Below are 72,089 nucleotides of genomic sequence, written 5' to 3'. Positions count from 1 at the left end.
TTTACAAGCAAGCAGCAAGATCTAGTTGTAGATTGTAGTTCTTTCCCCCTTTTCCCTTCTCACTGTAAATTTGCTTAAAAAAAAAAAAAAAACACAAGATAGCTGGGGCTCGGAAAACAAGAAAAAAAAGAAGAATTAAAAAACTGATTGTTTCATATAAACAAGAAGGAGACGGAAGAAAATATTAAAATAAGGTATATATGTGATAGATAGTGATTTATCTTGACTCTCTCTCTCTCTCCCTATATATATATATATATATATATTTTACATTTTACTTAATAAAATGAAGATCAAACATTCATCAAAAAAGAAGATCAACTAGTCTCATATATTATTCCTACAAGTTTAGTAACATCCCCTTGAAACTTCATTTTGCTCAAACTCCTATCAAGCTTTGCTTCGCGTATGATAGTCATGTTATTATAAGGGAAGGAAGTTGCTCGCTAGCTAGCTAGTGCACCTCACTCAAGGTTTACGTTGCTAGGTTAATTCATGCTTCGACGCACTTTTCACCTCGTGTTTTCGAGAGTCCTGTGCTAAGATAAAAATATAGATAAAATCAAAATTTATAGAAATGCTAGCTAGAAAATAAAAAAAAAATAAAAAAATAGGATCTAGTGATGGAGAGACGCTTCTACTACTTCAAAGTTAAAAATGAAATTTCTGGTGCATGGATTGTATTTTCACATTTAATTTTTACCATAAGATACTAAGATAGTGACAATAAATTACTGATTATTTCCAAAAATTTAATCTTATAGTTATGAAAATGTAAATTTAATCGTGACTTAACATTATCTAATATTCTTTCTCATTTATTGATCCAGATTCACCCTAAAGAAATGGACCTAACACATTAAATTTTTAACTTTAAATGGGCGGTAGAATGAGATTTCGAACCTTGGACCATATATTTGATACTATAATATATTATTCCTTGTCTTAAAACCTTAAGTAAAACTAAATAATTGAGGGACATGCAATACTATAAACAATAGACCTACAAATGAGAGGAAGCCTTAAAATAATGGTTAAGTGGTTCAATTTTTCTATTAACTTAGACTTCTGAAATAAGTGATAATTTATCAAGTACGTCGTACATTTTTCATAAACATGATCGAACAAATCTTTCTTGATTATTATACAAGTTGTATCCTCATATTTACTAGTAAATTGAGATGGGAAATACAATTATTGTGAAGATCAAAAACTGACTCAAACTTCGTTTAAGCAATATTGATCATGTAGAAAGCTCCAAAAATTGAACTACACCATAGAATTAATCACAGAACACAACCCAGCCACCAATCCATGAACCCCCGACATAAACAAATGAAATTGAGCACGTTTGGTTGGAGACATGCATGGTCAGTTGGAGATCATAACCATGAGAGTGATCACTCTTGAACATGTTGTATACGTGGATTTGAAAAAAAAAAAAAAAAACACGTACGATTTGAAATGTATAGTTTAGATAAAGATGCAATGAATCAACTCCCCGAAGACTAACCCAAAGAGTCATATATATATATAATAAACTTGTGCCACAAAGCCCCAAAAATCTCAATCTAGTAAACAAAAGTAAGCAAACCAGAATCTTGGCGGCATAATGATCTGGGCCATGTTGGCTGTATTGGGTTTTGTCTCCTTTAACGGTAACTTCAACTGCCAAAGAGATAGTTTTGTAGTTTCAATAGTAATTATTAATTTGATTTAACATGATTAACGATTGCATGCACTTGAGGAATAGCATTCAATTTTTTCAGGGCTCATATGATCGAACTATCGAAGTTCAATGAACATGTTCAACTCGATCAGTTAAATCATCTTGCTTCGGTTGGCGCATTTACATGTTCTGCATTATAATATTGCCTCTTATCTTAATATTAATAATAGGCTTGTAGAGAGCAAAAGTAGCTTTGATGCATTGAATTGCCGACAATTTCATCAGAGAGAGAGAGAGAGAGGGCAAGGACGTATGACACATTGTTGAGCCTGCAGGGATGTTTTTTTCTTTCTCTCTCTCTTTTATATGTATATCCCTTCCCCGCACATTGTGGTGAATAAGCGTAATCCCATTTGCTATTGAATTGAGATTGCCAGATTGGGTGCAGTATGTAGGACATAGTACCTGCATGTGTCATAGTTTTAATATAGACTATTCGTTTTAAATTAACGAGGTAAGATATGTCACATCACTCTTACCGCTGCCACCTTCATTAGCCTCGTTGCCGCACCGTCATTACTAATTTTCTAACGGAGGTAGTTCCATCATTCCAAAAGACTAGTTAGGAATAGTCAAACCCTCTTTTTGCTCAAATTGGTGATTAGGCCACCCTTAAAGGTCGACCGGCCAATTCAAAGTGACCGATCATCCCTAGTGGTGGTGGGAGATTGGTAGTGACAGTGAAGCAGTGGTGGTGTCGAGGAGGCTGGTGAGGGCGTCGATAGGGGTTGGCAACTAATGAAAAAAAAGAGTTTTGTAGGATTTTAATTTGCATGATGATGTGACAAAATTTCGAGCATTCATTTTAAAATGAATGATCGAGATTAAAGTTATTATACTCATAGTCTCAATCTTTTGCTATTAGGCTCTTGTTTTTCTTTTTATTATTATTATTATTATTATTATTTTTGTAAAAAGAGGTCCATTTTTGTTTCATCTTATCTGGGTAACATTCAATCTTACATTGAAAAGACGAATAGTTCGTATGAAGTAGATAAAATTATAAAGGCACTCATATATAAGTGCTAAATTTCATATTGGTTCTTTACTTTTTTACTAGGTGAGACTAAGCTTTATTAGTGGTTACAAAAATCAAGCTCTAATTACAACTTCATTAATCTTTTTTAGATTTGATTAGCGCTTTCACTTAATCATTGCAAATGGTACTTGCGAGTTGAAAAATATTCAATTTGATAACATAAATTGTTAGACCACTTAAAGCTTAGCAGTTTGTGTAACTTATAGTACTATACTATAACATGCCTGTACGTATGTGATACACTTTCTTACGGCGTTAAAACTGTATCTTACACAAGAAAAGAAAAGGCAAAAAGATTGCAGGAGAATCTGAACAATAGATATAAAAAGACACCCATTTTTTGTAGACGTACATTTGTGTGATTTTTCCTTCTCCCTTAATTTCTTGTTATTATCTCAAGTGAAGAAACTAGTTTAGATTTATCTCCCTTTCGAAATAATGTACTTAAATTTTAAAACGTCACAATTTAAAGTATTCATTTTTCAGAAAATTTCAATCTCAGTCATCCGTTATAATTTTTCGTTAAATCCTATTAAAATTTCTAAAATACCCTTGTGTTTATTTTTTTATTTTTATTTTTTAAAAAATTTATAAAAATGAATACTCTAAATTGAGACGTTTTAAAATTTAAATACATTTTTTTAAAAATTGGTGAAAGTTCAAGAGTTACAAGTAAAGTTTTCACTTTTATCTTTTTATCATTAGATCATATAATGCTAATGTTGCAAAATAAAGAGAAAATTATAACATTTTTTTTTAACAAAATTATAGATATGAATAGCTTTTATGCACATAGTCAAATTGTGCGTGCTTTTTTTGTCCCAACCGAAGGAAACGATTGAATGCCTTTGAAATGGATAGACCCAAATGGTGACAGAGACGTACAAGACCACTTTGTGAAACCACTTCGCCTAATTAACCTCTTTAAAAGCTTCTATCCTTGTTGTGGAATGAAAAGAACGTCACCGTATTAACTCTTTGCTTCCCGTGATGGACCACCAACAACAACGTCATTATTGCATGTAAACTCCAATTGAAAAAATTTGGTAGATATATAGAAACAAATGCCCCTCCATTTCGGGCACAATTAGTCTCATTCATCTTTAGTTGCCAACGCAAGTATTTGTCTCACTTGTCTCATTCCAATTATGCTACATTTCACTCGCCGCATGTTGGGACGACCCACATCAATCACCTTTTCGAATTGCTACTAATTTGGACAAATAATGTGAGAGATCTCATTTAAAATCTATGCGAGTCAATAAATTTTGAATTGTCATAAGTCGCATATAAGGTCGTTCGGCTCGTTTTGATCCGAGAGAGAGAGGAAAACTCTTGTTAGAACAAACTACTTTTTCTTCAATTTTTTTTCCCCTATTGTATAATCTTATCATCAAACCCTACCCACGTAAGCTAGAGTGGATGTCATTCTCACTCCCCACCCAAAAAAAAAAAAAAAAAAAAAAATAAATAGAAATGGACGGTTAACATTTAGTACTTGTTCAACAATTTCAACTTGTACGGCTTTCATTTCCTTAGCGATGCTGTAGATCCATATTGTGTAGTTGAGACAAAATAATTAATACAGATTTCTTTATTTTTCATGCTGATGTGGCATTACTAAATTTGTTATCAGTATCTAAAAGGGAAAGGTTACGCTTGAAATGAAAGTTGGTATTTTATGTGTCATATTTACTGCACTACTCAAAATTTATTCCTTCTGTGTTGTAGTTCAGATATTATGCAGATTGACATTTATGGGAATCCAGATATTCCAAGTCAGCTTCATGATTTTGTAATTTTTCATTGTCTCCCTTATACAATTTTTTTATATTAATGATTGAATTTGTAGGATTTACATATAAATTTTTTTTAATTTTTTTTATTATTTAAAAATAAATAAATACTATTGAAACGAGTAAAAAAATATATCACATGACAATTGTTTTTTTATAAATATATTAATAATTTTAAATGACATGACATTATAAAAACAAAAAAAAAAAAAAATCTGAAACATAAATGATTATCTCCATTTCATGCAGATTCAATTCCACAACTGGCATTCTTCTCGAGTTCCTCTAACAGGGGAAGATCACATCTGAGGTGCCATCATAAATCAAGCCAAAGAGAGAAAAAAATAAATAAATAAATAAAAGAGAGAGCGAGAGAAGAAAATGGGGAAAGTAGGGTCTCGGGTGTAAATGAAAAAGTAGAGGAAACGTTAACTGTCTTTTGGAGCTTGCTAGTTGCAAGCTTTTTAACACATTTGTTGAAACTTTTATCCACTTTTTACACTCGCTCGCTCTCTCTCTTCTTTCTCTCTCTTCAAGATGGCCTTGAAAACCAACCCGTAATTTTCTTTACTTTTTTCTCTCAGAAAATTGAGCTTCTCTCTCTGTGTGTGTATATAAACACATATTATATATATATATATATATATGTGTGTGTGTGTGTATATATATACAAATAAAATGACTAAGCCGTGGGGTCTCTGATGGTGTCTGAGATCTACTTGTAGAACTAAAGATAGAGATTGGCTGAGAAAGGAAAAGCGAGAGCACTGCAGGAGAAGAAGGTAAAACCATTTTCCGAAAACCCTAACTGTACGGACAATCTGTTTGATTTTTGATTGAGCTTTTGTCTACCTATCTATATCGTCATCATCCTCGGTGTCCGTGCAAGCTGGTCTTTTGGTACTCTTTTTCTTCTTGCCTCAGATCCATGGAGGCGATTTCTGATCTTTTTGATTCTGGGGTTTTGAGCTTTGGATTTCTTTCTCTGTTTTGGAAAGATTGGTATCTGTTTTTGAGTGTATTTTGGGTTGTTGTTGTTTTAGTGTTGCTGTGAGAAGATCTGAGATAGGTTTTTGAGCTGGGTCTTTGCATTATGCTGATGTTTATGGTTTGAATTTTGATGGGCTGCTATCAGATTCTTGTTTGGTGGCTATAATTACTGTTAAGCTGATTTTGTGTTGCTTAATACTCTTGGTAAGGTTGCTATAATTATTCTTCACCTTATTTTTGTTGTTATTTAAAACCAAGTGAGTATCTTTAAGGTATGTACATCTGAGACTTGGGTTTGCACTGTGTTGTATTGTGGATTGTGATTTTCTTAGGCCCTCTTTTGGTAAGATTGACTATCTTGTGTTGATACTTGATATGTAATTAAGCATCATATATTACTTCTAACGAAATTGGAAGCATAAAGAGAGGATTAACATAACATTCTCGATTCACTATTTCCATTTTTGGAATGTACTTGAGTTGGGCCTTTGTGTTGGTGTCCCCTAATGAATGGAATCTTAATTAGGGAGCTTAGCTGTCCTGTGTAACAATCAAAGAGGCTGAGAGTAAACATAAGCTCGCCTGTAAGCCCTTTGAGCTTCTTGGCCACAGAGAGTAGAGAAGGAGAGAAGATTTGTGATCAAAACATAGTGAGTTAGTGACAATGCTAAGTTGAATAAGGTGCCTCTCTTTGATTTCTATATCAAAATTTTCAAATAGTTTGGTATCCTGCCTTCATGATGTTTTAAGCTTTAGATGTTGGTCTTTTGGATTTTTTATTTATTTATTTATTTTTTCTTTTTCCAAGTAACACAACCTAGAATCTGATTGGCCATGGTTTTTCTTGTTAGTGTGTGAATTTTGATTTGGTCATATCTTCAGTTATACATCGTTCTTGTGTCTCAAGTTTCTTGTTCGAATATATTATGTCTATAGTTTTGATTGCACTTTATTTGAATGAGAGTTTGTTTTCTTTTCTTCCTGGTAGCAAACTGATGTGATTTGTTGAATCAGGATTAGACCTAAGGGGGGCCTGAAGAAAGGTGACTCCATTTAATGGGGTCTGCTCTGTGGAAAATTCAGTTGAGGATCTGTATTTTGTATACTCTGTAATTCAAGTAAATGGTGGAAGTCTTGCATGAATTGGTTTAAATTTCTAGTCATGTTCAGGCGATGAAAAGAAAAATTTATTGGGTATCAACATCAGTTTATGGTGGCATTCAATTGAATTTCTTTGAAAGCATACTATTGGGATCTAAAGATCACAGCTAGAGTTGGAAGTTTAATGTGATAGCTGTAACAATTTGAAGCTCTTTGGTCTGATTCAGGCAAGTTGCATTGTAGGGCCTGGAAGACTCATGTCATCTGGGTCATCATTGGATGTATATACTCATTCCATTCACTTCTAGGGTGATCATAGATTAGAATTGTGCTTTACTGCAGCTGGTATTGTTAATCTCAGAAGTTGCATGTCTCAGTAAATGCCTTGTGAAGGTTGTACATCCTCTCCTGTTGCTTGGAATATTTAAGTATCATACTACACTGGTACTTCTGTTTTGTTCAAAGTACCAATTGATAACATGGAAGCTGAGAGTTTTAATTCTAACCGTCTGCTGGGTAGTCCTAATCGGCTATTTCCTGCTGTTGTACCTGTGCTTCTGATTTCGATTGCATATGTTGACCCTGGGAAGTGGGCAGCGACTGTTGAAGGTGGTGCTCGTTTTGGGTCCGATCTGGTACTGTTGATGCTTGTATTCAATTTTGCTGCTATTTTATGTCAATACCTGTCTGCTCGGATTGGCTTAGTCACTGGAAAAGATCTTGCACAGGTATTGTTTCTTTCTATTTAGGATTTTACTTATGGTAAAGAATTATTGTTATATTTCTCTCTTTGTTGATGAACTGTTACTTTTCGGGTTCATTATGTCGCCCCTCACTAGGGCTGTAAGCGATTCAAGTCGAGTCAAGTATTGGCTATTTGAACTCGACTCGAAAAACATATACATAGGCTCGAGTCGGCTCGAGGTCGAATCGAGATTTAGGAACATGTTCGAACTCGGCCCAATAAAAATCAACCAAGTTTGAGCTTGACTCGAGCTCGGGTCATTTAATTAAACAAGATGAGCTTGAGCTCGAGTAATCGGAAAATTAGCATTAATTCTACAGCATAAAATTACTAAGCAAAATACTATAAACTTTACATTAATTACTACATATATTATTCTACGACACACACACAAACACACACGCACACATATATATATAATAGTATTATGTTGAGCCGAGTTTATTTGAGTTTTAGCTCGTTTATTAGAAATAATTATTGTTCTAGCTTGACTCATTTGTTAGACCAACCGAGTTCAAGTCAAGTTTATACGAGTCGAGCTTGAGTTGTTCATGAACACTCAATTCATTTACAGCTCTACCCCTCACCCTTTCGCCCTCGAAACAATTGAAAAGAAATTGGAAGTAGAAGTTAATTAGTGTACTTTGTATGATCTATTTTATCTGTCACACTATAGTCAACATTGAAGAAGGCGCAACACTGAATCACTGATGTTATAAGACCTCAAATCTATGTAGTAGGTCCTTAGGTAGATGTTGTTTAGGTGTGTATGCATACATATCTGTCCTCAATGAGATTTTCATAAAAACATGGGTCCACTTGGAACGCACTGCATCCTTTGTTGTAAATTTCTTCCACTTGGTTCTGGTTATTAGTTGATTATTCAGTGGGGCGATTGAGCATTGACCTCTCCCCTCCCCCAACCCACCCACCACGCACATATTCACAAACAAATGCTCACAGTTACTGACATCTCTCTCTCTCTCTCTCTCTCTCTCTCTCTCTCTCTCTCTCTTATGGTAGTAAATTTTTAATATTCTTATTTCCAAATTGTTATGCCAAAGATTTGCAGTGATGAGTACGATAAGTTTACGTGCATATTCATAGGAGTCCAAACAGAGGTTTCTGTGATTGCATTGGACCTTACCATGGTAATTTCTCATTTCACAATCATGATTAGCTGTTCCTTTTCCTTTTTAATTTTATGTTTATTACTAACATATATTTATACAAATTTGACTAGGTCCTTGGCCTTGCTCTTGGACTTAATCTTCTTTTTGGGTGGGACTTGTTCACTTGTGTCTTTTTGACTGCTGTCAATGCTGTTTTATTTCCACTTTTTGCCATCCTCCTGGTAAGTGTGTTCACATACATGTTTTTTGGGAAGGTTGTTTCACATTATTGTCATCTATAATTCTATTAATTTAACTTTCCAGGAGAACAACAAGGCAAAGTTCCTATGCATATGCATGTCAGGCTTTATTTTGCTTTCTATTGTTCTTGGAGCACTCATCAGTCAAGCAGAAATCTCGCTTTCAATGAATGGGATGCTAACAAAGTTAAGTGGAGAGAGTGTGTACGCACTTATGAGTCTTCTTGGGGCAAATATCATGCCTCATAACTTCTTTCTTCATTCTTCTATTGTACAGGTATCTCTGCCTTCTATCCTCCTCCTTTTCTGTAATTATCCACTTTGTTTCTTTTTTGCCTCAGCATATGTCTGTAAGTGTCCAATGTGTATGTGCATATCTGCATCTATTTATGTTTTTTAATTTCTTCCTGGTTTTCGAATGAATCTGGTCTTTCATTATTTTACTGCCATTGTAGCTTTGTTTTGACAATGTTTGGCTTTATAAACTTGGTGTTGCAATAATGCATGAGTGAGGTGTCCATAACTCAAAATAGGAGATCTAACTGCCACTGCCTGACTAAGATTCCTTGTTGCAGCACTGTCTGAACATTGAATCTTGGTTTTTGCATTTTGCTATAAACTTTGACTAGTGTCAAATATGGTAGCCTTGGAGTTGTGGGCATGCCTGCATGTTCACCTTGGTTGAATACTTTTTCTTGTTTGTTAAATTTGACTGGTAAGAGATTTGAGCTTGGAATATTAACAGGGTGTTCAACAGGATGTGAGGCATCTGAGATAATTGTAGAAGTCTAAAAGTCCAACGGTAATATTGTCATGTGACTACATGATAATATTATGGAACTGCAAATAATGCAGAAAATAGGATTGTACTTTATATTTTATCAATCATTAAACCATGTATTTGATTCCCAAGAATAAATTGTTTAAGTGCAAGAGTAATCTGCAACCATGGTTTTGGGGTACACTTCACAGGGTGCTGACTACGCTTGTGATCTCTTTTCAGTTAAAATCTAAATTTAACTTGCCATAAAGGCTCAAATTCTAGTTAGCACGGTGTTTGTATTGAGTAAAGGATCTAAAACATGTATATATGGCAGAAAGGACTGAATAATATGCAACTACAGTAGCAATAGACTAAGATACTGATATGTTTAACTCAAGTACAGTGAATTTATTTTGACAAAGTCTGATATTTGGACAAGAATACATGCTAAGAGATGGCTCATGTCCTGACAGTTGTGGTTGTAGACCCCTGTATGTTTCAAATAATCTGTGGGTGGAATCATTTACTGGTCTCTTTTCACTATCCCTTACCTTTGTAAGGGTTTATAGTCAGTAATGCTGGTGCCTTTGCATAATTAATGCCAGAAAGTTGGCTCATTGAATTTAGGAGTGGCATAGGGATTGTCTTCTTGAAAGACTTTCTTGAAATATATTTAAATGACTCGGGATTAATGACAATTTTTTCGATAAAGGATGATACACAATTTTCTTTCATTGGGAAGATCAAACATTTTTTATTTTCTTATTGTGTATTTAGTACTTTAGTGGATATCACTTCTAGTCTTAATTTTTTTGAAAGGAAGAATCAACTGTCATACAACATTTTTTTTGATAAGTAAGAGTAATATAAAAAAAAACGTAAAGAGCAATCAAGTACACAGGGGGTATACAAGAAAGGCAATTAAGAAGAAGAAGAAAACAAAATAAGGAAATCATTAAAACTAATCACTAAAAGTGTGAGAAACGTAGCCGTCCAAGAGTACAAAGAATGAAAGAAAAAGGAAATGAGCTCCTCTATGGTTCTTTCTTTGTCCTTGAACTGTCTATCGTTGCGTTACAATATTAATTCAAAAAAAAAAAATTCATTAATGTTGTATGGCAGTTGATTTTTCCATATATGTTTGTTTGGAAAATAGCACTTTGAAATAAATAATTGCTGTGGTTTCTTCTAGTGCATTTGAATGTTCTCTTTACAATTAGCGCGTGAATGCTTTCTTCTTTGTTGCATGTGTTGTACCATAAATGCTTTTCGGCATTGTCCCATCTTGTTTTCTTGGTTGACTTCACTTTTAGTGCATCTTTCGGGGTCATCTGTATGTTGTTTGAAATAACATAAACATGGAATTTGCCTGGGATTCACTCTTTTTCTTTACTTTTATATGTTATTCATAACATAATTTCGAGATATTCTTTGAAAGAGATTATCTTTAGTCATTTTGTTCATGCTGATATAGCATAAACAAATAGATCCTCTACTCTTAACTTAACACAGTGGGTATGCACTTGACATGCTCAGTTATAGTGCACTGATAACCATGTTGTCTTTCTCCCACCTAATTTCTTTGACCTATTTATTTTTTGTGACTCACATACAAGACACTTCCATGAGATTCATAAAAGAGCAGTTTCATAACTTGAGATTCCCTCGACAATCCTCTTTATTGTACATGTCAACTCATTAATTTCCCAAGTTTATCCCCCACCCCATAAATTTTCTGACTGGAAAAACTTCAATATTACATTTCAGACACGTTTGTCAAATTTCTGAACCTTTGTTATCTGTAATATTCTTGCAGCAATCTCAGGGATCAACAAACATTTCCAAGGATGCCTTGTGCCATAACCATTTTGTTGCCATCTTATTTGTCTTTAGCTGTATTTATCTGGTGAATTGTGTGCTGATGGTCTCAGCAGCAAATGTATTTAACAGTACCGGCCTTGTCATGCTTACTTTTCAGGATGCAATTTCACCAATGGAACAGGTTTGATTTTTTCTTTTAAATGCAATTATTCTTGATGACTGTCACTGCAAGATGTTGTTCAGTATCTTGACAGAAAATGATCAGCTTCAAATTTCCAAATTTCAATGCAGGTGTTTAGGAGTCCCATAGCTCCCTTTGCCTATCTATTAGTTTTGTTTTTCTCAAATCAAATCACATCATTAACCTGGAGTCTATGTGGACGAGTAGTTTTGCACGATTTCTTGAAGCTGGACATTCCTGGTTGGCTTCATTGTGCTACAATTAGAGTTATTGCTGTTGTTCCAGCCCTTTACTGTGTGTGGAGTTCAGGATCTGATGGGATGTTTCAACTACTTATATTCACACAGGTGATGGTAGCTCTGCTACTTCCATCTTCTGTGATCCCCCTTTTCCGTGTTGCTGCATCAAGATCAATAATGGGTGTCTACAAAATTTCTCAGTTTGTCGAGTTTTTAGCCCTCCTCACTTTTATTGGGATGCTAGGCTTGAACATTATGTTTGTGGTAGAAATGGCATTTGGAAATAGTGAATGGGTTGGAAATTTGAGGTGGAACATGGGGAGTAGTATGTCTTTCTCGTACGTAGTTCTTCTTGTCACTGCTTGTGCGTCACTTTGTTTGATGCTTTGGCTATTAGCTACCCCATTAAAATCTGCAAGTGCTAAATTAGATGCTCAGGTGTGGGACTGGGATACGCCAAAGGCTGTACCTGATTCATCCACTGAGAGAGAGGAAACTGATTTAACTGGAACTGGATATCATGGAGAGGCGGCACCTGTTCAGATGCAAGAACCATCACCAGCCCATGGGAGGCACCTGTTGCAGAGTCATTCAGACATACCAGTTGCAGATTTTGATCTTGATTTGCCTGAAACTATTATAGAGCCTGATCAGGACCTCCATTTGACTGCTATAGAGGAAAATCGTTCTAATAGTACATTTCCTAGCTCCCCCACACGTGGCCTGGTGGGATTGGGAACCACAGTAGAGTCAGTCCCTGTTTCAACAATTTCTAATGAGGTTTCTGATGTTAAATTGCTGGACTCTGGAACTGTGAAAACTGAATCAATAGACCCTGTGGAAAAGACTCTGGGAATTGAGGGAGATCTACAAACTGAAAAAGATGATGATGAAGGAGACGCCTGGGAGGCGGAAGAATCATCTAAAGGGGTTTCTGGGAGCACCCCATCTTTGACATCTGAGGGTCCGGGATCATTTAGAAGTCTCAGTGGGAAAGGTGATGAAGGTGGAAGTGGTGCTGGAAGTCTTTCAAGATTAGCAGGATTGGGTCGTGCAGCAAGGCGTCAACTAGCGGCAGTTCTTGATGATTTTTGGGGTCAACTGTATGATTTCCATGGTCAAGCTACTCAAGAAGCGAAGGCTAAGAAACTGGATGTGTTGCTAGGAGTGGATTCTAAGCTTACCTCTTCATCACTGAAAATGGATATCACTACAAAGGAAATTTCTGGATACTTGCAATCTGTGGGAGGCAGGGGACCTGATCATCTTATAAACTCAAGTTTATATGAGTCTCCCAAACAGCAGAATGTGCAAAGGAGCTTGGAGTCGTATGGGGTTCAAAGAGGATCTTCCTCGTTGTGGTCCAACCACATGCAGTTGTTGGATGCATATGTGCAGAATTCAAGCCGCAATGTCATCGACCCCAGCGAAAGACGCTATTCTAGTGTGCGCAATCTGCCATCTTCTGAAAGCTGGGATTATCAGCCAGCTACAGTACATGGTTATCAGTTAGCATCCTATCGAATGGCTAAAGACAGAAGCTCTGATCACTTGAATAATCCAATGGAGTCTTCAGACTCTAGATTTCCATATTTGGGTGTTACAAACTATAGAGATTCAATTGCATTTTCTTCGGGGCAAAAGTTGCACAATGGGTTAAGCTCTGGTTTACCAAACCCTGCAATATCCAGGGAGAGTCCATTGCATTCTGAAAGATCAATTTATGATTTCTGCCCTTCTGGACCTGCTGAGACATTTTTAACCTCAGCCAACACGAAAAAGTACCGTAGCTTGCCAGACATGTCAGGATTGTCAGTCCCTCAGCGGGATTTATATGTCTCTGATAAGAGTGCTCAATGGGACAGTGCCGTGGGATATGGATCCTCTGTTGCTAGAACAGGTTATGAACCATCCTTGTATCCAAATTCTGGATCAAGAACAGGAGCCCCTTTGGCATTTGATGAACTGTCTCCCTCAAAAGTTTACAGAGATGGTTTCTCCTCGCAGTGGAATTCTGACACTGGATCCCTCTGGTCTAGACAACCTTTTGAGCAGTTTGGTGTAGCTGATAAATATCATTCTGTTGGGAGCGAAGGAGTTGGAAGTAGGGCAAGTTCAATTACTCAAGAAGCTACTTCTGTTGTGGATTCAGAGGCCAAACTTCTTCAGTCTTTTAGACATTGCATTGTGAAGCTGTTGAAATTGGAAGGATCCGATTGGTTGTTTAGACAAAATGATGGGGCTGATGAGGATCTAATTGACTGTGTGGCTGCAAGGGAGAGATTTCTTTATGAAGCTGAAACTAGAGAGATGAATAGAACGGTTCACTTGGGTGAGTCTCAGTATCTGTCTTCTGATAGGAAGTCTGGTTCAACAACGAGGAATAACGAGGCGAGTTTCAACAACTTTTCGATCTACTCGGTTCCTAATTGCGGGGAGGGCTGTATCTGGAAATCAGATTTGATAGTAAGCTTTGGAGTATGGTGCATCCACCGGGTTCTTGACCTGTCACTTATGGAAAGCCGGCCAGAGCTATGGGGGAAGTATACTTACGTACTCAACCGTCTTCAGGTAAATATTTATTTGCTAGTTTATGTTGTGACTGAATGAGAATCACTTGTTTGTGATAGTCATAGTCTTGTCTTGGTTGCCTGTTGTTGACAAAGCAGAAAAAATTGTCCCGCTTTTCTTTAGTGGGGTAGATTTCACCACCCTGTAAGATCTGCTTGATGAATTCTCGTCGCATTGTCAGGAATATCTTGTTAGGTTCATTTGTTTTGGAAACTCTTGCACCCGTTGTTTCCTTGAATGAGTACAACAAGTATAGCAATGCCCAAAAAATTAATTCTCTTTTAAATTTTGTAGTGAAAGAAAAATCGTTTCAGTTTGTTGACCTTGACAGTGACATCTTTTTATGTATAGGGAATCGTTGATGTGGCATTTTCAAAACCTCGATCTCCAATGGCCCCTTGCTTATGCCTTCAAATCCCTGTAGCATACCAGCAGAAGTCAAGCCCACCTGTATCAAATGGAATGCTGCCCCCTGCTTCTAAACCGGGCAGGGGAAAATGCACAACTTCAGCGGTGCTTCTAGATATAATCAAGGATGTAGAGATTGCAATTTCTTGCAGAAAGGGCAGGACAGGAACTGCAGCCGGTGATGTGGCTTTCCCAAAGGGAAAAGAAAATCTGGCATCTGTCCTCAAACGTTACAAGCGTCGATTATCCAGCAAACCTGTTGGTGCTCATGATGGCTCTGCTCCACGAAAGGTTCCCACATCTGCTGCTCCATATACCTCATAGCTTCCTCTCTCTCAATGTGTATCAAAGTTTTTGCTGCAAAGTTTATTTCCTTGTATGTTAAATATGCATAGGATAACAATTACTGGGTATGTAATCGCAGCAGAATTAATGAAAATGGTTAGAAGAAAGGTGAAAAATTGATTATATTGCAATTGTGTGTTGTCTTTCTAGTAAGTTGTTTAATAGGTTGGCATGTTGACTGAAAACGGATGCAGCAAGAAAACGGGATTAGCGGTGGTGTTAGCACAGCTCAATCCCTTGCTAGTCGGGAGAGAGAGGCCGTGTAACCGTGTTGAATGCAGCGTAGTGTAGTTGTTTTCTGTATCTGCTAATGCTTCAAATTTTTTATTGGAAGGTGATACACATTCATCTCTTGCCAATTTTTTACTTGTATGTTTTTTTTGTAAATTTATCATTGAATCAGTTGGACCATTTGTTGATCTTATATCTATATTCAATGATAAATTTGTTAATTTTTTGTATGGAGATGTACTAGATAAAACCAAACATTTCTTTGGTTTTTTCTTATTGGTTAAAGATAAGAAACTGCCGTCAACATGCCACTTTTACCTACATAATTGATGCGACTGGACAAATTCAATGTATGCCAGTTTCTTCTGCCCACCAAACCCCAAACCCCCACCACCCCACCCCCCCCCCCCCCCCCCCCCCCCCCCCCAAAAAAAAAAAGAAGAAAAAAGTTGAATGGATGGATAAGAAAACAACGCATGGTGCAGACACGTGGAGGACCTGTGCTTGGGAATACGCCACCTCAGCACCAACCACTTTTTGTCCTTTCCTCTCTTTCTTTCTCTCTTCGTTAATTGTGGCTATAATCATTAATCCCTAATTTTCTATCGTTACTGATCGCGTTGTGTTGGCGTAGCTTCGGGTGACCGAGAGGAGGTAAGAAGTGATTTAGAGCTCAAATTTTGTTTCTCTTTTCTACTTTTTTAGGTTAATCGGTTTCCTATTTACATGTTTCTGTGCTTTAATAAAAATAATCCTTGGGTTCGAAATTTCATTTCGGAAGCTGTTCATCTAATTAGTTTTTGGTGTTTTTTCATAACGCTGGTTCCTTTTATGTAAGAATTATGTAGGATTTGAGGCTTACCTAATTATAAAGAAAAAAAAAAAAAAGAAGAGGGTAAAAGATAAGGAAACAGTGACTACAGTTTTCAGCTTTTGGCGGCTCTGAATCACCCGAGAAAGATGGAAGGAAAAAAAGAAAAATTATGGGTCTGTTAATTTTTTTGATGTTTATGTTGATTTAGGAGAAGTTTGTATTAATGCTTTATATACGTTTGTTGATAATGCAGAAATAAGCCTAAAAATGGGTTATTTTGTGGTGGTTTCATTGCCTGTCATACTGTTCATCATCATCGTAGCGCTTGCGTTTTACCTTCTTGGTAGGGCCCGGGGTCGAAGCGAAGCAGGCAGAGTTCCGCAGTATTATGGGCCCCCAGCGCCTCCATTCCAAGCCCACTCTCCGGCCACGGATAAATCATAGCAGATCTACACTCGTTCTTGGGTATTTGTGTGAAAATGCAAATAGGAACTATGTTATGAAAATGGAGCAGATATTAATATTAGAATATATAATATGATGGGATATTTTCTTTACGTTAGAATATATGTAATTAATGGTAATCATATTCCATATTTATTTTTATTTTCATCTCTATAGTGGTAATATTTTCTATTTAAGCATCATGAAATAATGAGAAGGTATGCAAAAAAATTAATCTCAAATCTTGTATTTGAAAAAGTTTAGGTTTCCTTTAACAAATCAAAAGGGTCTAGGTTCCTTCAAAACCTAACAAATTATCCTGTTATGTGTTTGTGAAATCATTCGTGTAACAAACTATTTTGATATATTTTGATGTGTTTTTTTGTACATTTCATTTTTAAATTAACTATTTGATATGTAGAACCAACATGTAGGTCCTACAGATTCAATGGTTGATTTAAAATAAAAATGTACAAAATATGTGTAAAAGATATATAAAAATCATTTCTTTTGTACAAAACCCAATCATAGCTTCTTTCTAGAAAAAAAAATAAAAATAAGGTTAGGATCCTTGTGTTTCAAGACACTTGTCAGTCTTTTCGTGAGATAGATAATGATATTTATATATCTATTTGTTATTGGATAGAATTTTCATCCAAAGGGTTGGGAGATTTCTTCAACCTAATCTATAAAAATGTCACGTGTCTATTTTGCATATGAGAAGCACATGCTTTTTAAATAGATGAGACATAATTGAAAGAAATTTTATTAAAAAAATATGCGTCTCGTCGAACTTTGTCCTTACTATTTAAATAGCGTGATTCTCACATGCAAAGTAGACATATAGTATTTTTTTAGGTTCTCCAACCTAGTTTGGAGGAAATATTTGTCTTTTATTATTTATTTGACAAAAAGACTAATAGAGGTCCCAAATTTACAATTGGCCCAAACTTGAGTCTCGAATCTATTAAACTGAAAATTAAGATCTTAAAGTTAAAATGACAAAAAATATAGCAGTCTTGACATGGTTTCTCTTATATATGTTTGACCTAGTATTAGGTGTTAAAACAATCGCTTAATGATATAAATACCTCTTTAATTCATAATTATTTCACACTTTTTAATTTTTTAATTAGTAATGTTATTTAGTATATTATTATATGATTGTTATATAATTGGGATAATGTGACAGTAAAAAAACCGGTCATTAAATTTATTTTTACAAGTGTTGATTTAAAGAATGGTTTTCACTTTTACAACTTAGTATTTCAACAATAATCATTTTTGTCATGTTCTCCCTTTTATAGCTCTCCTCGAGTATCTACTTCAGTCTCCGACTCTCCCCCTTTCAATGACCCTTTTCAGCTCCTTTCCTATTTCTATTTCTTATTCTCCTCTCCTTTCATCTCCCCACCATACCTTCCTATCCACCTCTCCCGTTATGCAACCCATCTACCAATTTATTGACCAATACAAACAGAAGCTCTTAAATGGGCATGATAATCCTCCCTAACTTCAACATGTCGCTTTAGATGCAACCCAAGAACAAATCTTAAGCTGGTTGGTCAGATTATAATTATCTCCCTGAAACTAATCTCTAAGCTTACCATTAAGACCACTCTTCAATGCATTTGGAGTTTCATAGCTTCCCTCACCATTGAAGACATAGACACCAACACAATTCCTCTTTTCATTTTCAACCCTCCAAGACCAGAAGCGGGTCCTTGTTCATTCACCATGGAACATATAAGGGAATCCTTTATTTCTACAGCCTCAGGACTCGAGATTTACTTTAAGTGAAACCAATTTCTCAAGAGGTGCCTATTGGATACAAATACATAGGCTTCCACAGTTGGGACTGGTGTCCCAAACTTCAATTGTTTGGATGATGCTTTTTATAATAGTATAATACTAAATATTGGACATATACATTAATTTAACGTTTTACATGTACATATTTATTTGAAAACTTTCATATTATATACATGTAAGGTCCCTAAGTTACATTGTATTTGACTATGGTGTGAGTAAATGAATTATCATACAGAAGATCATAGTCATAGGCCCTTGTAACTTATTAAAAATTGTTTGTAGTCGTAAATGGAACTAAAAAATCCATCTAAACTATAACATGTCAACCTTAACGATTTGTTTTGATTAGGAGAAGCAAGTAAGGCTTCGGGTTGATATATTGGTGTAAGAGGAAGGTAGTGCCCTGTACTGAACAGACTACGTGAGTCATCATACTTTCAACACTATGATAAAAAATGATATACGTGCACGACGAATTGTAATAGTTAATCTAAATCCTGAGAAAATTTTGAACTCGAATGTAAAGTGTAGGTCACTTTGATGTATACATGAGTAAGATCGTTCATGCTCAACATTTTTGTTCATTGGTTGATAGCTTGTAATATTGTGGGAACAACTTCTTCAACAATGAGTCTAAATCATTTGACAAGAACAAAGCGATAAAAAAATATTCTCCTTTATGTAGATTTAATGAGAATAATTATCTTAAAGCTCGAACCTGAGTGTTTCAGTGGGATTTACTGAAACTTAATTTTGTGCAATGTGAGATGAAATCTCACAAGGTAAAAAAAAGACAAATCATGTAATTAAATTAGGTTATCAAGGAAAATAGGTAGTGAACAAAGTTACAGTGTATTGACTTTGGTTTGACTACAGAATGATTCCATGGAGGGGTAATATGTAATAAATAAGTACGTCATATGGATTAATTCATTCAATCAAAAAAAAAAATTAGAGTGTAGTCACATTTGTTTAGTAAAATCAATTGTGATTAATAGTGTCGTGTGGAAATTGTCACAGGCATATTGAAACTAATTGTATTTGTTTTTTTTTTTTCTTCCTTTAGACCTCTCTTTGAGTTGATGTAAATTGACTATTTGTTTTAAGCCTCGTTTATGCATTTATTTATTCAGATTGTTTTACCAAATAAAATATAGGCCAAAAGAATTTAATCCTAAGTGACTTATTACTTAGAGGTAATTGAGCTTATAATTTATTTTCTAAAGGCTTTTAAAGAACTTTGGGCTCTTGAAATTTATTCCTAAAGGCTTAAGTGGAGTTAAATGAGCATTGAGCCGATGAGATAAAACCCAAGCCCATGCTTAAAAATAAGGAATAGTGGGCTAGGGTTTTAACCCTAGCCCTAGGCGCATGGGGAGAATTTTTTCTCCCCATGGCCGTATGGTGTAGGGGCAAGGGGAGTAATTTTCTCCCCTTGGTCGTACACCCCATGATACTAGGACTTGTAGTCCTAATTCTACTATGACTCAATTCATAGTTCTACTATAACTCCAGTTTATTTTATATCCCAATTCTGATAGTAAATCCAAGTTTAAACTATAGTGAAGCATAAATTACATATTCATAAGTTGAAAAACAACGAGATTCAAGTCTAATAAATATTTATGAAAGATACAATTTGGTACAAGAGAGTTGTGAGAAATATTCAAAAGAGAATATTTGGGTTTCTCAAGTTTATGTTTCTACCTATTCTATTGGTTTAAGAGTAGTTTGTGATGCAGGAGGAAATCAAACACAACTATAGAATTAATTGGTCTATTAATGCAAGAGAAAATCAGACACAAATATAGAATTAATTGGTCTATGATGTGGCGATGAGATTGATTTGGCTTAAGCAAGAAAGGAAAGGGTCAACTACTCAAGAAGGAAAGAAGAGACCTTTGGCAAAGTGTGATTTAGAAGATATTCTCTACTGAGTTGTCAACATCCATCAAAGGAAAGACCAAGAAGGAAAGAAGAAACTATCGACAAATCTCTTGATTCATCTTTTAAAGAATTCCCATATTTATATTTACGTTGTCGTCAAGTAATGTTATAGTTATTATATTTTTCCTAATATGGTAATTATTTGGTACCAAGTATTTCCCATTAATTTGGAGATATTTTTTTGGCACCAAGTATTTTCATAATATGCTTATTTGTATTTATTTCAAGTCTTAGGAGATTTTATTTCCTTTAGTAGTCATTAGGGCTTTATTATAAATATGGACATTTGTAATAGAACAATCAATGAATTGAATATTGTTATTTTCTCAGAGTTTTCTTTGTGTTTTGGGATAATTTATCTGTCTTCTTCCTTGCAAACTGCCTGTTGAATAGCCTGCAGAATAATCACTATTCTGTCCGGCGTCAATTGGTATCAGAGCTTCAGCATTTTCCTGAGACGAGTTGTTCATCAGTTTCGATGGCTGGTGGTCGTTGTGGGCAGGTTCTGAATGAGGAAGCTCCACTCCTTGATCGTAACGTTCAGGATGTGATGATTGAGGATTTGCAGAGGCACGTTGCAGAGTTAGCCTAGCGCCTAGCGGCGCAGGAAATTGGCAATCGCGAGATGTGGAACTCCGATTCCGACTCCACCTTTGACAACCCGTATCGCAATCTTGCTCCATACAGGGAACAGCGTGGTCGGGATGAAGAATTTGTTGATGAAGAGTTCCAAGAAGACGAGTTCGTTGATGAGGAGTTCATATATAGAGATGTTCATGATGATGTTGAACATGAAGATGTTGAAGATCCTTCACAAGGATTCGTGGATTGGGATTCTCCACCAATTTATGATATTGATATCAAGGATAAAGATCTTGTGGGAGATTCTTTTTGTTTGATCAAGAGAAAAAATCTGTAGTAGATTTAGATTGGGTCTCTTCAATAATTTGTGACGACATTTATCCTGATGAAGAGGATTTATTGAATGAGGTAAGTTTTCTGGTTGATGCAATAAAATTTATTGAAGAAAATAATGATTACCATGTGTTTGATGAAAGTCCACATAACGAGGGATTTCAGTTGAGTAATGAGGAAATTAGTTATGTTGATTTCATTGGGATTGAAAGATTTCTATCAAATTCACCTAGTAATAAGTTGAAAGTTGGTTTTGGCGTGTTAGCTGACAATTTTAATTTTTGTGGTCAAGAAAGAATTGATAATTCTTTGAAGACTTTTATAGAGAGTGAATTGGAGAAAATAAATGAAAGACGTGAGAAGATTGATTTATTTAAATTAGTGTGAGGCTAGTCATTGTGATGGGTTGCAACTTGCTTATCTTCTGGTTTCAAGTTACTTTGGTATTGAAAAATACGGGATGGAATGAATTAATCGGCCATCCAAAAGATCGAGGCAAAGAATTCGAGGACGAATTCTTTCCAACCCGATAAGACTAATGCAGGAGGAAATCAAACACAACTATAGAATTAATTGGTCTATTAATGCAAGAGAAAATCAGACACAAATATAGAATTAATTGGTCTATGATGTGGCGATGAGATTGATTTGGCTTAAACAAGAAAGGAAATGGTCAACTACTCAAGAAGGAAAGAAGAGACCTTTGGCAAATTGTGATTTAGAAGATATTCTCTATTAAGTTGTCAACATCTATCAAGGGAAATACCAAGAAGGAAAGAAGAGACTATCGACAAATCTCTTGATTCATCTTTTAAAGAATTCTCACATTTATATTTACGTTGTCGTCAAGTAATATTATAGTTATTATATTTTTCCTAATATGGTAATTATTTGGCACCAAGTATTTCCCATTAATTTGGAGATATTCTTTAGCACCAAGTATTTCCATAATATGCTTATTTGTATTTATTTCAAGTCTTAGGAGATTTTATTTCCTTTAGTATTCATTAGGGATTTATTATAAATAGGGACATTTGTAATAGAACAATCAATGAATTGAATATTGTTATTTTCTCAAAGTTCTCTCTGTGTTTTGGGATAATTTATCTGTCTTCTTCCTTACAAACTGCTTGTTGAATAGCCTGCAGAATAATCGTTATTCTGTCCGGCGTCAGTTTGTGAGTCCACACTCACAATCATATTCAATCATCAAATAGAAGATCTGAAGGTTTAATCAAGAACACCAAGAACGTCAAGAACGTATTATTGATCATTCAACATGCAAGAAGAATTTCAGGCAGAGTTATATAGCCCTACATGCCTAGGAGAGGCTGAATTCAATTGTAAGTATCACAAACTTGTATATTTGTTTTAATGTAGCCTAGTTTATCTTGAAGAAAAATTTTCCTGGGATCAATTTCTGCTGCGTATACTCTGTATATGCACGATCCCTTACATCCACTTCAGCTCATGACCTCAACCATTACAACTAAAATTGGGGAAAGGCTTGGAACTCTTCTTGAAGTGGAGAACATAGAAATGCCAAGGTTACACTGCAGGAAATTCCTATGAATCAAGGTTAACATCAATCTCCTACAGCCTTTAGTTCCAGGCTATTTCCAAAATCTTCTCCCTAAAGCTCTTAGATGGGTGCAGTTTAAATATGAGAGACTCTGAATATTGTTTTGGATGCGAATGACTTGGCCACACGCAAACCACATGCCTTAAAGAACTGCGACTGCCAACCATTGCTCTATATGCCCCAACCCTAAGAGCATAAACCTCATCCTTAAGCACATTGGAGTTCCACAAATCCAACACTCCCCAAGATACTTGGCCCAGTTGAAGTCGATTTCCAAACCATGCAATGATAAGACCACTAGGTGCCACCCACACCATAGATACAAATCCAGATAATCTGGGTGGTATGCAAGCTTTTGAACTAGATATGGACCCTTTGGATCAGCCAATCACAACTCGCCCAACTCTTTCTCTCACACGGGCACTTCAAACATTGCCTAGAATCATCCCCGAGGCCACATCACCTCATCTCTATCAATACCCTTCTATCTCCTTCCAGGCACCAGCCTCAAGCCTACTACTATCCTCTTTTGCTCGTCTTAGAGATGATTTAAGTCCTATCGCATTTAATGTTGCACAGTCTTCCCTTCTACCTGCCCCATCCTCCAACCATTCCCTCTCCATCTAACAGTAAAACTCCTAGAAAACCTTCCTTTCTAATTACCAACACCCACATGCTACTTACATTTCCACCATCACCCGCATACAAGAACTCAAGGAAGGGGAAAAATCAATTCCCTTCGATCTTCTCGAGCTCTTTAGTCACCTTCCCAATATTTTATTCCTAACCTACTCATTGTTATTCCTAAGCTTGAGCATACCACTTGATCCCTCCATCCAAATATCCTATATCCCTCCCCATCTCTCCGGGCCCATTTATTAGAACCAACTCATACCCCCCTCACCAAAAACCATAAAAACATAGCATAAGCCCAAAACATTATCATCCCTACAACCAATTCACTACCCTCTCTTATTCCGTGCATTTTGAACATGAAAAAAAGAAAAGAAAAAAAAGAGGCAAAACCAATCTCCTTGCCTAGAGAGCGTTTTAACCGCAACCTAGTAAATCAAGAGTGGGTATTCCCTTCCCAAATGCATCAGTCAACCATCTCCTAGCATTATCTTTAGATCATAATCCTCTAATCTTATCTACCTGTGGCGATTATAAACATCTTTCAAAGCCTACAAATTCGTTGAGGCACCCTAGAAAGTTAGTCTCACATTAGGCAGATGAATTGTCCACTTGTGTATAATGAATCAAGAAAAGTTCCAACAATATTTGCGTTATAATAATAAAAAATAAAATAAAAAAACTAGTTAAGTCACAATTAGAGTTCTCTAGAATCACTTATAAAGCTCAATCTCACCTAATAAGAAACAATATGAGACTTAAAACTCATGAGCACCTTTATAATAACCTATTCAATGCGGGCAATCAATCTTCCCAATGTTTGACTAATTTTATGAGGTGTCAGGACTAACAAGTTACAATTAGAGCTCTCTATAATCATTTATATAGCCTAGTCTCACCTAATAAAAAACTAATGTGTGACTTAACATCTATGAACACATTTATAATCCACCTACTCAATGTAATGATCATGAAAAACGCTAGTCACATCTGCATTATCACTCTAAAATGACTAGTCAAGTTACAATTGGAGCTCCTTAGAATCACTTATAAAATCCCGACTTACTTAGTAAAGAATCGATTTGACATATCCTACCACAGTAATGACAAGTAGTGACAAACTTTTGAGAATATTATTTCTAAGGAGGGTTGACACCCTCAATTTTAAACCCACCAGGAACACTAACTCCCTTCCCCTTTTCAACCACACCAAGACTAGTTTTTTCAATAAGTAAATACAAAACTTATCTTCGCTTTGTTGACAATTGAGGTTTTTGAAGTAGAAACACATTTATCAAAACCTAGCTCACACTTATCACCAAAGGATTTTTGAGAATTCAAAATGCAACCAACTTTAGCACTAGAAGAATTTGATAAATGAGATTTATCCAAAACAAGTTCTTTTTCTAATGAAATAATTAACTTTATCCACAAGCATAGTATTCTCAGATTTCAAAGAATCAATCAAAGCATGGAAATCAAACAATTAAAAAATCAAGGATTCCTTTTCAAATTTTACCTCATTCAACTTTTTAAGAATCAGTTTATTCAATTTTTTTTTCATTTTGACACATTTCTTAAAAAGCTGATTGTAGGCACTGTGGAGATTAATTAAATTAGGGAAACAATTGCAACATTAATCAAAATAATCACCTAAAATGGAGAAATAAGGGAGTGATTAAATGAGAGATGATGTGACGAATAATATTACAATAGTGAGTGGCATAACCTCAATTGAACAATGGTTGAGCTTTTGAGAAATGTTGAGTCATTTATAATGGATAAAATAGGGTGTTGTTTGTGTTTCCCCCAAACTATATATCGAGTCAATGTCCCTCACAAACTACTAAAAATTCTCAATGTCCTCCCAATGAAAAAAATACCCTTCAATATTTTTTTTTAAATTATGAAAATTATATATATATATATATAAATATATAAAATACAAACAAAAAAAAAAAAAATAAAAACAAAAAAAAAAAAAAAAAAAAAAAAAAAAAAAAAAAAGAGAAGAAAAGAAAAGAAAAGATAGAAAGAGGAAATTCCAATTAGTAGACAAGTTGGGGTGGTCAAACCACATCCTCATTTTAAATAAAAGAAAAAGAAAAAAAAATGAGAGATTGGCTGAACCATGGGGTGGTTCGGCCACCTCCTGGTCGGCCAAAGGGGGTGGCTAAGTCATCTCCTGGAGCCTCCTCTTTTTTTCATATATATATATATATTAGTTTTTAATTTTTTTTTCTAGTTTCTTTTTATTTTTTCCAATTTATAAAGGTATTTTTGTCTTATTGAAAAAAATTTAAGGTCATTTTTTTTTTTTAATATTTTTGCTGGCCTTGGGGGATATTGGCAATTTTTGATAGTTTGAGGGATATTGACTCAATCAATAATTTGGGAGGAGATATTGACATTGGGGTGGTAGTTTAAAGGGAATATTTGTAACACTTATCTTAGGTTTATCAAAGTTTAGGGTAAAGTACACTTTGTCCTTCAAACTACCACATATTTGCACTCATACCCCTAAACTTTGAGTTTTTGACTAAGTGCAACTCGCCCTTCTGAATTACCATTTTGTTCCAAGTTGTACCTCGTGCCAAGTTCGGTCGTTAAATGTAGATGAAAAACACGTCACATGAGTGGGGGCAAGTTGCAGTGAATCAGAGTTTAGAGGTATGCAAGCAAATGAGATGGTAATTTGGGGAGCAAAGTATAATTTACCTTATAATATACGAATTGCATTTATATAATTCTACGTCACATGAGACCTAAATGTGAGAGATTATGTCAACTTTAACGGCCCAACCTAACTCTGCTGCTATATTCTCTCTTTTCTCTCTCTGAAGTTTCTAGAGAGAGAGAGAGAGAGAGAGAGAGAGCTCAGTGTGAGAGGCGTTCGTTGGGGGGGGAGGCCTCACACCTCCCCCTCCCGGTGCTGTTCTTCCCCTAGCCTCCGAAGGCTAGGGTGGTTTTTTGTCCCCATGTTTCCAGGGGTGGGTTTTGTCCCCTTGGCTAGTTTCCAGTGGTTGTTTTTGTCCCTTCGATGTTAGATCCGGTGGTGGTTGTTTTTTTTTTTTTTTCTTTGTTTTGTTGTTGTTTGTTGGTGCAAATAGAAGATTTTCTGGTCCAGGTCCGTGATGAAAGGCCGATGTTGGTGGTTCCGGTAGAGATGTTGTCAAAGCTAGATCTACAAGACTCGGCTGGAATATCGTCGACAAGGACCTTTCTGTTGCGGTCGCCGGCCTTCTCCGGTCTTGGTGGTCATTCGGCGAGTCCGTGTGGTTCGCTTCTGTTCTCACGTGCCGGGGTTTTCTTTCCATGGTCTTGCGCGTGAGGGTCACCGTTTGCTTCTTCGGTCTCGGACGGTGACGATCTGGACTCCTGAAGGTCGTTCGGCGTAAGGGAGGTTCCCGGAGAAGGTGCGTGTTCTGCACGCGCAGTCTCCGGCGGCGGTTCTTACGGTTCTTGCTTCCGGGAGTTTTTCTGTTTGTATTGGATGTATATTCTTGTCTTTGTTTCACAGTCTACTGTAATGGTAGCTGCTTTAAGCTAGGTTTTCTAGCTTTGTGGGTAGAGAATCTTTTTCTCTAATCACTCCTATGGCCTTCGGGCTTTACTGTTCTTTGCCTTTGGGCACTTGTAGCTTTAATTGTGGTGCTGTGTTTCTATGTATGTGTTTACTGATTGTATTACCCATTTGGGTGGTTGTTCAGCAATGAAAATGACACTTTGTTAAAAAAAAAAAAAAAAAAATTGGTAGTTCGTAGGGACAAATTGTAGTAAGTCAAAATTTAAAGGTATGAGTGCAAATGGAATAATAGTTTAATTACACCCTAAAGTTTATTAACTAAATTATAAAATATCTTCAGATTTATCTATTCCCCTTTCATAACTTAAAAAGATGTGTATTTAATCTTTTTGTGTAATACCTCCTTAGAAACATGGCAACAAGTCAATTTGAATGAGGAAAGAAAAAATCTATTCAGATTATCTTAAAAGAATACTCTAATTTTTAACATAACTAACATAAATACTAAATAGATAGTCATGGAACATAATCTTCCATTGTTTACTATTATATGTTTGACAATGGGGTTAGTGCATATTGGAATATCACAAAGGATCACAATTCACAACTCACAAGGAAGCTGCGTTCATTAATAAATGAGCCCAACAACCCCAATTTGCTTAGGAAAAAAAGAAAAAAGAAAAACATGAAGAGCCCAACGACCAGGATCATGGCTCTTATAATACAACCAGGTTTTGTCCCTTGGTTATTAGTTAGCCTGCAAAGGGAAACAAATTTCAGGGAGATTAATATTATTTTTTACACCTATTTATCAATTATACCTGTTGTTGTTTCATATTTTAAGTAGGTTTTTTTTTGTCCATTACTTTTTTTTTAAAAAAAAATAAGAAAATATTTAAAACATGTTAGGTCAATTAATATAAAACAAATATGATATAAGAATTTGAAGGGTAGCTTTCTACTCATCTACCAATGATTTGACAGGTTTCTCCACCAACCAAAACTTGTCAATGCCTACCAAAAAGAAAAGGACCATACTTAATGTAAGCATCACATAGTTCTTTCCTATTGACTTGCTGCAGGAAAAGAAAAAGACAAATTCAACTACTACTCTTCAATTTGCTTTATGAAAAAATATTAAATTTAGTTGTTAAGTTTTAATGCAATTTTAATTTAATCTTTTAAATTTTTAACGTCAACAATTGGATCCTCAGATTTTTTTTTTTTTTTTTTTTTTTTTTTTCTAGTTTCAAATATATCATTCCATCAACTTCTTCTTCGATTAATTAACGATATGCCTCTCATTTCTTTTACAAATCATGTAATGAGGGGCAGTTGCTCTTCGCCAATTCGTGGTAGTTGGCCACCCCTCTTTAAAAAGAAATATTTTAAATTGTTTTAATTTTTTGTTTAGGGTATATTGATAATTTAAAATAATTATGTTATATGATATGTACGATTAACACATAACGTGTCAAATGAGAGCTAAATAATTTTAATTGATTGATCTGTCATGACATATTGTTAATTAATTATACCGTAGATTGATAGAGACAAGAACCTATTTGACACAAAAAGAAAAAAAGAAAAAAAAGGAAAAAAGTAAGGACCTAATTTTTAAAATTGAAAACTTAAATGACAAAATTGAAATTGAGTAAAAATTAATTACTATATATAATTTTTCGTACGCGCTAAACACCGAAAAATATTTTTGAAGAAAAATATTTTTTTGAAAAATGACTTCTCTGAAAATATTTTACAACAGAAACCATTTTACATCGAAACAAACGGAGCATTAATATTCTTTTAAAAAACAATACATAAATTATTTTCTGTTTTTGTTCTCGAAAACAATTTTAAAAAAACATATATTTGTCAAACAAGCCCTTCCTTTTCACATACGTTTTACTAAAGTTTGTATATAAGAAGTTACTTCAAATTAAATCACATTACCTGCCTGGTTTTTATTTTTTTATTTTTTTTTATTTTTTTTTTAAGGCTAATACAAAATTAGAGGCTGAAATTTCTTATGTGTTATTTCTTGGGACAACGTTTAAGGTTGGCGATGGTAATAGCATCTTGGAAAAAATTACATTTTACCCATTTGAAGTATAGACGCCTTTTCAACTCCTCCCCCGAATTTGCAATTTTGTCCATCCGTTAGTAAATTTGTCTTCTTTAACGGAAAATTGATGAAAATAACAAAATGTCCCCATTTTCTTTAAAGAAAAACAAAAGCAATAAAGAAAAAAAACAAAAAACAAAAACACTAAGCTAAACCAAAAAAAATAAAATAAAATTGGGAGTGACTACGGCCATCCTATGGGCCATTTGAGGGTGATTGGCCACCCAGTCACCAACGGCATAGTGGTTGGGTCGGCCTATGCATTAATGAACTCATAAACTTGATTGTATGCCTATAAGCATTCACATCAGTTTCCCTTTAATTTTCTTTAAATTTAGAGAACAAAACTATCTTCCATTATCTTTCCATATAACAACTAAATATTATTTCTTTACAAATATGAGTTCCTACCTATCCTCACATTTTTTTCCTACAAAATTCCAACACAATCCCCAATAAAAATGCAAGGAGATGAGATATGAGAAAGGAAAAAAAATATTTTGTATTAAAACAACAGATAATGAAGCTCTTTTGGTTCTCTACACATGAGATATGATATATTGCCACCCCAAGACACAACTTCTGATCACTTTTAACCACGTGCCAGCTTTTACTTTTTTTTTTTTTTTTTTTTTTTTTTTTTTTTTTTTTTTTTTTAAGGAAAAGAAAACTATAAAGCTAACTAAGGGACCACCTTGACACATGAGCAATGTGATCATGAGTTGTGTTTTGGGGTGACATTTTTGTATAATCACAAAAAAAAATCTTCCAATGGCAACAAAGCCCTATTTGTTTCTTCTGTAGGGATCTCTTTCCTAACGTATTTGGATGACTATTATTTTTTTAGTAATGTTTTATGAGGAATGCTAGAGTTTTTTTTTGTGTTTTTCTGGTGTCCATCTGTAAGGATATAAATATAATAAAAAAAAATTAAAAAAATTGCATCTATGTCATCTAGAAGGACATAGATGTAATTTTTGTATTGCATTTATGTCCTTTCAGATAGACATCAAAAGAACACTAAAAGAAACTTTAACATTCTTTAAAAAAATTACATTTATTACATTTATTTCATCCAAATAAACATTTTCTCAATAAATTTTAATTTTAGCAAAAACAACAATTATGATTTTTGTCTTTTAGAGCTTTACTATTGTGGTCTACAGGTTCTAGTATTATTCTTCTATCTCTCTTCTTCTTATTTTTTGGTAAATAAATATTAGGGCTTAAAATTTAAATCAAACAATTTACATCCCCAAAAAAAAAAAAAAAAATATGAAACAGTTTACAAGATTTGATGGTTATATACTTATGTGGTGTGGGTATGGGACCTATGGGTATATACACGCACACCCATATACATTATACAAGTCTAGTTATGAATTTAAACCATCTATATGAATATATATATATATATAGTAAAATTGAGCTTTATAAGGAATTTAAAAAAAAAAATTAAATTGATTAGTTTTTTATTTTTATTTTTATTTTTTATTTTGCGGTGATAGCGTAGATGTAGCTAACACTTTTCATTGGATCGTTACAAATTGTATCAGAGCCACCTAGTAACGCTATGTCATATGGTTCTGGAGTACCACATGACGTGGCCCTGACGAGGACGTCAGGGGTTTAAGGGGAGAGTTTGTAACGTTATGGTCCCATATTGAAAAGAGATGAATAACTCACATACAGTGAATGATTTATAAAGATATTCATGGGTACTAAGTCCCACATTGCCTAGTTACTAAGTGAAATTGAGTTTTATAAGAGATTCTAGAAAAACTCAAAATTGACTAGTCCTTTTGGGATGATAGCACAAATGTGGCTAGCGTTTTTTCCTAGATCATTACTAAAACGGTCGACAACTTCCGGCAATTTGAGAATGAGAAGCTCAAACTCATAAAATTGTTTATGTAATTTAAAAATTGAAACCATTTTCCGAAACTAAAGAAACTTTTTTGGTCAAACCAAAAATACTTTTAGTCTAATAAAATGACATTTATCCCTTAGCATGTGAGAAAAACATATTTTTTTTTTAATAACATGTGATTCTCACATGTTTTTTAATTGCATTAATAAAAAAACTTGTGTTTCTCACATATTTTACAGTTTTAAGAACACGCGCCACTTTATTAGACTGATATGTAAATATTATCTACAAACCAGTTTTTAACTAATTTTTGTCTATTTCTGACTGCACCGAACACCGAAAAATAAGAAAGGAAAAAAAAATTTCCTGTTAAACAAATACAGCCTTAAATAAAAAAATCTATTACCCGCTAATGTGAGTAAGAATCATATTACCCATTAGTCCGACCCTCTCAAATAAAAAATCTTGATCCTGCCTCTATATTCCCACCCTATTATAACAGGGATTCCCATTTCCCACCCACCCTTTTGCACATGACTTAGGGAATAATCATTTAAAGAAGATTAGATTGAAAGTTGGTGGAAATGCTAACTTAGGTGTATATGCTTTTGTTGATTAGATTCAAACTTAGGTACACATGCTTTTGTTGTTTGCCATCATTTTCTAAGACTTTGTTTCAATTAATTTTTAATGGCTTGGTCAAACAAGTGGAAAAAGCTTTTATTTTTAAGGATCGAACAAAGTCAGTGGAAATGCTACCAACTACTCGTGGACAATGTTGTTGCCCAATTATCATTGAAAGTAATTAAAGAAATTAGCATAATTAATTTCCCAATGTTTCATTAATAGTCTGTCATACTAATAAAAAATCTCAATAATAAGATTTTAAACTGCCCAAATTTTGATGTAATTGATCATTTGCTCATTTTCTTTTAATTTTGATGTGATCATAATTATTGTGTAAGAGTCCAATAACTAGTAATCTCCGATAAGGAGTTTGATTTCAATTATTCTTTTAGTAGAGTTAGAGTCTTAGTATAAAGTTAATAGAGTCCGTCTTAATTATAGTCGGTCAGTTATATAGTTTAGAGAAATGATCCATACACACATTTCTCACAACAGCTCCACAACAAGCTGACGTGGCTGGTAATATTTTATTAATTTTTTACAAAAAAAAATGAAAACAAAACAAAAAAGTAATAAAATATTACCAGCCACGTCAGCTTGTTGTGGAGCTGTTGTGAGAAATGTGTGTAGGGATCATTTCTCTATAGTTTAAGAGTTTTATTTTGATTATTAGTTATTTTTGTAACCGACCAGTACTGCTTTTATATTTAAAGGAGATTATTAATGAAGAAGATGCATCTTGAACATTATTAAGTCAAATGTCGTACTCTTCTGTATTTTTTAGAATTCTTAACTCACTCGAAACAACCGATCTATCTTTTCTTATATTTAGTGCCAATTGATTCGGATCAAATTTACTTTGGAAAAAAAAAGAGAAAGTACTTTAGATGATGAACAAGATGGAACTAGCACATATGATATAGTATTCTTTTTGGACATATGATATAGTATTCTTTTTGGACGGCTTGCGAGTTCACTTTGTGGGCCTCATTCTTTTCTACTCTTCTTTTTTTTTTTTTTTGAACAAAAATATATAGCAAATACAATAGGGAAATGTATGATCAGTAAAACGAAGTCATTGACCAAAAATATAATACTATCTTATATTTAGGAGTAGCTTCGTTTAATCCTTTGAACTATCATCGCATTTGTTATTTTTTAAAAAAATTTAAAAATTCTTAATTTAGTGTTTCGAATTTAAAAAAATTTACAATCTCACCCATTTTGTTAAGGGTTAGGATTATATTTGACGAAGAGTGATTGTTACACTCACACTCCACAACTTCAGCACTCACACTAGACACAAGGAAATGGGACCCAATTTTTATATCTAGTGTGAGTATTGGAGTTGTGCAATGTGAGTGTAATAATCATTTTCCATATTTGACATTCAAAGGATAAAATGAACATAATACGACTGCAAATTTTATAAAATTAAAAAATTACTCTTAAATTACAATTACTTGTTTTTTGAAAAAAAGTGAAACATAAAATAAAAAATAAAAATAAAAACTGAAAAAATACAAGAGTATTTTGAAAACTTTTCACCCCTCAGAAAATCCTAATAGAGGGGTGGGATTGAAAATTTTGTAAAGTTCGATACTCTAAATTGAGATTTTTTGAATTTTGAAGGGGAGATTACAAAGGCGATGAAAGTTCAAATGGATCAAGTGAAATTTACACTAACATTTACCTTGAAAGGTTTTGTTTTACCGTCGATTGAACAACAAAAGATATGTATATACGTTTTAAGTTATATTGTAGTACATAACATTAATTGTTATATTATTGGGAAAATTATAGTTTAACTTTTAAAATTGTCAATCATTTTATAAGTAGCTCCACGAACTACCAACAGTTAGACTTTGGCCCCTCCAAACTACCAAAACATTTCAAAAAGGCTCATTTTGTCGGAATATGACTATAATACCCCTGTCATGTGTCATTTTTCAATTAAAAAATAATTAAAAAACTAAATAAAAAACTAATTTTTTTTTTAGTTTTTTTTTTTAAAAAAAAATTAATTTTTAATTTTTAATTTTTAATTGAAAAATGACACATGTTAGGGGTATTATAGGGATATTTCGACAAAATGAACATTTTTTAAACGTTTTGATAGTTTGGAGGCTAGAGTCCAAGCGTTGACAGTTCGTAGGACTACTTGCAAAACGGCTGGCGGTTTGAGAGGATAAATTGTAATTTTCCCTATATTATCCAAACAATCCGTCCCCAAAACTAAATAAAGAAAATGGAGATTACAAAAACGATGAAAGTTCAAAAGGATTAAGTGAAATTTACACTAACATTTACCTTGAAAGGTTTTGTTTTACTGTCGATTGAACAACGAAAGATATGTGATACATTTTAAGTTATATTGTAGTACATAACATTAATTGTTATATTATTGGGAAAATTATAGTTTAACCTCCAAAATTGTCAGTCGTTTTATAAGTAGCCCTACGAACTACTAATACTTAGACTCTGGCCCCCTCAAACTACCAAAACGTTTCAAAAAGACTCATTTTATCGAAATACGACTATTACATCCCTGTCACGTATCATTTTTCAATTAAAAAATTAAAAAACTAAAAAAAACTAAAATTTTATTTTTTAAAAAGAAAATGGGTGTTTGGATGTGGCTGCCACCTCTTGGGGAGGGGGGGTGGCCTCCCCCTCCCTGGTGGCAGCCACCTCCAAACACCATTTTATTCTTTTTTGTCTTTTTTTTTTTAAAAATTATTATTATTATTTTTTATTTTTTATTTTTTAATTGAAAAATGACACATAGCATGGGTATCATAGGCATATTTCGACAAAATGGGCATTTTTTAAACGTTTTGGTAGTTTGAAGGCTATAGTTCAAGCGTTGATAGTTCGTAGGACTACTTGCAAAACGACTGGCGGTTTAAGGGGATAAATTGTAATTTTCCCTATATTATCCAAACAATCCGTCCCCAAAACTGAATAAAGAAAAGAAGAAACAAAATATAAAATTGGTCTTCATTCTTAGTGTGCAATGTGCATCAACCCAATTTTTTATTTGGAGAAACTGAAATTCATCCTCCGGAACTTTTATCGTTTTTGCAATCTCTTCATAAAGTTTAAAAACTCTTAATTTAGTGTATTCAACTTAAAAAAAAAAATAAAAAATGACATCATTTTCTAGCATTAAATCAGAAAAAATGCTTGAGATTATAATTTGGACAAAAATTTCCTACAAACCACATAAAAGATTGACATGTGTCCATTGGCATGTGAGAAACACATGTTATTTAAATAACAAGTGTTTTTTACATGTTTTTTTAATAGCATTAAAAAAAAAAACATGTGCTTCTCATATGTTTAAATGACACATGTCTTTTATATATGTGAATTGTAGAAAATTTTCTACAAATCAGTTTGTAGGAAATTTCTGTTCTTATAATTTTATCTCATCCTGCTGATGTAGTAATGCCAATCAGCTATTGCATAAGCTTTTATTTAAAAAAAAAAAATCTAATGATTAATTATTACTGCTACATCAATAACGTAAAACAATAGTAAAATAAAAATTTGTGAGGTTTAGCCTTACTCTAAAAGAAATTAAATGATTGGACGACAAAGGTTTTGATAAAATACGTTCAAATACCATATTAACCTTAAGGTTTCAATCAATAATTTTAAACTTAATAATATTGGATTAACTATCTATATTTATTATTATTACTAGTCTTTCCCATCTGAAAACAATCAAAATAAACTTTGAAAAATGATTCCTACACTCATTTTTTACAACAGTCTCACAACAAGCTGACGTGGCTAATAATATTTTATTATTATTTTAAAAAAGAAAAAAAAAAGAAAACAAAAAAAATAATAACTAAATTTTTAAGTCCCATGATAACTGGTTCGTACTTTTTACGGTTGTTGTTGAACTAAATTTTGTCTTCTTGTCCTACAACAACCTCGCCGTTTTTCTTTGGTAGGTGAGAGAAAACCAGAATCTTAGGATAGCTGGTCCATACTGTCTTCTATTTTTCCAATGCCTCAAAAACTAATAAAATACGAATATTTACACGAATTAGGATGAACTATTCTACGTACAGTCCCAAATAACTAAAATAAAATTCGGAAATATTTTCTTGAGATTGTTTGGATTGCTCCCAAGGTGTAACATTTTATTTTATTTTTTTTAATTGTATTGTGAGAGCTTATTAGTTTTTGAGAAATGTTATTTTGAATTTTTTTTTCATTATTATCAACCTTAATTAAAAATGATAAAAACAATTTAAAAAAATTAACAATAAATTGAACATGTCACGTTATCTAAGTATACTGAAAAAAATACAAAATAGCATAAAGATATGTTAGCTGTACAACAATTTTGCAAAATAATAGCACAATAATATTGATATGTTTAGCATTTTTATTTTTATTTTTTTAAAAAAATATTAGACATATGATCATTATTGTACAATTATTATATAAAACACAGCAATTCTCTTTCATTGTTTCTTGGCCAATCATCCGCACCTTTAAGATATGTAGGGAGCCACGTGGGGTCCAGGTGGACCATGATTGAGTCTCCACCTCGAAGAAGGGGCTCCACGTGTTCCGCACGGCCTAGTTTGAATATTTTACAATAATGCATTCGAAGCCTGCAATAATTAATCTCTTATAGGATGGTCTTACCAAAGTTTCGCCTAGTCAAAAAAAGTGATATGCATTTAATCAAACCCAAAGAACAAACGAAATATATATATATATATATATATATATATATATATTATATTTTCATTCAACCATATTAATTTATAAACATTAATTTTTACTTACAACATAAAAAATATTAATGTAAAATAATATAAAAATATTTTTTATATTTGGCGCATACTGATTCTGGCAAAAGTGTTCGAAATCTGGCTATTTGTGTCGGATTCAGACGAAGAAGGCCAAAATCTGGCACAACACGGCCGAATCCTGGCCAGTTGGCTAGAAGCTGGTCGTCCTGGCCAGATCCCTCCAACTGGCTGAGATCCTGCCATTCTGGAAGGTTTCTGGTCATTTTCGACCGTTCTAGCTAGATCTTAGCCAGAACGACTAGATTTGACAGATTCTCGCCCAGAATGGCCGAAATCTGGCATAGTACCGCCGGAATCCAGCGACGGTGGCTGGACGTCACCGGATTTCTGCAAAAATTTTCAAATTCCAATCGGTGCCGAAATCTGGCTTGTCGGAATCCGGCGATAGTCGACTACTTGAATGTAAAAGTCTGCTGTGTCTGCCGTTTAGGAAAAAAACGTAAATCATTTTCTGAAATTTACGAAGCATTTTAGGTCAAACGAAAATCATTTGCTGGTTGACCATTATTTTCGTCCCTATCAAATACTATAAAATATCAAAATCATTTATCAGAAACCATTTTACGCGGAAACAAAGGAAAATAAATGAAATTGCCAAAAACTATTTTAAAAAACATGTATAAATTGTTTTCATATTCTTGTTTTTCGGTATTTTTTTTTCACTTATTATAGTTTTTAAAATGGTATGTCAAACGCCCATCATCAACGCACACAAGCATGTTTGGCTGTTTTGAAAACAGCTACCAAAGTAACCAAACATGCCGTTCCTTTCGGCTTTCACAATTTTCAATCTCCAACAACCACTTCCGCTGTCTTTCTCCCACCAACGACCGTGGACCCAGCCCCGGGCCATCGAGTAGAGAGTATGATTGTGAAACCACGTTACAAGTCGTAAACCGTCGGATTCAAATTGGTTTGGTGCGATGAGAATCAACTTTCAAGCAAGTGAATTAAGCAACCAACCCCGCGCCACCCTTACGCTTACCTACCAAAACCTCTGCCACAACATTGAAAGCTCCATTCCATCTATTTAAGCCCCATAACTCACTCTTTGCAACCCAGGAAATCCACACTCCGCCAACCGATTCCCTCTCTCTCTCTCTCTTCAAGTCCATTTTCTGGGCAAACCCAAAACCTTTCTTGGCATTTCTCTGTTTCGGTCATTCGCTAACATGGAAACCACCCCCAAGAACGGCGAGACTCTCTGCGTGAGCCATGACCCACTGAACTGGGGAGTGGCTGCTGAGTCACTCAAGGGCAGTCACTTGGATGAGGTGAAGCGCATGGTAGCGGAGTACAGGAAGCCCGTCGTCCGGCTCGGCGGTGAGACCTTGACGATATCACAGGTGGCAGCTATAGCCACCTGCGACTCTGGCGTCAAGGTGGAGCTCTCTGAGTCAGCCAGGGCCGGCGTGAAGGCCAGCAGCGACTGGGTCATGGACAGCATGGCCTCAGGAACTGATAGTTACGGTGTCACCACTGGGTTTGGTGCTACTTCCCACCGGCGAACCAAACAAGGCGCTGCTCTTCAGAAGGAGCTCATTAGGTATGCTATACTTTTGTCGGACTCGAACGAGTTGACTCAGTGCTACATTGGTAGATAAATATTCACATTAAACGGGTTCAAAATTGAATAGTAATTTTTTTTTTAACTGTTGAGTATACATTAGAAAGGGAAATGATAAATATACAACCCCATCACAACTTTGGCACAACCCCCACTTACAATGAGGTGGAACCCACGTGTATGGGCTCCACCTCATTGTGAGTAGGTTGTGCCAAAGTTGTACAAAGGGGTTGTATCTCAATCATCTCTCCATTAGAAAATGAGAACGTAGTACGGAGTATCTGACTATCTGTCCAACGCTCAACTTTGGGTGTTGCGTGAAAGCGGGTTGAATCGCCCGAGTTAATTAAGGTGTGAAGTGTGAACGATTGATCGTTGTTGAACGTTGACCAGCTGGCGTTGACTTGTGCCACGTGGGGAAGTTTTATGAGATTATAGATTTTGGGGTAGTGATTTTTTTTAATGTGAACATCAACTCTATACCAAAATGTATTAAGTAAAAGTTGGAACATATGCATGTAGGACTCATCCATGTGAGTGCAGGATAAGGTCACCTTCTTAGGCTGGTGTACAAGTAGTTCAGGACCCACGTGTTTAGCTCGAACACGGGGCTCACAAAGTCTTTTCGTGCACTAAAAATAGTAATATACTATGATAAAATAAGACATAGAAATATTACGATTACATGCAACTCATGTACAAGTCTAACAATTTTTTTTTTTTTTTTTTTTTTTCAAACTATCTTTTGGATCTATTTTCTATATGTAGGTCCTACATATCTAATAATTGATTTTTAAAAACTTTGTTGGAATTGTAAAAGAGTTGTATAGAAATTGTAAACGTATCATATATATCTCTAAAACAAATTTGATTAGACTTTCAAGCCCTTTGTAGTCTTCTTTCTCTCTCTCTCTCTCTCTCTCTCTCTCTCTCTTTTATAAGATGAAGTTGATAGGTGTGAAAACTCGGTTACGATTACTGATTATTGGCTAAAACTGGTAACCTTAATTAGGTAATCTGGTTGGTACCCGGTTATCCGAACCAACAATCCAAATTTTAGAAAATTGGATTTTTGAGGCCAAATTTGAGTATTGAGCCTACTTTTTAGGCTTAATTTAAACTTTTTTAGCTATTTAAAAAAACATTTAAACCTTTTTTTGGCTCAATATGTTAGCCTAAGTTTGAATGGAAGTAAAAATGTAAAACGATAAATTTTATTATTTTAGTTTTTTAAATAAATAAATACACACACACACACACACACTCACACACAGAGACATATATATATACTCGGTTACTAGTTATAATCAGTTTCAATATTTTTTAAAATCGGTAACCACTTCGGCAAGACCGTTATCGATTCATATCCGAATTCCAGCCGACTTTACACCCCTAAAAGTTGATTAGGCTTTCACAAAAGAAGTTGATACTTACCACGTGGAATTTCAACTATATATATAAATCTTTTAAATTGAATTGATTTTTTTTTTTTTTTTTTTATATAGTCTATTAAACTTTAAGTGACTTTAAAATATGTGAATTTTATATGAATTTTTATTTATTATGTATATTTTTAATAAGGCATGTAATGTTTACAAATTTTTTCAAAATGGGTATAAAAATTAAATAATTTAAAAATATATGTCAATTTAATTTACTAAATTACATCATTTTTTTTTTTAAAAAAAAAAAAAAACTTTATTCATATATTCAGATTAACTTATTAATATTCAAGTGTCATGTCTTAACTATATCAGACTTTATCACACAGGCCCACTAAATGATTACAGGGTACATACAATTTCAAGTAGGTAAAAAATAATTAATTTAATCACATCTTTATGGTGGAGAACTATCAAATCATTGCTAATTGTTTTCCTTTTATTTTTTATTTTTTCCCCCCGCAATAATCACATAATCGTGACTAATCTGTTGTGTTCTATGTTCTTGTTCCAGATTTTTGAACGCTGGAATATTTGGCAATGGAACAGAGTCATGCCACACATTGCCTCACTCAGCAACAAGAGCGGCCATGCTGGTGCGGATCAACACCCTTCTCCAAGGATACTCCGGCATTAGATTTGAAATCATGGAGGCCATCACCAAGTTTCTCAACCACAACATCACCCCCTGTTTGCCACTGCGGGGTACAATCACTGCCTCCGGTGATCTCGTCCCTCTGTCCTACATTGCCGGACTACTAACCGGCCGACCCAATTCTAAAGCCGTCGGACCCTCCGGCGAATCCCTTGACGCCGTAGAAGCCTTCCGCCTCGCCGGTATCGATTCTGGGTTTTTTGAGTTACAGCCTAAAGAAGGCCTTGCTCTTGTTAATGGCACAGCTGTTGGTTCTGGCATGGCTTCTATGGTTCTTTTTGAGGCAAACATTCTTTCCGTTTTGTCGGAGATCCTGTCGGCTATTTTCGCTGAAGTAATGCAGGGTAAGCCTGAATTTACTGACCATTTGACACACAAATTGAAGCATCATCCTGGCCAAATTGAAGCTGCGGCTATTATGGAACATATTTTAGATGGAAGCGCTTATGTCAAAGAAGCTAAGAAGTTACATGAGATGGATCCCTTGCAGAAACCCAAGCAAGACCGCTACGCTCTCAGAACTTCACCGCAATGGCTTGGCCCGCAGATTGAGGTTATCAGATATTCAACCAAATCGATAGAAAGGGAGATCAACTCTGTGAATGATAACCCACTGATTGATGTTTCAAGGAACAAGGCTTTGCATGGCGGCAACTTCCAAGGGACCCCAATTGGTGTCTCAATGGATAACACCCGTTTGGCTATTGCATCAATCGGAAAACTCATGTTTGCGCAATTTTCTGAGCTTGTCAATGATTTTTACAACAATGGGTTGACGTCAAATCTCTCTGCTAGTAGGAATCCAAGCCTGGATTATGGTTTCAAGGGGGCAGAAATTGCCATGGCGTCATATTGTTCTGAGCTTCAATTTATGGCAAATCCAGTCACTAGTCATGTCCAAAGCGCCGAGCAGCACAACCAAGATGTGAACTCTTTGGGATTAATCTCTTCAAGGAAAACAGGGGAAGCTGTTGAAATATTGAAGCTCATGGCTTCCACTTTTTTGGTAGCACTTTGCCAAGCCATTGATTTGAGGCATTTGGAGGAAAATTTGAAAAGCATTGTCAAAAATACGGTAAGCCAAGTGGCTAAGAGAACTCTAACAACTGGTGTTAATGGAGAACTTCATCCATCCAGATTCTGTGAGAAGGATTTGCTCAAAGTGGTTGATCGAGAACACCTATTTGCCTATATCGATGACCCCTGCAGTGCCACCTACCCATTGATGCAAAAATTGAGACAAGTACTTGTTGATCATGCGTTGAGTAATGGCGATAGTGAGAAGAATGCAAACACTTCTATCTTCCAAAAGATTGGAGCCTTTGAGGAAGAACTGAAGACCCTCTTGCCAAAAGAAGTGGAGAGTGCAAGGGTTGCGTTTGAGAGTGGGAATCCAGCAGTTTTGAATCGCATTAAGGAATGCAGGTCTTATCCACTGTACAGATTTGTGAGGGAGGAATTGGGGTCTGGGTTGCTGACTGGAGAAAAGGACAGGTCTCCCGGCCAGGACTTTGATAAGGTGTTTACAGCTATGTGTCAGGGAAAGATCATTGATCCTCTTTTGGATTGCCTCAGGGACTGGAATGGTGCTCCCCTTCCAATCTGTTAGATTTTATGTTTGAAACATTTTTTTTTTTTTTTTTTTTTTTTTTTTTTTTTTTGAAGGGAAGTGAAAAGGAGTCTCTTTACTGGCCATATGGTATGGAGGTCGATCACTTTACCACCTTCAGTGTTTATCTTTTCCACTCTTGTTTGCTACAATTCCACTGTTTGTTACAATTCCAATGCTAAGAAATAATATTTGATCAAAAAGATTTGTTAATCACTCCATACATGATGAATCCATTGTTAATGGTCCTATGCATCATACAAATTTTTATTTTAGTTACTCATTTTTTTTCTACACACTCTAACAGATTCTCTATTTTACTCTTTATTTTCTTTAAATATTATTTTGAGTGGGAAATAGTATGAAAGAGAGAGAGAGAGAGAGAAAGTGTGAAAAAAGAAAAGGGAGAGACAAATAAAAAAAAAAAGTAGTTGTAGCTAAAATGGCCTTGGTGCATTCTTTGGATTCTGTTTGGTTGATGGACTGCCCATCGTTCATTCTGAATATTGTATTTGATGAAAAAGTCTCAATTTTAGGATCAATCAAAATGAAACTTATTTCAAATATATATATATATATATATATAAAAGAAAAAAATAGGGAGAAGATTCTATTTACTATTTACTTTAAAAAAAAAAGAAAAAAAAAGTCTATTTACTCTTCACACTAGAAGGAAAAATTCTATTTTACCTATTTTGTTAGAGACGAAAAATGGTTAATATTAGTCAAATTTGACTATTATGAATCATTTGCCTATTTTGTTGGACATGCTCTAAATATTTAGATTGGAAGAAAAAAAAAAATTATTATTTCTATTTTGCTGGATAAGAAAAATAATTTTTTGACTATTATGAATAATTTGTCTATTGTATTGGAGATACTCTTACAAGAGTATTTTAGAGAGAGTAAGATACAAATGAGAAGTGTTGCTGGCGACTCCTAGGGCTCTTTGCTGGCCAGTGTTGTTTTAGTTTGTGTTTTTTATTTTTTTAATATATGTTTTGTTGTTAACCCTTGCAGCCTGCTATGATAAATCTTAGATTTAAACTGTAATAGTTGTTTTTAAATCAGATCTTGTTTCTTATCTCCTCATAGTGGAACTCATTGTAAAGAGATATGTTATTGCATGTCCATCTGCTATGATAGTTGCCCTCCAAGTCATGAATTAGTCATGTACTTTGTTTTAAGGAGTTTTTGTACCCTTAATTATAATGTTTGGCCCTTTGGGTCTCAGATTATAATGAAGTTTCTTTCCTTGTTAAAAAAATTAAAATAAAATAAAATGAGAAGTTCACGTGAATGTGATGAGAAGTGATTCATGCACAACTCATATTGCACAATTATCTCATAACCAAGACATATGGGGTGAGATCCATGCATGTGAGTCTCACCTAATGTATCTTGGGGCTGTGAGATAGTTGTGTAAGAGTTGTAATTTTATCATTTCTCTGAGTGTGATACAGAAGAAATGACTAGCTTCTATCATCTATTACATGATAGTTATAGGTTCTAGGTCATACGGTTGTCCCATGAAACATGGGTTGGTGTGCTGTGATGGCCATGATTTTCGCACTTGTATTTGCTGTCACATGAAATCAGGAGGGTGGCTAGGCATGAATCATGGACTAGAGATGTCAGCTTCAAGTCTGGAACTGTTGTGGTTGTCTGTTAATTCTTGTATTTTGCATCAGCTTAAGAGCATCTCCAGTATTGTGGTTAAACCCTTTAACATTGTCGACTTTAACTATTATTAACATTTTTTCTTCTCTAAAAAATAGCTAATTTAGCATTTTTTTTAATACATGAACAGTAAATAGGCAATGTTGCTTATTCACTGTTCATCAATTAAAACTTTTTTTTACTAATACTCTCTCTCTCTCTCTCTCTCTCTCTCTCTCTCTCCACCCGCATCTCCTATCTCAACCCTTAGGGTTTGACGAAGAAGGAAGGAGAAGAATCGGAGAGAAGTAGATTCGAGAGAGGTGGGTCGATCGAGAAACCAGAGGAGCTGTGACCTAGACCCGATTTCCGGCGAGCAGAGGTGCCGATTTTCCTGCGGGTCGTCGTCCAGCGATTGAAGAGTGATTTCCGGTGACTTCCAGAAGCAATTTCCCGCGACTTTCAGCGGTTGAAAGGGTTTTTCTGTGAATTTTTCCTTAGTTGGCTGATTGGGTGTGTTCCCTATGGTAGCGTTAATAATTTCGATTGTGTGTGTGTGTGTGTTGATTGTGTTGTGAACATTCGGCCGTGCGTATGTGTGTGTGTGAATCTCTTGTTGGATTTTAGACAAACCCATGAAATTTGTTGAGGACGATTTTGTAATCCCTGTTTACCCGTGTCTCCTGATTTTTGGATTTGAGTTTGATCAATTATGAAGATAATTGGTGTTTGTTGTTGTTTTGGCAGAAAGTTGATTGGGTGTGAAATTTTGGTGACTGGAATTTAGGTTTCGCGGTAGTTTTGGTTCGAGGAGGTTGATTGTGTGGAAATTGAGTGTTGCAAAAATATAATAATAATAATAATAAAAAGAAATAATGTTTAAATGCAAGTAGAGAGTAAAATAAATAATGAGAGCAACTATAGGTACAAAGGCAAGCTTACAAAAAAGGCTTACAAACTGACGTGGTATATGATGTGGCGTATTTTTAATTGAAAAGCTTAATAAGCCTCATTTTATAACTTGACGTCAGATTTTACCGGTGAAGGAAAGAGAGATCCGGCAAGTTCACGGGGTGATTGGCGACGTGGTGATCTGGCGCTCCTGACCTTGACCCAGACCCCAAACACCGGCAACAGAGAGATTCAGCCTTCTACCCAGACCTCGACCTCCGGCGAAAGAGAGAGATCCGGTGAGGGCAAGAGAGACCCGGAGCTCCTGACCCCGACCCCGACCACGGCGACCGAGAGAGATCCGGCACTCCCTGCCCCGACCCATACACCACCGGCGACAGAGAGAGATCCGGTTGGTGTGCAGGAGTTTCCGACCGGATATCTCTTCCTCTCTCTTTTTTGCTGTCGTCGGATCTTTTTCTCGTCGGTTTCCGATGGTTGCCGGATCTTGTGACGTGGCTGGAGCAGTGTGGTTGGGGAAGATTCAATGAGTATTTTAATTAATAAAATGCCACCTTATATTCCATGTCAGTTTGTAAACTTCTCTTTGTAGAAGTTTGTAAGTACCTCTAGCGTTATTTATAAATAATTTGTTGGAGATAATATAGAAAAAGTAGTAACTAAAGTAGAGAGTTGTACTTTTTCAATAGTCATTTTAAATTTTATTGTTGGAGATGCTCTAATACCATTTGCAAACCGATAAGAGACACACCATCAGTTTATTTTTCAAAAAAAATCATAATTAACCGGCAATATTTAGTCACGATCGGTATTTTATTTTATATTTTTGAGATGGCCGACGATGGTGCAAAGGCCTAGGTCTTCAAATTGCCTGAAAGGCCTGAAATTGGGCCAAAAAGAAATCTAACAAAGGGCTGAAAGATGTGGCTTGGATCTTCAAAATTTATCTCAAATGTCAAAAATAAGGTCAATTATAGGTCAAGAAAAAAAGAGCCAACAAAAAGCTAAAATGGGTATGAGTCTTGAGCATTTTTTTTTTCCTTTCCCACGTAAGTGCTACAAGTTACAAGACTAGTTGTATCCAATTCTCCATAGACACAACTCATTAGCTCGTTCAACACGGTGTGCGTGCATCATTGTCGATATGCAAATATTGTTCATTTATTTAAAAATCATATATAAGCATTTATCTATTTGAAGTAGTCTAAATATGGTATAAAATTAGTAGGCTCAAGTCATTTTATCTGAAAATTAAATCATGCTCAGCTCTTTGACATATTGCACGTTATAGTAAAAATAGTTCTATAAACATTTACTTACCTCGGGTGATTCTTTTCACTCTTAGGCATCTCGATTTCCAAGTTATTGCAATACACACTCCAAAGTCGGACATTGTCATACTACGAATCTTAATCTTACACGATAAACCCTTACCACAAGATAAAAACCTTAACCATGCATATTACAGCCTTTATCAAATGTTTGGCTAACAAGGGTCGATCGTTCGGTAAACAAAGAGCGAATGTTTGATATAACCAGTGAAATGTTCGATGACTACCAAAATACATGAAAATTCAAAACTACTTCTTAAACTCATTACTCAACTCAACCAAAACTTATAACAACACTATAGGGCATAACAAATCATAACAACATGATATAGCATGAAAAAAATTTATTGTGTATAAATAGGAATCATAACCTATTTATTGTCTTCAAAACAACAAGAGCAGTAGATGGAAATTAAGGAAAACATGCTAACACATGTTTAAGACCGCAGTGAGGTGGAAAAGGTTGCCAGAGGTTACCACAGAGTTGAACGTTTGAGTGGGACGAAAAAGACTCGGAGTACCCTTGAACAAAAAAGGGGGGCGCTGGATTGGCCAAAGCAACTCAGCATAAGAACCTTCAACGTTTTGAGCGACTATTATAACATACTTTTTAGTATTCTGTATTTGACCTTTTGCTATTCTCTCTCCAATTTCGTCGTGATTCAATGATCATGGCTTCCCAGCTCCTTCGACGCGCCTTCGGAAGCCGTTCGAGCCAGGTCCTCTCCTCCGCCACAAACCCTAACCCCAGCGCTCCGTCTGTAGCCAGGGCCTTCTCTTCCGATTCCACGCCCATCCGAGCCACTCTCTTCCCCGGCGACGGTATCGGCCCGGAGATCGCCGACTCCGTCAAACAGGTCTCTCTCTCTCTCTCTCTCCCCTCGAATCTATTCTCGGTACCAATTCGATTAGCTGGTTGTGTTCTCCAGGAATAGAACAAAATTACGAGTAAAAAAATTTATATATGATTTGAACTTGAATTTAGCTGCTTTTAGGGGAACTTTTTCGTTGGGAATAGGTTGTTCGAAAAAACAGCGTCTTAGGGTTTCTTTCACCTTCGTTGCCTCAGATTTATTGTAATGTCTATTATATTTCTTTTTTTTTTTTTTCTTTAATTTAAATTTTGGGTTAACAAATCCGTTAACGTTGATGTTAAGTTCTTTAGTTTCAATGCTATTGGTTTCTAAAGTTGATCGTTTATGGGAGTCCGATCTGCACCAAAGAATTTGCAAATTTGATTGGGTTTGTTTGTTTCTATGCTAAATTTTACGATGAGATTGCTTTCCCTATGAAAAGATTGCGCCCCCCGGGCAACAAAACAAGAAAACTATCCAATAATAATAATTCAGGCTTCATCGTCAAGTGCCTGTGAAGATAATATAAGGGTTGTTGACGAATTTTAGTGTAATTTTCTCGGTATTATGGTTTAATTGGAATAATGGAGTGCAACAGTCGAGGGTGGAACTAATTTGGATTAAGTTCTGGAGAAAAAAGTTCACTACGGTGATTGGGGATTAACTTGGATGTATACTTTTCTAGAATATCAATTTTTTTTTTTTTTTTTTTTTTTTTTTTTTTTTTTTTTTTTTTCAGTCAATGCAAAAATATAAAAGAGGCACCGTGGTTGACCAGTAGTGGTTTGTGGACTGTTGAATAATTTTTTTCTGCTTCAAGATGCTATGAGAACAAGGGGGGGAAGCTTGGGAAATTAATGGTCTTAGGAGCAAACATACATGATGAGAAAATAAATGTGGCTGGAGTCATTTATCCTGGGAATGGGGATTGACGAGCAAAATTATCTTGTTTTGCTTATGGGAATACGCTGCACTCGTTTATGAGTGAAATGAGATTTCTTGGTATATTTGGAACTTAAATATCTTGAAAATGGATCATATTGGTTACTATCCAGTAAATTTCTTTCAAATTGTTGCGATTTTTGTGTTCTTTTTGATATGTGGTTTCTTTCATTAGGCTTGTTTGTGCTGATTTATGTGGCCATATCTGGTTTTTTAATTTTTAATTTTATTGAATGTTCAGGGATGGTTCTATGCTTGTTCTCTCTTTCCAATGTTTAGCCTTTTTCTTTGATGTTGCTTTATGTTCCCTTTTTTATGCGGCATGGCCTGTTTCTTTTTACTTCTAATGAATTGCTACTTTATCCCAAGATTGAAGTAGTAATGTTAGATATGGGAATTTTGATGTGATGTGCTGTTTGTATATTTTCCGAATTGAAATGAATCCATAAATGATGTGTTCTGGTTGCTACTGAATGTTTTTCTCCATGATTGTAAGTAGCTAACGTTTTTACTGATGAAACTTTCATTACTTTGTGAAATGTAGTTTCATGTTCTGACTAATATCATAATTCAAACTTATGCAGGTGTTTAAATCTGCTGATGTTCCAATTGAATGGGAAGAACACTACGTTGGGGACCAAATAGATCCTAGAACCCAAAGTTTCCTAACATGGGAAAGTTTAGAATCTGTACGACGAAATGGGGTAGGCTTGAAAGGGCCAATGGCCACACCAATTGGAAAAGGTCATCGTTCTTTGAATCTTACTCTAAGGAAAGAACTTAACTTATATGCCAATGTTCGGCCTTGCTACAGTCTCCCTGGCTATAAAACTCGGTATGATGATGTAGATCTTATCACTATCCGTGAAAACACAGAGGGGGAGTACAGTGGACTTGAGCATCAAGTAAGTGTATTTTGATATATGATGATGAAGGTTAGCAATATTAGAAGCGCATGAATGAACTTGTTCCATGTTTTTTATGCTAGGTGGTCAGAGGTGTGGTTGAAAGCCTCAAGATCATTACTCGTCAGGCCAGTTTGAGGGTGGCTGAATATGCTTTTCACTATGCAAAGACTCATGGAAGAGAGAGAGTTTCTGCAATACACAAAGCCAACATTATGCAGAAAACCGATGGTCTTTTCCTAAAGGTCTGCACTAGCTGATGCCATAAATTAGAGATTCTTACTTGTTTAACCAATAAATGTCATGTTAACATCAGTTTCTTCACTTTCAGTGTTGTCGTGAGGTTGCAGAGAAGTACCCTGAGATTAAATACGAGGAAGTTGTCATTGACAATTGCTGTATGATGGTATAGACAAGATTCACTCTATGAATGTTGTTGAATTTGATGTGGGTGCATATGGATTTTCTTGCAATATTATGCTTTAATTAATACAGTCATTTCAAGATATGCTGCACATTTTTTATTTTTATGTATGGGTTAAACTTAATTTTGGTTTTTCCATACACAGCTTGTGAAGAATCCAGCACTTTTTGATGTATTGGTGATGCCTAACCTGTATGGTGATATTATCAGTGACCTTTGTGCTGGGTTGATTGGGGGATTGGGCTTAACACCAAGGTTTGTGGATCTGTATACTTATCTCCAATAATATACAACTAGACCATCTGACATTATATGACTTAATTTGCAGCTGCAATATTGGTGAGGGAGGTATTGCCCTTGCTGAAGCTGTACATGGTTCAGCACCTGATATTGCTGGAAAGGTTAGGCCTCACAGTGGATATATGATTTTTAATATTGTAGTTTCCCTAGCTCCTTGGTATGTAATTATGTTATATGCATTTATGATTTTTAATATTGCAACCATGCTGGATCTTCCCCTTTCTGCCATCTCTGCTGATATCTATTTTATTGGTAGGCCTTGCTTAGAGGATTAGCATGACCAGTAAAATACTTGCTATAGCTAATCCAAAGAAGGAATTTCCTTTTTTTTCTTAGGGTCAAGACATGCATTTTGTGTTTTTCTTATTTTACATGAGCATAATTTTCTGGAACTTGATAAACATAGTATTTTACAAATTAAAAAAATAAATGGGAAAAAAAGCTCTCTTCACAATGGGAGAGAAGTAAAAAGATGGTAGAATCTTGAAGATGATTAGTCTTCAGGCTGATATGTAGGGGAGAAGAGAATTTGAAAAGGCTTCTAAAGAAGTCAGAAAGTGGTGTTGCAGTCTTCAACTTTGATGATCATCTACCGACCAAAAAAAAATGATGGACATTCTCTTGGTTATCTTGGTCCGTGTTGGTGTTTTGTAAAAAGGATATCACTTGATAACTGTTGTCATTTTCATTCAAGACCATGTATATGGGACACTAGTATGCTTTAGGTGTAGCATAATCAGTCAAGGTCTATAATTGAGTTTTTGATAATGGTCTTTTGTACTTGGGATATATTTTTTAAAAAAAGTAATTGAAATTCATGGGATACAGAGGTGCATTGGTCATCAATTAATGACTGAAGGACAAAAGAAGGATGGTTTTATTGGAGGAAAAAAGACTACTACTTTTATTGCAACTTGCTGTTTGTTACTTGCCTACTTTTGGTTGCTCTCTTCTTTTCCTTCTTCCCTCGTGCTTCCGTACTTGTAACTCCATGTTTCTTTTAAGCATAACTTCCTTTGAAACAAAAGGTATGTAACTCGTCTCTGTTAATTGGTTGCATTTTTTCAGAATTTGGCGAATCCAACTGCTTTGCTATTGAGTTCTGTCACAATGCTGCGCCATTTGAAGTTCCATGACAAAGCTGATCAGATCCAAAATGCTATCCTCAAAACAATTGCAGAGGGGAAGTACAGAACAGCTGACCTTGGTGGTAGTTCATCTACAACCGATTTTACAAAGGCAATTTGTGATCATCTCTGAAGAGTGTTCATCCGCAACTGATTTTACAAAAGGCAAATTGTGATTATCTTTGAAGAATGTTTCAACATAGGAATTCAGTTTTGCATTGGAGTTGACGACAAATTATTTGTTGTGATTTTCCTAATGGAGCTATATTCAGAACCTTTCTCTAGACCTCTTTTCTAAGGGGAATAAGACCACATCACCTTGATGCTTTGAAGTTCACCTGGTTGCCAACAAATGCAAAAATATTATATATGTTACTAAACAACCATGGAGAGGTTGAAGGGCGTTCATGGATGGATGAATATGGCCTGGTTCATTTCGAAATCAGCATTACCTGCTATGTTTCAAAACAGACATAGGTTGGACTCTTCAAAGGGTTCTCATTTAGACTTCCAGTGCCGTCCTTAGTGGTTTGATATTCTTTGTCAATACAACATGAAATAAAAGCATTATGATGTGGTGTTAGTCCTTTTTTATTGCGTGCCTTTTTGGACTTGGAGGGGTTTGTTTTTGATGTATGAAGCTTTTGCGGTGCTATATAATTTTATTAATTTCTGTTTCTAATTATACTAGATATATGCAATCTAATGGCTTCAAATAACTATTCCTTGGCATGCATGCAGCATTGCTCCAATCCGTTACATTCTCGAACTTGGGTGTAACGGGCTTAATTTCTCGAGCACGTAACGAATAAATTAAGATAGTTTGAGGAACTTTGACACTTTTTAAGACAATTACAAGACATGGATAATTAATGATTTTCTCATATATTTCATTAACATGGTCATGACTTTAAATAAACACTTACAATGCATAATAAAAATAAAATACTAGCAGGTTCGGGCAATCAGATACTTAGTCCATGCTCTCTAGGTTGCGTCATTGTTCCATCCACCATGCAAAAAGAGAGGCTAATTTGTCTGCTTACCATCTGGTTAAAATAGCTACTTCTCAGTGTTTAGATGATGTTTGGAGGGGGCTTTGTCCTTCGTTTATTTTGAATGTTCTTCGAGAGTAGAAGATTTTTTGATTGAAATTCTAATCTATTCTTCAAAAAATAAAAAATAAAATACTAGCTAGAATAAACCACTTCTAATATTATTAATAAAGATAACTTATTATCTCTAAGTTATTCTAATCTTAAAATCCTAATAAAATTATACATATTTTATTTTTATTTAAGAGTCTTGCTAATGCAAGACTCCTTCTACAGTAAGACGTAGACCCGTAATATTGGGCCGCCTATTAGATAGCTACTGCTGGCAAAAAAAATCAGGAAATACCATCTAAGACCACCTCCCAAAAGAAAATAATAAATAAATAAATAAATAAATAAAAAAAGATACAAAACTCCAAAAAATTATGACATCAAATAGTCTAACTCTCTATTTAATAGCGTTAATAATAAAAAAATAAAAAAATGTGATTCTCATATTCTTAAATGACACATATCACTCTTATATGTGGGTTGTAGAAAATTTCCTACAAACCGGTTTGTAAGAATGTAAATGAAGCAATGCTACCCGCAAGCTCGCTCAGGCTCGGCTCGATAAAGCCCAGCTCGTGCGCAACTCGATTATTAAATAAGCCTTTTTGTGGAAGCTATACTTGATTATTAAATGATACATACCTGTATAAAACTCGGCTCACTTGTTTATTGTTCAGGAACATACTCGTGTAAAGGCTCAGCTCGCTTATCTGCACGGTTCGTATGTATATATATATATATATAACACAAGAGCTATAGGACACATAAACTACTTTTCAAACTTTAACAAATACTTTGTGTGAAATTTTAAAATACACATAATAGTATTGTTTGATGAAGACTTATTTACGCTTCCATCCCTTGATGATATATGAATGCATTTCAATGTTTTATTATATGTTAGAGAAATTATATTGGTATGATTGCATGCTAAAGAAAAATGTTTTAATTATGAACTTTTAAACATTGGTATGAAGAAACAGAATAGCCTTCGGAGGTGTACAATTAAATTTTTTTGCTAGATTAGTTAGTTCACATGTTCTGCATATAAATTATCATTAACTAAAATTTGTTTTGCTTGGAGAGGAGGACGAAAGGAGGAGAGAAGACAAAAGGGTAGATTGTTTGTGTGGCTTTCTTGTGGAATTTTTCACCATCATTTTGATCTATTGTAGGTTACACATGAGGATATGGAAGCGTACAGGATGAAGAAAGTCCATCACAACAATCCAATGAAAGAGTTCTTACACTAAGGTCACGCAGGTTCTTTTCCTTTCCCTCCTTCGTTAGAAGACATGGTTGTCGGTGAGACAAGAGAGGTATTGCAAGAAAGATGTTTGGTATGCGGAATAATCATTCCATTGGTGTAACACTGGAATAAAACTCCAAATATGTATATAAATATTTGTAAAAAATAAAAAAGAAGATAATTTTTTTCAGTTCATTCATGTCACTTCTCAGCCTTGTGATGCTGTGACGAATGGGTTCTCCCATAAACTGGTCCACCAGGTTCAGGACCTCGCTCAGTCTCCTTGTTGGAGAGAATGAGTGGAACACATCTAAAATTTCATTTCAAAACAAGAGTGAGTGGAAGACTCAGATTTAGACAACCAAACTAGACAATCAGATTAGAAAAATAACATAAAGAAATTAACAAACAAATTAAAATTATGTATATTAAAAATACAAAGACTGTTGCAGGCAACCGAAGATTCATTTAAAAAGCTTCTTAAACAAAATTGACAGTCTCCCACTTTAAAGAAAAAAAAAAAATTAATTCACAAAGAAAGATTAATCCACTTTAAAGCTTCTCCCTGGAAGTAGAAAGATTGACACTTAAGGAAAGGGAACTGTAATCCACAAAGAAAAATAACAAAGAAGCACATCTGCAGCTCCTGTGGTTATAGGGAAAGGTAGGGAGATGCGTGAGACACGTGCGAGGAAAATAAGTGAGACTTAAGGGAGGGAGGCTGAGAAAGTTGTGGGGGTTTGAGGTTGAACGTGGATGACATATCTCAATTGAAGAAGCCCATATTTTACGTCCATGGGAGACGTGTGCCGCGTGGGTCTCACTCCATGAGAGGAGCAGTGGGGTGGTGAGGAAGCCAGAAAGGGCATAGAAAAACAAAGCAGGGGGTGGAGATGGAAGTGGAGCTATAGATTGAGGGAAAAAAAAAAAGAGTTGTCTGTGGGAGAGGAGATTGGGTGAGGAGCAGGAAATTGGCAAAACTTATATTCCCCCTCCTCGAGCACTCACAATGGAGGCGGAAGAGTGTTTTCACATAGAGTTTCTCTCTGTAGAAAGCTAGAGAGAGAAAGGGTTTTCATACACTTTTTCTTACTCAACAGCTATGACATTCAAGCTTCAAATTTTCACTCTTTTTGTGCTTCACCTATTTCTCTTGGCCATTTCAGACCAAAATGAGCAAAACCCATAAAGAGAAGTTCTCATTTCTTTAAAAATTTCTTGAAAACCCACATCTTCTATTCTACTGGAATCCATCTACCTCACACGCGATTGAGTCAGTTTCTCCTGCCAACTTGGCCTCCCAACTCAGTCCTTCAAAGGCCCACTATTTCCCTCTCTGTTTTCTCATTTCCTTCAGCCTTTTCCAACTTCTACAAGCAAAATCCAACCTCAAATATCCAATCTATAAAGCTTAGAAAAGCTTTCTTTGGGCGACAACAAGTTATCTAGAGAGATTCTGATCCAAACTAGGAGTGGGGCACTTATATTTTTGAGGTGGGCAAGGCTTAATTGTATCTAGTTAAAAGTTTTTTAGGCGGGCGAGGGGTCTTTCAAGTAATTATTTAGACATTAATATAAATCTTTAAAATATACTTCATTGTTTAGTTCTTATTAGTATTATACATGAGGAGGTGAAAGCACTCCAGAAAACAGAACAAGGTCTTCTGTCAAGAAGAAACACACTCTAGGAACAAAAGTCTCCTCTACAGGACAAAAAAACAAGAACCAAGGAGACAATAACCCACCAACAACAAAAATAAATACAAAAATACAACAGGTAAACATAGAAAAACCCAACATTAGCAAGCCACGGTGGTGAAGAGCGTCATCAAGAAGGTGTGTTAAGCTTTTAGGACAAGTGGTGATTAAATATCATACCAGAGTCAAAAGATCCTGAGTTTGAACCTTGATTCCGTCATTTGCCTTCAATTTCAATTAAACATTCTACATGTTGGGTCTCACATATTAAAAGAGAGTTTAAGCCAACACATGAGAATGAGTGTTAAAGTATTGATTAAATAATTAAATTTATCTTTCTATCAGCTTAAGCTTTTGGGATTGAAAAAAAAAAACGTGACTCTTTATGTGCGTGTGTACAAACAACCAAATACCAAAATATGTAAATATGCAGAATTAAAGGGCACATATATTTTGGAAACGAAGTGAAAACTCAATTAAGAGAAAAACCACTCTAGGGCAGCCAAACCCTGAATATCCACTGTCAGAAACAAAGCTAGTAACAAAGTAGTAACACTCACATACACCAAATGCAGTGGTCGTACCTTGCACTCTAACGTGTACCTATACAAGAACGCTTTCCAACCATGTCTTCTACCTAAAGGGGTCTTCAATGGAATCCTTTAACTTAAGGCCACTCCTCCCTAAGTTAGACTTCAATGGTTGATAACATAACACACATAAAATAAACTCTAAGAGAGCTAGCACATAACACTATTTCTACCTAAACACCCTCTCTTAGCACATTGGAGTTTATATGATACTCCTTACAAATAAACACCCCTTAAGCCTATTCAAATAGGCTTAAAAATACCTAATTCTACTAGAATTCAAAATTCCACGGGTTGCGTCTGGATGGACTGCTGATGCGTTCGGATTGAGAGCAGCAATTGACTTCTTGAATGAGAATCTAGAGAAGTGCGTTCGGACCGAGCAACATAGTGTTCGGGCGGTTGCTTTGGGAAGTCCCACCGTCTGCACCTATCGCATCTGCGTCCGATCTCCTTGCTGACGGGAACTCACTGACTTCAAAGTCCGTTGATTTGTTTAGACTGCTTCCGGACCCTGAGCTACTGACTTCATCGTCTGGTGTAGTGTTCGGACCATTTGGTGACACTGAGTCTTCTAGCTTGAGCATCCGGACTCTGGCACTAGGCGTCCGGACAGTTGGGAGAACCGACTTTGAGCAGCTAAAAGTCTTCAGAATCTTCTAAGTCAGATATCAGAAGATTTCTTCCTTGTTGAGCCCTTTCCATATATGAATTAAAACTTCTACAAATATTCTTGGAGTATATTGAAAATACAGTGTCCCTGATATAGAAATTCCAGAAACGGAAATTTCTTATTTTGAAAGCATTTTTGTCAACACAGAATGGGCCAATAAAAATAAACCAACAAACACCCCCTTTGGCCAATAAAAAAATAATGCCTTATCTTTGTCCTCACAGGGAATCTGACGCTTTGCATCTTGAGGCTTGACTAAGACAATCTTAGAGGAAGAAGAAATTGTTAGTCAAATCAGAAACAGAAGCATTAAATCCTAGGCCAGTCTTATCATGAGAGCTCTTTTGCCCAATCAGCATTTGAGCTAGCCTATTGTCTGTGAACTTCTCTAACTGTAACTGAATCTCTAATAGATTTTCTTCTAGGCCCCTAATCTTTTCAACTAATGTACTTTTCTCAGTTCTTAGCAGATTCAGATCAAGCACATTCTTTTGGTTTACAGCTCTTAATTCCATGAATTTTAGATAGAGCTTCTTGTAAACGTTCACAAGTGTTTCATCATCACTACTCTCATAGTAGTAAGACTCATTAGGATCATTATGTGAAGCTACAAAAGCAACCAGTTTAGAATCCTTACCTAGAGTTCTTCTTTTTCTGAGTCATCGTTGAGAGTGGCGGCGAGAGCCTTCTTCTCAGCCTGCTTCAGATTTCTACAGTCTGCCCGGATATGCCCAAAACCTTAACACTCAAAACATCTAGGACCTCTAGGATCCTTTTCATCAATATCGCCCTTTTCTTGTTCAGGGTACTTGGGCTTACCTTGGAAATTATCAGAAAATTTCCTAAATCTTTTAGACTTTAGTAATTTTCTGAATTTCCTGGCAATCATGGCCAGTTCTTCCTCATCCAAATCCTCATCAGAAGATTCTTTGCTCATACTTTTAAAGGCTTTAAGAGCGAGGGATTTGATCTTTTTTACCGGGGGCAAGCTCAATTCATAAGTGAGAAGAGAACCAACAAGCTCTTCCATTTTCATCTCATCCAGATCTTTGCTTTCATCAATAATAGTTACCTTTATGCGGAACCTTTCGGGCAAAGATTTGAGAATCTTTTTGATGAGTTTTACATCAGAGACTTTCTTACCAAGATTTATCATAGAATTTTTCAAATCAGTAATCTTGGTGTAAAACTCACAAAAAGATTCATCCTCAAGCATCTTAATTCCTTCAAACTGTGAAACCAGCATTTGAAGTTTTGTAGATTTGACAATCTTAGTACCTTCTATGTGGTTTCTAGAATTTTCTACGTGTTAGTAGCAACTTCACAATGTGAGATTCGTGAGAATTCAGAAGGTGAGAGTGCTTGACAGATGGCATTCAAGGCTTTATCATTGGAGCGACGCGCTTGAGATTGGATAGCAGTCAGTATGGCAGTTGGTTCTTCTGGGGTCCAACCAGACTCAACTATTTGCCATACATTAAGAGATTTTAGAAAAAGTCTCATGCGTGCCTTCCAATAGCCATAATTAGTGCCATCGAATGGAGAAACATAATTAAGATTCTAAGACATGATAGGAGTCAAGGGATAAACACTCAGGAATTAAATCCAAAATATGAGTGTAACCGCTCTGATACCAATTGTAAAAAAAAAAACGTGACCCCTTGTGTGCGTGTGTACAAACAACCAAATACCAAAGTATGTATATATGCAGAATTAAAAGACACATATTTTGGTAATGAAGTGGAAACTCAATTAAAAGAAAAATCACTCTAGGGTAGCCAAACCCAAGATATCTACTATCAGAAAACAAAGCTAATAACAAAGCAGTAACACTTACATACACCCGATGCAGTGGTCGTACCTTGCACTCTAACGTATACCTATACACGAACGCTTCCCAACTAGGTCTCCTACTTGAAGGGGTCTGCAATGGAATCCTTTAACTTAGGGCTCCTCCCTAAGTTAAACTTCATTGGTTGATAACACAACACACATAAAATAAACTCTAAGAGAGTTAGCACATAACATTGTTTCTACTTAAACACCCTCTCTTAGCACACTGGAGTTTATATAATACTCATTTATCCTTATAAATAAACACCCCTTAAGCCTCTTTAAATAGGCTTCAGAAAACCTAATTCTACTATAATTCAAAATTCCACTGGCGGCGTCCGGACGAACTGCTGATGCGTCCAGACTGAAAGCAGCAACCGACTTCTTTAATGAGAATTTGGAGAAGTGCGTCCGGACTGAGCAACACAGCGTCTGGACGGTTGCTTTGGGAAGTCCCACCGTCTGCACCTATCGCATTTGCGTTTGATCTCTTTGCTGACGGGAGCTCACTGACTTTAGCGTCCGCTGTTCCATTTGGACGGCTTCTAGACCCTGAGCTACTGACTTCATCGCCTGGTGTAGCGTTCGGACTGTCTAGCTAGTGACACTAAGTCTTTTGGCTTGAGCGTCCGAAATCTGGTACTGGGCATCTGGACAATTACTAGGGAGAACCAACTTTGAACAGCTAAACGTCTTCAGAATCTTCTAAGTCAGATATCAATCGATTTCTTTCTTGTTGAGCCCTTTCCATATAGAAATTAAAACTTCTGCAAATATTCTTGGAGTATTCTGAAAATACAGTGTCTTTGATATAGAAATTTCATAAACGGAAATTTCTTATTTTGGAAGCTTTGTTGTCAGCACAAAATGAGCTAATAAAAATAAACCAACAAACTCCCCATTTGGCCATTTTGTGACAAAATGACTTATACCAAAATTAAAATTACTCCCATTTTTTGTCTCAGCAGGACAAAGGGTAAAACAGAGGAGTAAAAGCCAAACAAAATAAACCACAAAGGGTTAAACAGTTTGAACAAAATAACTAATTGTTCAAAAATAAAAGCCCTAGTCTGAAAGAGATTATTGAAATACATGATAAAAATAAATAAGTGACGCAACACTTAATCCAAGTCTTCATCTGCATCATCATCACTCTCCAAGTGTTCCAGACATCGCTCCACTTTTGCATCCAGAGCGTGAACTCGAGCATCAACAGACGAAATACATCCCTGTAAGTGCTGAAAGCCAGTGATCATCTGAGCAGACAGCAGAGAATACATCTCCTCAAAACTGGATGGAGGAGGAGTAGACTGTGAGGAGGAAATTGCTGAGGGATGAGGCTGAGGCGGTGGAGCATGTGGAGGGGACTTAGCATCAATAGGATCCTCATACCGTGAGAGCTGTGCATCAGACTTCATAATAGTTTGCGAGCCAAGAGAATCTTGGATCATGAGGAATTGCTCTATAGGAGGAATGTATGGCACATATCTCTGACAAATCCTCGTCACTAAGCATCTGAAAGGCAGTCCACATGTATGATCATCAAACATATCAATCAAAACGTGCAAAAGAAATTTGCACATATAGAACCATACATTTTAAATAAGAGCATACACCAGTCTAGCTCTTTTAAGGACAAGCCCACTACGGCGTCCCAAGGACCAGAGATTGTGTAACACAATTTTGCAAGGAACCGATACGAAGAGATAAATGTCACAATCTTTATCTGCTAGAGTGCATCTTCCTGAGCTTGTCGTGGATCAAAGAACTTAACAAGTTCGTCCATAGAGGGAGGCTCCACTGAGTCTGGATATGGAACCCTTGGAAGAGTCGACTCGACTGGCACACCAATCACTGAGCTGATGAGTTATGCAGTCACCTGAACGGGTACTCCTATATATATGTGTGTGTGCGTGTGTGTATGGAGGGCGGGGGGGGGGGGGGGGGGAATCAACAAAAGGATTTTCTAAAATGGTGACATGTGGCATTCTATTTAATTGATAAGTGTACCTCCTTTTTCATAAACTATTGTTTGTACTACCCTAGAAGAGGTAACAAACTTTCTTCTTCTCTCTACATATTGTGTGTTTGAGCTGTTGTTATACGTGAAATAACATAGTTTCAGAGTGCCTTTGACAATTTTTACATGAATTATGTGATCCCCTCCAATACAAAATTACAGGTTAGTTTTAAAATTTGCACCTATGGATGTATGGAGTGTTGTTATTAAATCTACTTAAGAGCAACGACACTCAAGAAAAGAATAGAGTACTGAAGTAAAGATTTTTTAGTTTTATTTTTATTTTTTAAAAAATATATCTTTTATTTTTGTGAAGTACTTTGTTTTTTTGTTTTTTGTTTTTGTTTTGTTTTGTTTTGTTTTTTTTTTTTTTTGTGGTTATATAGAGGTTGAATTTAACGTTAATTCAGTCTAGGGTTTCTATTTAATCCAAAATTATGTTGCATTAACATATCTTTATGTTTTTATGTATACATTTTTTGTGACTATAAATTCATTTTTTTCCTTTAATGTTTCTTTATCGAAAAAGTTTCTTTAAATGAAACATCAATTTGAATTTGGGTTTTGGTTGAGATCTAAATTTATCTTTGTTTTATTTATAAAATATTTGTTTGAGCAGTTATTTATTTAAATGTTTTGTCTTTGTTTTTATTTTATTTTTAAAATTTTCATTTGTTTTATTTGTCAAATTTTTAGGCATTTTTTTGTAAGTACAAGCAAAAGAAGGAAAAAATTTATTGAATTATTATGCAACAAAGGAAGATAAATGCTTTCGAAACACTAAAAGAGATGTTGAGTGCAATATTTTATTTTGTTTTGAATTCATAAAAAAAATATCGTGTTTATTTTGCTTTGCATTTTTTTAATGTTTGAAATTATATTGGTTTTATTTCCAACTAACAAAAATAATTCAACGTGGCAGTCAACCCACGTATGTAAAACCAATAACTTTTATATTTTGAAACAGCTAGAGCGCAATTCTAGTATTCTACCAGCTTGATGTGATCTCTTACAACATTTTCGATCCACGCACCAGGACATGATTCACCTTAGTAAACTACATCGACACTCCAATATTGTGAATTTTCATAGTTAAATGAAAGTTATCAACAATAAGAAAGTTTTATTCCCCACTTAAAATAGATGATTAAGACTACACCTATGTAAATAATGATTTTAACATGTTTTATGCGATTCTTTTTACCAATTGGTATGATTTACTAGGATTTTAATGCATTAAATGTTGAGTAAATTTTTTTGATTTAGTTTGTTTTAAAAAAAAGCTCTTTTAATTTTGCTATGTATTTTTTTTTTTTTTGAAATTTCAAAATTATGTGGTTTTTATTTATATTGGAAGATGAATCAATAGGAGGAGAGCCTATAATCGAAAGAATTTACAATATACGTTTGCTTATTTTCATTCTTATTTTTATTCTTAAATTTTTATTTTGTTTCTTAAATTAAATGTAGCATTCTAATAGAATGATTTTAAACTTTTTTTTAAATTATTTTATACATTATCTATTACTTTTTAAACATAAACGCATAACGAGTCTTAATTAGTAAAAACCAGCCGCATGACGCGGGTTATATTCTTGTGTTACTTAAAAGAAAAAAAAAAAAAAAAAAAAAAAAAAAAAACTAATATAACATACGGAGAGTCGGTTCAAGGGCCGAGATTGTCTGAATTAAATCCTGTGGGAACTAGGAAACCATATATATATATATACTTTCAAACTTATTCCTTCAAGAAGACGAAACCTTGAAGGAGTTCCGAGTCTCTTTGATAACCTTATTTTCTCTCCCAAAAGAACTAACTCCAAAACGCGCGCTTACAATCGCTAGGGTTTTCGGGTTCAGTGGAAGAAGGAAAGAGCTCTGCACTCTCCCGAAACTGTAAGTTTTCCCCCCAAATTCTCTCTTCAATTCTTCTGTTTTCAGCGCTCTTCTGTACTGGCATGATTTTAACCTGTCGGCTCACCCTCCGATTCAACCAATCAGGTCCTTTGGCGCTCTCTCTCTCTCTCTCTCTCTCTCTCTCTCTCTCTTCTAGGGTTTCTGATTTCAGAGTCTTCCTCTGATCGTAGAGCTTGGGGATGGCGACCGCTTCAGGTACTTGGATCTTTTCGCTCCCCCGCTATTTCTGGTTCTCTCATATGAACCTAATTTTATTGTACTCTATTTTATACTTCAATCTTGAAATTTTTTGGATCAATTGGAGCATCTGTTTCTATAATTTCTTATAATTGATTGTAACAAATCATTTTGTTGCGTTTCTGGGTTGGAATTTGGTCGTTTTGCTGGTTTGTACGAAATTTCGCATTTTTCAGGGTTCCTTGTGGGGGGTTCAGATTTTAATTATTATTTTTTTTAAAAAAAAAAAAAAATCTAAAATTTAGAGAAAGGTTTGCATTATTTGAAATTTAGGTTAAAAAAAGAATAACAAACAAATGATTTGAACGAGGGAGCATCAAGACTGGAGGATAAGGTCATGGGTTCAATACTATAGGGGTCCATGTGTTGTATTTATCAATGAGAAAACCGTGAAGCACGTGAAAACTACAAGTCTGCAAGACATGTTACTTGTGCTGATAGTGGCTTATTTGCTTATGTTATTTATTTCGGCAATTTTTATATCGTGTTACTGTTATAGCTGTTGAGTAAGATGTACAGCGTGGATATTAATTGTTATAAAATTGGATTTCTTCTTTCTACTCATGATAAATGATGTTGTTGGTTTTAACACTAATTTATCAAATTCCTGGTACTTAGTCCAATTCGCGATTTTGTGAAGTGCTGTCTTTCATCTTTCATGAAGTTAACATTTTGGGACTCTTTGTAGAAAGGTGCTTAATATGTATATTTTTGGGTGTCGGCGCATAGCTTGGGTAGTATGCCGTACGCTGATTTTTTACTTTCTTGTTCGTTTCAGTCCTCTTTTTAGGGGCTCCTATGTGTACTTCATGTGTACTAGGATTGCGCCCCTCTGCGCTTTTTAATGAATTTTTACTTATCAAAAAAAAAAAAAAAACATTTTAAATCATCCAATATATATTTTGTTTATATATGGTGCTGCTTGCAGTTGCATTTAAGTCTAGGGAGGACCATCGGAAGCAAATTGAATTGGAAGAAGCGCGTAAAGCTGGGCTTGCACCTGCTGAGGTTGACGAGGATGGAAAAGAGATCAACCCTCATATTCCCCAGTATATGTCATCTGCACCTTGGTATCTCAATGCTGAAAGGCCTGTAAGTATATTTCTTCTCTTGTTCTTGGTCGTTTAGACCGGCATGTAGAGCTTCTTAAAATTGAAATGTTCTTTATTTTTGCATCTTTCAGAGTTTAAAACATCAAAGGAAGTGGAAATCAGATCCGAATTACACAAAATCATGGTATGACAGAGGTGCAAAGATTTACCAAGCTGACAAGTACAGGAAGGGTGCATGTGAAAAGTGAGTGATCTCTCTCCCTCCCCCCACCTGAGTGTCAGTGTTCCTCCTACTCTATCTAGCTATCAAATGGCTAAAAAACCTAGTCTAGTAATTGTACTTAGGGGCGCCTTGCACTTTTTTTTTTTTTTTTTTTTTAATTTTTTTATAAAACTTTCGATTACTTTTCTTAAAAGAAAAAAAAAAAAAGCCTAGTCCAGTAATTCATTCAAAAGTCCATTGGTGGTAATGCCAAAAACTTGGGTTGTTGGCTTGTGTACAGCCTTCTCTTCTTACCAACCAAAAAGAAGCCTATGTTATTAGTTCTTGTCTTTATTGCATGTGTATCATAATAATTGATAAATGCTTTTTAACAGTTGTGGAGCTATGACACACGATTCAAATTCATGCATGGATAGACCCCGGAAAGTGGGAGCAAAATGGACGAACAAACACATTGCCCCTGATGAAAAAATAGAGACATTTGAGCTTGACTATGATGGTAAACGGGACCGGTGGAATGGCTATGATGCATCCACCTATGCCTATGTCATTGAGAGATATGAAGCAAGAGATGGAGCTCGAAGGAAATTCCTCAAAGTCCAACAACTTAAGAAACTTGAGGAGAACAATAACCAAAATGATGAGGCTGGGGTAAGTGATGACGATAAAGAAGAAGATGGTCTAACGGTAGATGAATCCAAGGTTGATGAAAGCAAACAAATGGACTTTGCAAAGGTTGAAAAGCGTGTACGTACAACAGGTGGTGGAAGCACTGGAACTGTGAGGTGAGAGATCCCCTCTACTTCCACCTGTTTACTATCACTCCAATTAAAGAAGAGAAGTGAATGTTTTCCTTTTGGAATATAGAAAGTTCCATGGTTGTGTTTGCTTGGTCTCATATACAACTATGTGGAAAAATATTCCCACTTTGTGTGTTGGATGTTATAAATAGTCATTACTGAAGTATACATTTTGCAGGAACTTGCGTATTCGGGAGGACACAGCAAAATATCTTTTAAATCTTGATGTCAGCTCTGCACATTATGATCCCAAAACCCGGTCCATGCGTGAAGATCCTTTGCCAGATGCAGATCCTAATGAGAAGTTCTATGGGGTAAGTGCCCTTGAAGATTAGATATTATATTATGTTAAATTATCACATATTTCAAAAACTTAAGCTAGCTAATAGGAATGAGTGTATTTAATTATTCAATTACTATTCTAACTTATTATGATTTGCTTAAGGTGCAGCTGCAAGGTTATATTATATATTGATCTCACTTTGGTTTTTTTGAATTTTTATATTATAGGGAGATAATCACCATAGAGATAGTGGTGAAGCTTTGGAATTTAAGCAACTTGACATCCATGCTTGTAAAGCATTTGACAAGGGACAAGACATTCACATGCAAGCTACTCCATCCCAAGCCGAGTTGCTTTATAAGAATTATAAGGTCATCAAGGAGAAATTGAAATTCCAAACGAAGGACACCATCTTGGAGAAGTATGGCAATGCAGCTGGTGACGAAGAACTTCCAATGGAGCACCTTCTTGGATCTCCGCGCTTAAGCCCATATTTTAACGGCCTACTTCAGGCAAATTAGCAAAATGTGAAATGAGTTTTGTTGGACATGCAGCGGAGGAGAGAGATTCAAATGTTTGGTTTAGTCCAACAAAACCCGTCCTTTAAACAGTTGGGCCTTTAGCTAGGCCCATTGGACCTTACGATATTCTCGGTATTACTTTGGAGTTAGACTATTTGATGTAATACATTCTTTAGAGTTTTGCATTCTTTTATGCATTTTTTTTTTTTAATTTTTTTTTTGGAGGTGGTCTTACATAGCATTCTTAGTGAACTCTTGAAAGTTTAGTCAAATTTTGGCTAAAAAATATATTTTTGTTATTTTAACAATCTATTTTTTAAAAGCACCAAATATTAAAACTCTCTAAATATTATTACTTTAAATAAATATTTTTTTATTTTTTTTTATTTTTTTTTATTGATTTTAAAGCAACCAAAATTGAACATCAAACATCAACCATGACTCAATTGTACTCGAAAGAACGTATACTGTGCATTGAAAAAAATCAAGTTAAATAATTGCGGTCAAATTAATGAAAGCCCAGGGATTTTATTGTAATTACGTTGAAGTATGTCAATGAGCACATTATGAGCTCATATTCAATTGATGTGGCTAATGGTTGTCATCAGTACGTCCAATTTCGAAAACTTTTGTTGAGAAATGTTGACACCAGCTCTCATCTAATATTATTTTATATTATTATTCTTTTTTTTTTTTTTTTTTGGAGCAAAGTAGCCAATCTGCATAGATGTAAACAAATTGATCACATACACGAGATCTAGGGAGAGGAAAGCTCCCTAAGTACAGCATGCATAATAAAATTGGGAAAATCTTCAAGCCAAACAGAGTCAATCTCCTTGGTAAATGTATCTTTTGCTAATTGATGAGCAATATTTTTAGCCTCTATTCCCACATGAAATATAGATACTTCTCGTAATCCTTGCATCTCCGTGATTATACCTTCTACAAAATGACCAACAGCATCATTGTTGGTGGTTCTTGATTTCACATCATCTACGACTTGTTTTGCATCCCCTTCCAATATAATCTCATAAAATCTTGCCTCTTTACAAAACACCACTGCCTCATAGGCTATCGTAGCCTCTGCCAACTTTGGCACACTACAACCTTCTTTGTAAGGGACTTTACTCCAAGGACATTTCTAGTATTATCTCTCGTCACAATACCAATACCAATACACTTCTTTGTAATATTTATTGAAGCATCCCAACTGAATTTTATAAATACACTGGGAGGGGGGCACCAACCTATTCGAGGTCTTGACAAGGTCGGCAGAATTTCCACATAAGGTTGATCTTCCCCCTTTTTATTACATCTTTGATACTCCCCTAAAAGAGCCATAGCCTCTGAATAGATGATCCGCAGGTAAGTAAACAAAGATTCAAAAATAAATTTATTTCACCTCAACCATATTCGCCTTGCAAGAACAGCCATTAAGTTTAGATCTTAGCCCTCAAACGATCCATACAAAAATCCCTGAACTGTTGTACCGTTTCACCATTAAAAGCACGTTTTTGAAAAATCATAGTTCCACCTCCCCACACATCTTGGGCCGTTGGGCAAGACGACGTGTACCACCGTTTCCTCCTCTCTGCAACAACAAGGGCACAGACTATATTTCACCATCTTCCTCTTTAACAGGTTGCACTTTGTTGGAAGAAGATCATTACAAACACGTCACATGAACATTTTAACAGAATTTGGAACCTCCAAATTCCAGATAACCTTCCAAATTCTGTTCTCTTGAGAAACTCTAGATGCACTTCCTCTTCCTCGAGTATTACTGTCCATACCCATATGGTAAGCACTCCTCACCGAGAAAACACCATCTGTGGTACCCTGCCATACAAGTTTATCCAGAGGAAGAGAAGAACACAAAGGAATAGAAGCAATTACCTTAGCCTCATCTGGCATGAAAATGGAATTGATGAGCTCTATATTCCATGTGTGAGCCTCCTAATCAATAAGAACTGATACAAGAGAATCTGCAGAGATCACCCTAGGAGGGGATTGTACCGAATATGTAATAGGTGTTGGTAAGCACTTGTCCTGCCAAATTTTAATATTACTCCCATCTCCAATTCTCCATACCAATCCTTCATTAAGCAAGTCCTTAGAAGATAACAAGCTTCTCCACACAAAAGAGGGACTATTTCCCATCTCAGCCACCAAAAAAGAATTGTGTGGGAAATATTTGGCCTTTAGCACCTGAGAAACTAGGGAGTTTTGGTCCTTTACAATTCACCATCCCTGTTTAGCAAGCCATGCCTTATTGAACATAATCAAATCACGAAAACCTAGACCCCTCAAAGCTTTTGATCTTCACATCTTCTCACAACTCATCCAGTGCACTCTTGACTCATTTGCTACGTGCCCCCACCAAAAGCTCTGTATCATCCCCTCAAGCTCCCTACATAAAGTGATACGAAGAAGAAAAACGTTCATACTATATGTAGGGATTGCATACACCACCGCCTTAAGTAGGATTTCTTTCCTCGCTTGTGAAAGGAACTTAATCTTCCAATTATGAGTCGTTGCTGCACCCGATCTTTAATACTATTAAACGACTGAATTTTAGCTTTCCCAATAAATGAAGGCAGACCAAGATATTTATCAATCCGTTGAACCTCAGAAAAGCCTGAAATCTAAGAATCTCTTGTCTTTTGGCGTTACAAGTATTACGGCTAAAGAGGATCGAAGTCTTTTGGAGATTTAGTTTTTGCCCCGAACCAGCTTCATAGACTTTTAGTATACTCATTATATGTCTCCATTCAACCAAATTAGCTTTGCAAAAGAGCAAGCTATCATCTGCAAATAACAAGTGACTAAGTCAAGGGCCACGAGGCGAAGTAGGAACTCCTGTAATGACTCTTGCATCCACTGCCTGGGCTATCAAAGAGCTTAGAGCTTTAGTACAGATCAGCAAGAGATAGGGGGAGATTGGGTCATCTTGTCAAATCCCTCTCGTAGGTAAGATATTTCCCACCGGTTGGCCATTGACCACCACTGAATTAGAAACCGATCGGACACATGTCATCACTAGATGAATCCATCGAGCATCAAAGCTAAGTTTATACATCATAGCTTCCAAAAAAGCCCACTCCACCAGGTTGTAAGGCTTACTCATATCCAGCTCCATCCCCATAAACCCAACCTTACTCCACATACGGGTCTGCATGGAATGCATAATCTCATATGCCACAATAATGTTATAAGAAATCAGTCGCCCAGGAATAAAAGCACTCTGAGACGGGGAAATGATTTATGGTAAAATCTCTTTTAGTCTTTTGGCCAAAACTTTAGAGATTGGTTTATATACGACATTACATAAACTAATTGGTCTAAAATTTGTGACACTACAAGGAGAATCAGTTTTTGGAATCAAAGTAATATTAGTGGCATTAATCTTAGGGTCTAAAACACCAATTTGAAAGAAATAAAGAATGTCATTGCAAACCTCCAGATGAATGGTGGCCCAGTTTTGTTGAAAAAAACCAGCCGTGAAGCCATCAAAACCCGGTGCTTTTAGGGCTGCCATCTGGTTTAGAGCAATACAAATATCCCCCATTGTAAATTCTGCTATTGTCCTAGAAGTAGCTAAGATATATATATAGTTAACTAAAAACCACATTTAACATGAATAAAAAAGCATAACACAATTTTCACACTCCTCTTACTTGCTTTAGCTCCCTCTCTTCAAACCACTTTAATTTACTCCAACATCTCATATTACCCAATAAACATATATTGGTCTGTAATTATGCTTTGAACATTTTGCATTCCACAAAGTTAATCCACTTATTTTTTATTGAAACTTGGATGTGCACAATAGTTTCAAGTTTCAATTATAAATGGGAAATGTGGTAGAATATCGTGACTTGAGTAAAATCATGATCAATAGAGCCACTTTTGATTCTACAATATTTTGTTTATTGATAACTCCAGATTGTTTCATTTCCATGTAAAGATCATTTCCTTCACGACTTATTCTTGGAAAGAAATACAAAAGATGTTGATCGAATTAAAATTTCATGATTACTGCATGAGACAAATGGAGTACTAGTGAGCATGCAATTTCATTACACTTAGAAGACAAAAGGGTCCGATCGAGCAATTGATTCAATGACGGATCCCCAAAATCATTTAATTAATTAGTAGATCGATCAGCCAATACCATGTAGATTTGATTAGAAGATTAGAATCAAAATACCAAATATTATAGCCTGAAACAAGCTTCACTCATTTGCATGACTATGTCACAGGAATTTGATGAGGAACACGTGTCACGTTTAGGGAAGAATCATGCATGAAGCACAAATGCACATAATAGTCAAATTAATCCTCAAAAAATTACTTCAAGCGAACTCAGATTCATCAGAAATGAATGGTCTCCGAGTTTATTAATTAATTACACATTAATTAAATTGGAAATCATGGTATTCAAAGAAAGTAAACTCACAACACAGCAAAACAGAAGCCAAGCCAACACTTACTTCACTGTGAAGTTTGTAGAACTAACGATCATGTCGTGCCACCGCCGATGACATGGGAGCGTAGGAGTACATGCCTGAAACGGCGGTAGTATACATGAAAATGAAACGGGAAAATTGGATTGCCGACACCAAAACTGGAAGAAGTCCATCAACAAGACAAAGGATTCATGATATACATATATGCTCTTCCTTAGAATTACACTCGTCAATATCGAAAGTGCTTCCATTAAACTATCCATTTTTACTTGTCTTTCCACCTTTTTCGGCATTGAAATATGAACCCTTATCAATAGGCAATGCCTTAATTAAAGAAATATATATGTAAATGGTAAGTTACTAAACTATTGTAACGCCCTGCCTTTTACAAAAAGACGTAAGTGAATATTTTGAATTTTCACATGACATTATGGTATCATCATAGTTAAGATTTGGCAGTGAAATATTTTTTTTTCTTAATAACTTGGGAATATAACATATCAAAGCTGATTGAATTACCTCAATATATAAATAATATAATTTAGCGTTTTAACATAATAAATACACACAAAGCATTTAACATTTGTGCCATAGACGACACTGTTATAAAATATAATCCTTATTGTAATAAATATTACAGCACCAAAGAAACATTTAAAAATGAGTCTGACACATAAATAAAGGATAGACTAAGTAGGGTAGTCCATCACACTCAAGAGGCGGTAGATAACCTCATCCACACTCATCAGGATTAGCACAACAATCTTGGTAATCCTAGTGTTCCTCATCCTCAGTCCCTGCATAATCATTCATAATACCACAATTCCATATACCCATAAGTAGGGGTGTGCATGGGGCGGGCCGAGGCGGTTTTTCGCCTTTTTTGGCCTTGCCCTGCACCTATGCGGGTCGGAAATTTCCAACCCGCAAACCGCACTTAATAAAGACAACCCGTGCGGGGCGGGGATTGCGGGGATTACGGGGTGGGGCGAGTATTTTAAGTGGCATTTACGTAATTTTGATTTTATGTCGTAAAAAATAAAAATTCGAAAAAATATTGGTTTTTTTAATAAAAAAATTAAATTCATATTATTTTTTAACAGAATCTTATGAATGCAAAGTCATATTTTTAGGGAATCCACTCTGTTTCATTAAAGAAATGGGTAATTACCTTTTCCCCCCATGAACTACCGGCCAATGTCATTTTGCCCCCACGAACTACCACTTCGACCAAAAGAGAGCATCAAACTACCATTTTTATACACTTTGCCCCCTTCCGTCAGGAATTCCGTTAATTTTGGATGGAATATGCCATTTTTTACCTTTAATTTTGACTTAAAGACCAAAATACCCTCTACAGTAATTAATAAAAAATATTAAAATTAATATATTTAAAAAAAAAAAAAAAAAAACCAAAAACCTGAAAGGAAAAGGGGTGGCGGCAGCCACCCCTGAGGTGGCCGGGTGGCCTGCGAGCCACCCCCAGAGGTGGCTCCGGCCACCTCTGGGGTGGCTCGCGGCCCACCCCGGCCTAAGGGGTGGCCGCATGGCCTCCCCAGAACCTGGGGGGGCCGCGCGGCCACCCTAGGTCATTTCTAGGTGGCTGCGCGGCCACCCAGCTTTCGGGGTGGGCCGCGAGCCACCCCAGAGGTGGCCGGAGCCACCTCTGGGGTGGCTCGCGGCCCACCCCGGCCTAAGGGGTGGCCGCACGGCCTCTCCAGAACCTAGGGGGGCCGCGCGGCCACCCAGCTTCCGGGGTGGCCGCGAGCCACCCGGCCACCTGCCGCCACCCCTTTTCCTTCAATCTTTTTTTTTTTTTTTTTTTTAAATGAGGGTATTAAAGTCATTTTTGAAATTGAGTTAGGGCATTTACGTCTTTCCATGAATTAGACTGACAGAAGGGGGCAAAGTGTGTAAAAATGGTAGTTTGATGCTCTCTTTTGGTCGAAGTGGTAGTTCATGGGGGCAAAATGACACAGGCCGGTAGTTCATGGGGGGAAAATGTAATTACCCCTTAAAGAAAAAAATTATAATTTCAAAGCTCTTTAAATTTAGTCCTTCAACATGTTGACACATATCTTTCAATCGTTCCTATTTCTATACAAGAACATTTTCCATGGAATTAGCCTTGTAAACTAAACTAAAAGCCCTATTAATTATAAGATAAAATTCTAAGAAACATGATTTCTTTTTCTTTTCTTTTCTTTTTCTCATCTGTGCAGGGCGGGGCGGGGATCCGCATTTTTTAAAAGGCTAAACCAGCAACCCGCCCGGCCCCGCCCCGCACAAATTTCTCAAATTAAGACCCTAACCCGCAAAAAAATCCGAAAACCCGGTCCTCTGCGGGGCGGGGCAGGGATTGTGAGTTTTGCACACCCCTACCCATAAGTGAGTCAACTGTTTTCAATAATAGTATGATTTCTGATTTATTATAAATAAAGAAGACAATGCAATGACATAATAAAATGATAGTCTTATATGCACGGTCTTATTTATTTAAATAACCATTTTCTTTTTGCATTTATCATATGGAGACATAACTCCAGCATATAAAATCTAGGAGACGTAACTCCACTCAATGGGTACTAGGAGACTGGAGACGTAACTCTTATCTTACATGTTATAGGAGACGTAACTCCCATTTTAGCGAGTTCTAAGGAGACGTACTCTTCTAATAATTTATTATCTTTTTGGCACAGGCAGACATCACTCCCTGGTCTGTTGGCAGACGTCACTCACAACTTTGTTATTTATTAATATCTTTGGCTTAGACAGACGTCACTCCCTAGTCCGTTGGCTAACGTCACTCCCAACTCTTTTATAACTAAATTCATTAATTAAAATAACAAAATATACAAATTCCACATGCGCAAACAATTAAATAAAACAGAAATCATAACATTATGGAAATTCAGCATCACCCTCAGTAAGTAATAAATACTTACTGTTTTCTCTTGCAAAGGGTATCTTCACAAGTGATTACTGCAATACAAATTTATTCATGCGATAATAAATTAGCACATATTGCTAAGAATATTATTTATTATCTTTGTTATTTTCTTGGCTTCTAAATAATTTATTATAGGTCCTACCGTTGTACAAAATAAACAGACAATATTCCCACATAAAATATCTTTAAGCTAAAATTAGCATTACCACCGGCATTTAGAATTTTAAAGACTTATATAATCTTTGTACAATTGAATAAAATAATGGTATTAATA

General features: G+C 35.5%; 4 protein-coding genes and 1 long non-coding RNA gene across 6 annotated transcripts; all 5 read left to right on the top strand.

The window, feature by feature from the left end:
• Positions 1–5,125: 5,125 nt before the first annotated feature.
• Positions 5,126–15,459, top strand: LOC133872520 (ethylene-insensitive protein 2.1). 2 transcript variants are annotated; one of them, XM_062310045.1, is made up of 8 exons: positions 5,126–5,346; positions 6,569–7,383; positions 8,465–8,551; positions 8,644–8,754; positions 8,837–9,049; positions 11,352–11,537; positions 11,648–14,347; positions 14,699–15,459. In XM_062310045.1, the coding sequence occupies exons 2-8, from the start codon at positions 7,135–7,137 to the stop codon at positions 15,077–15,079; spliced, it is 3,927 nt and encodes a 1,308-aa protein (XP_062166029.1). In that variant the 5' UTR covers positions 5,126–5,346; positions 6,569–7,134; the 3' UTR covers positions 15,080–15,459. The 2 variants fall into 2 exon arrangements, with proteins under 2 accessions (XP_062166029.1, XP_062166030.1); XM_062310046.1 differs by lacking the exon at positions 5,126–5,346 and adding an exon at positions 5,444–5,464.
• Positions 15,460–15,768: 309 nt separating this feature from the next.
• Positions 15,769–16,755, top strand: LOC133872526 (uncharacterized). The gene is made up of 2 exons (XR_009901051.1): positions 15,769–15,985; positions 16,399–16,755. It is a non-coding gene; the product is annotated as an uncharacterized LOC133872526 (long non-coding RNA).
• Positions 16,756–37,517: 20,762 nt separating this feature from the next.
• Positions 37,518–41,963, top strand: LOC133872522 (phenylalanine ammonia-lyase). Its single transcript, XM_062310049.1, has 2 exons — positions 37,518–38,013; positions 39,991–41,963. Exons 1-2 carry the CDS (start codon positions 37,640–37,642, stop codon positions 41,738–41,740), a joined length of 2,124 nt encoding a protein of 707 aa, XP_062166033.1. The 5' UTR covers positions 37,518–37,639; the 3' UTR covers positions 41,741–41,963.
• A 4,180-nt stretch (positions 41,964–46,143) lies between these two features.
• Positions 46,144–50,879, top strand: LOC133872524 (isocitrate dehydrogenase [NAD] catalytic subunit 5, mitochondrial). Its single transcript, XM_062310051.1, has 7 exons — positions 46,144–46,499; positions 48,023–48,343; positions 48,427–48,588; positions 48,675–48,749; positions 48,913–49,022; positions 49,096–49,168; positions 50,136–50,879. The coding sequence occupies exons 1-7, from the start codon at positions 46,308–46,310 to the stop codon at positions 50,325–50,327; spliced, it is 1,125 nt and encodes a 374-aa protein (XP_062166035.1). The 5' UTR covers positions 46,144–46,307; the 3' UTR covers positions 50,328–50,879.
• A 10,222-nt stretch (positions 50,880–61,101) lies between these two features.
• Positions 61,102–64,607, top strand: LOC133872523 (pre-mRNA-splicing factor SLU7-A-like). Its single transcript, XM_062310050.1, has 7 exons — positions 61,102–61,259; positions 61,365–61,475; positions 62,446–62,609; positions 62,701–62,813; positions 63,167–63,577; positions 63,771–63,906; positions 64,103–64,607. Exons 2-7 carry the CDS (start codon positions 61,460–61,462, stop codon positions 64,394–64,396), a joined length of 1,134 nt encoding a protein of 377 aa, XP_062166034.1. The 5' UTR covers positions 61,102–61,259; positions 61,365–61,459; the 3' UTR covers positions 64,397–64,607.
• Positions 64,608–72,089: the final 7,482 nt, after the last annotated feature.

Source organism: Alnus glutinosa, chromosome 7 (assembly GCF_958979055.1).
Source record: "Alnus glutinosa chromosome 7, dhAlnGlut1.1, whole genome shotgun sequence".
Lineage (NCBI taxonomy): Eukaryota > Viridiplantae > Streptophyta > Magnoliopsida > Fagales > Betulaceae > Alnus > Alnus glutinosa.
This window is presented reverse-complemented; position numbering and strand designations above follow the sequence as displayed.

Bases quoted from the DNA above. Each gene is read 5' to 3' on its own strand.
- LOC133872523 (XM_062310050.1), top strand. The intron at 63,578-63,770 runs GTGAGAGATCCC...TACATTTTGCAG, and splicing joins GGAAGCACTGGAACTGTGAG to GAACTTGCGTATTCGGGAGG. The intron at 63,907-64,102 runs GTAAGTGCCCTT...TTTATATTATAG, and splicing joins CTAATGAGAAGTTCTATGGG to GGAGATAATCACCATAGAGA.
- LOC133872520 (XM_062310045.1), top strand. From the start codon at position 7,135: ATGGAAGCTGAGAGTTTTAATTCTAACCGTCTGCTGGGTAGTCCTAAT. The intron at 9,050-11,351 runs GTATCTCTGCCT...ATATTCTTGCAG, and splicing joins TTCATTCTTCTATTGTACAG to CAATCTCAGGGATCAACAAA. The intron at 14,348-14,698 runs GTAAATATTTAT...TTTTATGTATAG, and splicing joins ACGTACTCAACCGTCTTCAG to GGAATCGTTGATGTGGCATT.
- LOC133872522 (XM_062310049.1), top strand. From the start codon at position 37,640: ATGGAAACCACCCCCAAGAACGGCGAGACTCTCTGCGTGAGCCATGAC. The intron at 38,014-39,990 runs GTATGCTATACT...TTCTTGTTCCAG, and splicing joins CTTCAGAAGGAGCTCATTAG to ATTTTTGAACGCTGGAATAT.
- LOC133872524 (XM_062310051.1), top strand. From the start codon at position 46,308: ATGATCATGGCTTCCCAGCTCCTTCGACGCGCCTTCGGAAGCCGTTCG. The intron at 46,500-48,022 runs GTCTCTCTCTCT...AAACTTATGCAG, and splicing joins TCGCCGACTCCGTCAAACAG to GTGTTTAAATCTGCTGATGT. The intron at 49,169-50,135 runs GTTAGGCCTCAC...GCATTTTTTCAG, and splicing joins CACCTGATATTGCTGGAAAG to AATTTGGCGAATCCAACTGC.